Source organism: Panicum hallii, chromosome 8 (assembly GCF_002211085.1).
Source record: "Panicum hallii strain FIL2 chromosome 8, PHallii_v3.1, whole genome shotgun sequence".
NCBI lineage: Eukaryota > Viridiplantae > Streptophyta > Magnoliopsida > Poales > Poaceae > Panicum > Panicum hallii.
Genome location: NC_038049.1, coordinates 32338113 through 32410201, shown reverse-complemented (window position 1 = coordinate 32410201; position 72089 = coordinate 32338113).

Sequence of the window (72089 nt, the reverse complement as noted above, 5' to 3'; positions counted from 1 at the left end):
ACCGTTTGAAGTACGTTGGAGCCCTTGAGAGAGGATTTGTGTACTTGAGCCGGTGTAATTCAGGTTGGTTCTGCCACATAAATCCCCTCCTAGAATCATAGGATCTTTAATCTTGGCACAAATATGATATAGTTCTATAATAAACTGCTCCTTTTTGTCGTCATGAGCAGGCACATACATGACCAAAGACAGATTTTTCCTGAGTTTTTGGACTGGTTTTTATGAGCATATGGGCATCTGCCCTTAACCGTCCGATTAAACGTCAATGATGGGGATTCAACTTGAGAGCTAACACCATTAGGTCAACTGCTGCCCCAATATCAGCTTGGGCCCACGTCCGTCAGCATTCAATCATTCACCTCTCTCCTTCTTCTCTCTCCCTCACGAGCACCCCATCTGCATCTCGCAACCTCTCTCGTTCTTCGTCCCTGAAAAAATTAGCACTGGCATAAAGTTATGATTTATTTTCCAAACTAAGTGCTAGAAATTAATTTGGATCCAAGCCTCTGTGTGTAAAGAAACTAACTGATAGGCTAACGGCGTTGAATGGGACACCTACCCATATGCGCACAAGGTATTTTCCGATGAGTTTTTTTATCAAAAGCATAAGCAGTAATGGAGAAGAGCTTTCCTTGTTTTTATCATCCACTAAATTATTATTATCTTTTTTCCCCAACAGATTAGATCTGGCTTTCTCCAGATCTTTCAAAACATCAAAGGTTTCTAGGTGACTATTATATACCTCCACACCCATCAGATGTGGTCTGATCATTAATTCATTATTGCTTAAAAGAGCAAAAGAATTTTTAGAACTGATGTTGTTACCTTCCAAGTTTTTGTCCATGGTGAGTGCTTCAGCTTTTTCTGCTGCTTTGACATGAGTCAGACCCTGTTGCTTCAACTTTTCACTCTGTCTTTGTTGACCCTTCCCAGTTTTTCCCACAGGTATCTCAGTTTGAACAAACTTCCCTCTCCCATCTTCTTTTTCATCCACTGATTCAGTGGTCTTACTATAAACTTGTATGGAGTATATACAGACAAATGGGATTACTATCTATTTCCATTTTTTGAGCACTAAAGCCTTGCTAACTATCGGTTTATACAGTTTGTCTTGAGAAGAGACACACAAGGACTTGAGAACTTCATCATGCTGCTCGGTCTTCTGATTGGTGAAATATACGGTTGGAGCATGTTTGGTTGCTAGCAGCGCGCCATAGTTGTAGTATGAACCAAGCAAACACATGCCTAAGAAATTGTGGTGCGTGTAACTTTGGCGTGGCAAGTTGTGATCCCGAACCAAACTAGTTATAAACCAAACAAGTCAATGAAAGCAAGTACGAGCAACAAGAGTGACCCTGAAGATAGAATGTATTCTTGGCCGTGCGTGGAATAGGCATGTATTGGAATTATGCCAAGCAGACATACTTCTAACCTCTTTTTTTTAACCAAAACACGTTTACGAGCGACTGAGCGAGTTCACAAAGGTGCAATGTTTCATGGTTTTGTAGCCACATGGCCATCACGAATCACAATTGAAGTTTTAATATGTCTACTTGTAATAGCTTTAAAAATTTTCATCATGTTTATTTTGTACATATCTTGTTGGCTTTATCAGATGTCTTTTTTTTCCATCTGTTTCCTTTCATCTTGCATTTGATTGTCTGTCAAAAAATGTTTGTAAGGTTATATAGCACATGGTATGATTTCAGTGTCCGTAAGGTTATATAATCGCGCAATGTTGTACTTTCAGGAAAACAATGAACGTATTTTATTTCATTTTGTTGACTCAACCTTACAGATAACCTTCTTAACTTGCTTGGTTTCGTCCCGTACCTAGCTCGATCTTTGCGTTTGTGTTGAGAAATCTTGATTGCATTGTCCATCATCTGCTATATGCATGGCTGTGACAGAGCCAGTTTGTTCACACCTGAGGCAGCTAGTGAACTCAGCATGTAACTATGTAAGCAACGCCTGTTTTTGATTGTGAGCTCCTAAGAGTAGAACAAGTTATATGTTCATGAAGGACTACAAATTCTCGAAGGAGCACCATGCAAAGATGGCAGCTAGCTTCGTGGTTAATTAGGATCTCAAACTATGGAACCAAGTATCAAAGTCCATGAAAATGTTTGAGGTAATATACCTAACGTTAAACAGTCATCAAGAGCTGCATAAACATTAGTTTCTCATTTTCAACGTCATTTTGTTTTTCAGACTTGAACTTGGCATCTATGCAAATACATCTCCCCATCACTAATCCCACGTCACTATTTTACGTGGCGCGTGTGTAGATTAGAGCATGCCATCAGCACCTTAAAATCTATCTGACTCAAATTAAAAGAGGGGAAGTGAGAAGTGCAGATCGTACATAACCTACTTCTAAATTACACGAAGGCTCTAATTGAGGGTGAATGCCTCGCTGTCTAACCAATAGAGAAACACATACCGGTTGATCCGGCTAATCAGAATGGGGACTTCCCTATTCACTCAAGATCCCTCGTAGATCGACTTCTTTGCGTAGTCCCGACTTTCACTCCTGCTCCCTCCTTAGAAGATTTTTTAGATCAAAGACTGTTTTTGGCGTCTGATTCTATCCAAAGGAATCTCTGCAAACATACCATATCATGTAGCACTGGCCTGATCTTCCGATAGGTATGGTAAATTCGATTGGTGGAGTCACGACGTTGGCGATCCGGGCTTCCAATCAGTCACAATTCGAATCCCTGCAACCGTTACACTACTGCTCCGTTGGTTATCAACCAAGCACAACTTGATTGACCTCCCCAAGAAGGCTAATCCTGCAAGCGAATCGAAGAACACAAGCAAGAAAGTATAAGCACGCAATCTGAAATTGCGGATGTGTATGAAGCAAAGATAAGTATGGGGTTCAAGCTCTGATCACAAAAGGACTAATCGCCACATTGGTGAAGAACAAGAATAGACCCTGATTCACTCAAAAGGACTCGACGTTGCAGTTACAATAAAGATGTTTGTTTCTTAATGGAAAACTAGAACTAAATAAAATCCAAGCTGTGGCAGAACCAACCTGAATTATACCGGCTCAAGTACGCGAGTCCACTCCCAAGGGCTCCAACGTGCTTCAAACGGTATAATCCCTTGGCCTATCGGGTAACGTCCCGATAAACCACCAATACACAGGATCAAATAAGGTTACCTCACACGAAGGTGAGTCCAGAGGTACAGTCACCATCATATTTTACATCACAGGGAATTACATTACAAGAGTTTCCAACAATAATACGAAGTTTCAAATTTAGAGAAAACATTACAAACTATTTAAGTTATGGTTTTTGGCAACGGAAAACATAAGTGATGATTTACAACACGTTGTCAAGACGGATGTCATGCTAAGCCCAGGCACGACATCACTCGGTATCATATGTGTTGGCCGGGGACGGATCTCATTCCACGGACCATCCATCTGGAAGAGCACAGGGCCAAGACAGGGGAAGAGTAGGGTCTTCAAAGACTTTACCTAAAAAACATATAACTAGCAAGGCTGAGTATACTAATACTCAGCAAGGCTTATCCGGGTTTGGGTATACTTTAGCCCGCAACTAGACTCATGAAGCCATTGTAAAGGCTCTGGGTTTATTTTCAGCTGAAAAGCAACAAAGAGTATAATCTACTTTCAAGTTTTAGCTTTCAGATTCTAGCTGGATTAGCCATTCTAGGTAAGCACCTATACTAAACAAGCAAGATAGAGATTATCATCCATCAAGATTATTCCACCAACAATTACACTTTTTACTCAATGTGGTAAAAGGGATAAGCAGTCTCAATCCTCGTGAGAGGCAGACGATTCTGAATCGAATTCAACCTTGCAAGGTAAACCACACACGCTTGGAACATCCAAAGATTGTTCCTAAGCAACCGTTTCCCTCATATTCCGGGTTATGGATCAGGGCCACCACAAGCGACTGCAGGACCGTACGCACACCAATTGTGCAGGACATACGTCTGTAGCGTGACTACAAAACCCGTATTCCTGTCTGCCATGCAGAACGTACTCTCACACGTCGGTGCGTGTAAACATAAAATAAAAGTCGAGTGGTGGAGACAAGTCCATTTGCCGGGCCAATCGGGTACTAGGCTTACCGCTTACCATATTTCGCGGCATGTGGCTAGTACTTTCAAACGCTTAGCCACCACTACCACACATTTCGACCTTAACCACTTTTAACAAAACAGACAGGGTAAATCTCCAGGTCATGATACAGTACATGACCCTGTCCATTATCCTTATAGTGGTTGCAGAATTGTAAACAAGCAACTCCTATATCGCACGAGTGACAGGAAATCACCCGACTTTTACCGGTCCTATTTAGCAGAGCATCTAAGCGATGAGGACTCGGGTTCAATACATTGGTTCCTAAGATTCATGCATCTAGGGTTTCATTAGAACTCCTAGACTTAATGCAAGATATAATATAAATAGACATATATTGCAGTGTAAATAAAGTAGTGGGATATGTCCGGGGCTTGCCTTTACTGGTGGGACTGAAGTCAGGGATGTTAGTATTGTTATCTTCCGAACTTTGGTTCGGGGCTTGCGATATCCCTTGGTGACGTTCACTTGGTCTTCAGAAACATCCTCTGTAGACTTCTGGGAGATCTCGTAAGTACCATTTGCAGAAGTAGTCGTATCTACATGCAATGCAACATTTCATTCAAAGTGTGCACATAAGCTATTTTACCTTACGATAAAGTTGCAATTCAACATTCATTTAACATACTACTCACATAACAATCAGAAAGATCTGAACTAGACTTAGATAGAGCTTTAGGAGGACAACTAATTAGGATCGGCTACTTGTTGAAGATCACAACAGAGTCTATTGGAAACAACAGGGTTCAGCCGATTGAATCGGCAAAGGAGGGAGTTGTCTACTTTGCCTTAGGAAATTGGCTGATTTCCGTTTGAAAGAGAAATTGGCAGGAGTAATCTTAGTATATGAGTAGAAAGGATTAGCCGATTTGGTTCACCTGAGGTTAAATCGGCTGATATAGAGAGGAACATTGAAAGTATAGTACTTCAAGTATAGAAAAAGGAAGGATCTTGCCGATTGGATTATCAGCATGTCTTTGGTCTGTCTAATTGGTTGGTGTATGAGTCGTGGCCTTTGGTGTATGAGTCGTGGCCTTAACCAATGAGGATGTATCAGGTTTAGCCGATTGATGTGCTTAGGTCGTGCCTAACAGAGGCGTGTTTACTGTGCTATCTTACTGATCTAGGGTTGTGTACTTTGGCTTTTGTAGCCGATTGATAGGTACATCGGTTTCCTAATTGATCGATGAAAGCATTGATTACTTTAGCAGAGGGATGATTCCTAAAGTAGTTGTGTCTTAACTGAGATGTGCTTAAGTGTTATCCTAGGTAACTAGATGTGGTTGTATCGACTTGATTACATCAGCACAACAATTGAGTGACGTACAGCCGATTGGAGTGTGGTTGAGGGTATGTGATCGATAGATATATAGCCAATTTCCTAGTTGATAAATTGGCTGATAGAAGTGTGTGGATAAGGATGGGAAAACTAAGGATTGATCGGCCATATTTGACCGATATGGAAAACAACTAGAATCGGCTTGGATCGGCCGATAGCAAGAACCCTAAGATCGTGTGTGCATCTCCGATACATCGACTATGTGCAGCCGATGTAGGACAGAACAAAAGAATTGTATCGGCAGTAGCTGACATTAGAAAGATAACAACCGTATCAGCTAACCAGCCGATGGTAGAAGCATATCAAAAGAAATGCATCGGCCAACAGCTGTTACACAGAAACACCATAGACTCAAAGGAAACGGATGCTTAGCGGCTGAGCTGATAGCCGACGCTGAAGCATAGCTGCAGAGATGTATCAGCTAAGCAGCAGATACACATGAACTAACAAGGATCCTTATACGAAAAGGACCTTAAGGAAACGGTAATCAAGACAAGGACAATGTCTTGATGGCAGGGATATGAGCACCCGTGTGAAAAGATTAACTAAATATCACACATCTCTATTTAAGACATATATCCTATGACTTACTTTTCAGCTATAACACAAGCATACAATATAAGGTACAATAAAGCATTCATTCCCTAATAGTTAACCTAGACCACAAATCAATAACTTTCAACTCAAGATCAAAACATAAAACTTGTAGATTTTGACCTAAGAATTCAAACAAAACTGATTTTGTATTTTTATGAACTTCTTATGAAATTCCATGAAAAGTAGAAGTTCACTGATTTGAAAAAAAGAAGGTTCTGGGAATTTTACAGAGAACACTCTAGAACTTTCTAAATCGAAGAAATTAAGTCCCTGGTCGGGAAAAACAAAGAACAGGAAGATAACGACGATATTCCGGCAAAGGGGTCGCCGACACTAGGAAGATTCAGTGGATCAGGGCAAACCTTGGAGTAGCCTTGATTGTGGAGGAGAACGGGTGGAAAGTGAATTTCCCGTGGTGAACAGGATCAGCGATGAGAAGAGCTCGATGGTGACGAGGTTCTGTGGGTGACGAAGAAGCTTGTCAGAGGATTGCAGTGGGCGGAAGGTGGCCGGAGGGATATTCCTCACGGTAACCTGTGGTGACGGTGATCGGTTGAGCGATCAACGAGGGGTAAGAACTTTTGGATGTCGTGGACCCTTGGGACGAGACGATAGAGCCAGATTGGTTCGCTATGCCAACTCCTCCGCGAACCTCAGGGTCTACCCGCTCATGGTTTAAGCCTCCTCTGCTGAAGCGTCCCCCCATCAGGGAAGACTTAAAAGCGTTAATTTATCAGTCCCAGGAGGCTGATAACACTTTTATTACAACAGGTGGTACATCACCGTACAACTCTTCGCGGTAATGGGCAGTGAAGCGCCACTATCGCGAGGATTACAACTAAAACCCACACCACTACACTAGTTACGAAAAGAGAATCATCAGAGTCTTGCGCCATGCGGAATCCAACGGTGGCCTCAACCACAGGCAAGACTGGGTGCAGGACGAAACCCTACTCGTTGTCTTCGGGGACGTAGTCTGGGTCTTCCACTGTAAAAGTAAGAAGGGGTGAGTACAAACGTACTCAGCAAGTCCAATCACACCCACGGAGGGGGTATAACAGAATTTAATGCACAGGATAATCCAAGGATAAGGTTATAGTTCATTTACGGAAAACTCAGTTATGTGCAAGGTTTGTTCAAAAACAACTTTCAAAACGAGTTTTCTAATACCAAAGAGCATACGGTGTCGATCCACACAGGATCCAAGTTTTAAACTGCTACCGGACTCCCCGTCCGCCGTAGCACACGGCACAACTGCCGGACACTTTCCAAACAACTCACACCAGCCCATCCATTCCCAGAGATAAACACTAGTTATGTGACCACACCATAACTTGCCCAATACCGTGGGCACGGCTATTCGAATAGATTTTCAACTCTGCAGAGGTGTGCAACTTTACCCACAGGTGGGGTACCACAGCACGAACACCTTAGTGCCGGTGCAGATCCCATCGAAGCCCTTACCCACCTTAGCTAGACCTGACTAGCCACCACGGGATTTATCAAGGGGTCATTCGACCTACCACCGAGGTTTAACCAGGGCATAAGTCACACAGAGCTTATCCCGTCTCCTTGATCACCCGTTGCTCCCAGCTCTCCTGATGGCTATCAGACTAACTAGTGGGGTTAGGCCAAGCCGTTGCCCATACAACGGTCAAGTGGTTTGCATGACAGGAAGCTAGGTGAGACGACACATCAACTCGGTCCTTAGGGGTGACAAGATGGATATCTCCCCTCCACGCTCAACCACACAGGTACGAGCACACCAACGGCAATTCACACAGAAATGCCATCCATCCCGTCCGACTCGTTTCTCAAATCCACATTTTACCCTTTCACACACACGCATTTTCTTTATAAAATCAGGTGGTCAAGGTATGGTTGTCACAACAAGGGTGAGTATCCTACCATGGTTACGACACGCAAAACCATGCAATTTTATAAAACAGGCCATCGGGTTGTGTTTATAAAAACTAGGACAAAAACATGCATCAAAGGGCGGGATTGAACTTGCCATCGTCAAACCCTTGCGGGAGGTCCTGATCGAAGCACTGTCCTTCGGGTTCGGGGTCGTAGAACTGGTCCTCGGTTGCTTGGTCGCAGTCGGGAACTTCTTCGTTCACTCCGTGTCCTACGACGCAACCAAACAGACATACAATCAAGCGAAAGGACTAAAAGCTTTTATCGTTGGGCTAGAATCGGAAATAATTTAGTTACGGAGTTAGGGGTGATATCTCCAGGTGGTTTCTTAATGGCATGGCTAAAACTATACTAGGAAGGGCGTGGCAAAGTTTCGGGTCGATCGGAGGTCATTTCGCACATAAAATGACGAGGTAAAGAGGGTTCGGGTGGTTAAACAGGGTTCTAGGGGTCTATTCGTAAGTATCTGGAAAGAGTAAGGGCCTATTTGTAAATCCTAGAAATACCCCGAGCATGCTAAAAGGTGTCAAGTGCACCTAGGTTTATGCATCGAGGGGTTTGGTTTGAAATAACGGGGAGAGCAGGGCTTTGTTTGCAAAAAGGGAGTGGATGGGGGTTCCTTTGGGAAAATAGAAGAAAAGGGGGGGTTTTGGGCAAATGGCCCTTTCTTCTTCCTCCTGCCGCAGGAAACAGGGGAGGGGGGGAAGGGGGCTCGGCGCCGGCCCAATCCCGGCGGCCGAGGCCCGGGGCGGCTCGAGCGCGTGGGGGAGAAGGGAGAGGGGGGCGCGGGGAACCAGTTCCCGGCCTCACCTCGGGCCGAGGCAGCGCGTAGGAGCGGGGCGACGGGGGCCGGCGGTGGTGGCCGCGGGAGCTTGGCGGGTGTAACACCCTAAGGTAATTTCCTCAAATTTTAATTAATTTATTCGGGCTTAAATAAATTTCTCAGGCTTTTCTTTAATTTTTGTCGCATTTAAAGTAATTTTATAATGCAAGTAATTAAAATTTACTATAAGTCAACTTGCTTGTGCATTCATGCCGGTGCATGGTTTTATTGGTGTGGCTTTGAATTCAAAGATTATTTGAATTCAAATGAGTTTGTTGGAATGTTTGAGTATAGGAAAGGAAAAAGGAAAAGAAGTAAAAGCTCTTGGGCCGGCTCCTCTCTCACGGCCCATCTCTTTTCCCCTTCCCTTCTCTCTCTCCTTTCCATCCCGGGCCTTCCCTTCCTTCCCGCATGGGCCAAGCCCGAGCTCTCTCCTCTTTTCCCTCCTTCCTTCTCTTTCCCCGCGTGGGCCAAGCAGGCCCATCTCCTTTCTCCCGGCCCGAGCCGCGCGCTGGCTCCCCCTCCCACCTCCTCTCTCTCTCACTGACCGCTGGTCCCGGCCTGTCAGGCGCTTCTTCTTCCCCCTCGCGGCCTCCCCTGTTTCTCCCCGCCGACTCTGCCGCCGTCTCTGGGCGTGGCCCCGCTCCGCTCCCTTCCCCTCTGGGCCCACTCCCCCGCTCCACCCCCCTGCCTAGAACTCTCTGGAAGTCACCCGAGCTCGGGTGAGGCCCGAGTGGCAACCACCCGCGGAATCCGCGGCACCCGTTGGATCGGGGTACGCACGCCGAGGTTGCCGGCCCTCTCCCTCTTATCTCTAGCTGCGCTCTCGGGTCGCCCTAGGCCGTAGCAACCTTCCCCAGCGCAACCGAGCTCCGGCGCCGCTCGTAGCCGCTCGGATTTGGACCGCCGCCGTCGTAGCCGCTCTGCGCCGCCGCCGCAATTCGCCTTCGCCGCCACCTCCTCGGGTCTGTTAGCCCCGGCACCACCTTCCCCGTCTGCGTGCGCCGCTGGTCGAGCAGCCGGGAGCCCCGCAGCGCAGCCGAGGCTCACCCTCCACGAGCGCCGGCTTCCTCCCCCGCCAGTCTCCGTCGAAGCCTCCGCGCCGTCGCATTCCAGCCCGATTTGAGCTCTCGGTGAGCACTACGGCACCTCCCCCTTCTCTTGCGCTGATTTTGGTAGATCGTAGACCGTTCTCAAGCTCGGAACGCGCATCGCCGGTTGCCTCTGCCGCACCGACCCGCCGCCGCCACCGCTCCAGCCGTCCAGAGAGCCGCCAAGCCCAGCCGATGCCCCATGAGGGTTACGCGTGTCGTGTAGTCCATCCTAGACCCGAGCCTGAGTCGATTCGACCCCCGGACGACCGGATTTGACCAAGTCCGACGAGCCCCCGTCACGGGAACGCAACGCCGGCGAGCAATCGCCGCCACCGGCCCTGATCCCATCCCCTTTCCTCTCCAGCCGTCCGATCCAAAGTGGGCAGTCGGGATTAGATCGGGCTGGGCACGAGTCAGGACCACCGGATCTGGATCCAACGGATAGAATCCACGCGTACCCCTTCGCTTAGTGGAGCTAATCTCACCCGCACGATCAAGATCCGAGGGCCCAGAACAGGAGATACCGGTCAGCGGTGGTCTTTTTGCTAAAGAGTCCTTGCCCTTCTTGGAAATCAACCCGCGGTCCATCTTAAGTCAAAAGTAATTGCAGTTCAGCCCTGATTTTACTCGTTTAAGCCCCTGCCTTTCTCGGAAATTGAACCCGCCGTCCAAGCCATGCCTTTTCACGTGCTAGCCCCTAGATCTAGACTTTAATTACGTTTTAGTCCCCGAGTTTTGCCCAGAAGCCCCTGGTTTCTCTGTTTTTCTTACAAATAGGTCCCTGGATCCCGTTTTAAGCGCAGTTTTCGCGTTTTAGCTCCGTTTTAGGTGTTCTTTATATGCACGCGATCGTTGTAACGCGTAGAATAGCTTTAGACTAGTTTTGTGTGCTGTTTCTATGTAATGTTGTACTGTTTTCTTATAGTTTGTTCTTGTTATGCATGTGTGTATGTGTGGGCTATGTTTGATGATCGTGAGTAGACGCGGAGCCTTTGGACCAGTACCAGGAGCAGCCGTCTTCCGAGCACTTCGAGCAGCAGCCGGGAGAGTACGAGGAAGGCAAGTATAACATGAACCTCCTATCACTTTTAAATACTATTTCATACTGCATTTTAATTCTGTATGCCTATAAGGACTTTTCTAGCCACCTTTATATCCTATATATATATCCCTTGGGTTGCATTCTTGGTTAGTTGTGCTAGGTTGCTGCGCTATAACAAATCTGGGTCCTTTTAATTAATTTGATTAATGGTCTTATGCAACTTAATTCTGGAGCCAACCCTCTGTGCTGTGTGCTTGAGTGGTTTGTGCGTCCTTAAAAGATGTTTTTGTTAGAAACATGGTTTAGGGGGCCAGCACGGTGCTTAGTGCTTGGTTGGCCACTCTCCATAAGGACCGGTTCATAGAGCGACAACCTGGGACAACCGCGCAACCACAAGGCTGGTATGGGACGGTCTTGACTTACTAATTAGGTCATTTTGGTTCGGGAGTAACTTACCTGCGTGGGCAAGAGGGGTGGTAAGCTTCAATGGTCCCTGCTCCTCCGGCTTGGTCTGTGCTGTGTGTCTTGTACCCCCGGAGGTGGGCCCCATCGTCGCTGATCCAGAATCCTTAGCGGTTACACCTTACCAACGTGATCCTTTGTAACGGTCTCGTAGTGGGCTTGCTAGCCATCTCACCTAAGGAAGTGTGATGAACCACTAGCGTAGCTCACGACTTGTGGGTAAAGTTGTGCAACCTCTCGAGAGTGTAAAACTGATATATCAGCTGTGCTCACAGTCATGAGCGGCCCAGATCCTCCGTCTGATTAGTGGGGTTATCAACCTTTGACGAGGGCGATTCCCCGGGTGGTTTGGGTTTGGATGGTTCTCAGTAGTTCTTAATTAATATTGACTAATTTATTATGCAATTGGGTTTATGGTAATTCATCCACTTGTAGTAATTAGCTTTAATAAAATTTGCCAAGATTAAAAGCTAATGCAGTTGAGTCAGCTAACCTTAGAGCCTCATGCTCGTGTTATACTTGTTGAGTACGAGTTTGTACTCACACTTGCCTCTCTACTCTTCTGTTCTATTTTGGATATCTTCGACTGCTGCTCAGTGCCCGGCAACGTGGAGGACTACGTCAGCGGCTTCGACGACTTCTAGGCGTTTGTCTCCCAGTCGACGTCCCTGTGGCGCCCAGCTCTTCATGTATCTCTTTTACGCTTCCGCAACTCTTGAACCGATTCTTGATTCGGTTGTAATAAAAATAATTCATATTATTGATTCATTTACGTTTTATATTAATGTTATTCGTGACATGTGTTGTGATATCTTGATAATCTGTTGTATATATGCGTGACTTGATCCTGGCGCATATATGATTGCTCGATTTATGTTCTTATAAATCGGGTGTGACAGATTGGTATCAGAGCCGTGTCGACTGTAGGACGAAGCCTAGGTAGAATTGGTCGAGTTTAGGACTTCTGTTCTCCTGCTTGCCTCCGCAAATCTTCAGCCATCATTTTCTACTTCTATTCCTTGAGTCTTAAGCCCTAGATTTGCTATCTCCCCCGTCTTTTCTGAGGGTAGCTTGAGTTTTCCGTAGGCGTTGGCCTGAGTCGCCTAATCTTATAAGTTATAAGTTTAGGCTGTCCCGATGAAAATACGCTAGAACGAGTGTGCTAGTCGAGTAGTGTGGAAAACTCGACTAAGTTGTGAATATTGAATGTTTGTTATTGTGCAAATGTCTGATTTGGATTTTTGGTTGATTGCATAGGCTAGTAGTTAAACTTGTTCATGCAAATCGACCTAACCCCACTTGAACTAAATAATAAAAAAAAATTGAGTTAGAACGTTGGGGGGGTAAAACCTATATTCCTTTCTTTCTGTCATATCCTTCCGAAGTTTCATTTCCGCAGCTGCACAATATCTCATTCTCATGAATTTCGTTTGTTGCAATCAGATGGTAAACACCAGGCGCACCGGTTCCGGTTCTGACCAGCAGGAGCAGAACAACCAGAGTACTGGTCATCCGCTCCCGATGCCTCCACCACTGACCCCGGAGCAGTTCTTCCAGCTCCAGATGCAGATGATGGCGACCCTGAACAACACCGTTCAGGCTCTGCAGCAGATCCATGCTCAGCCACCGCCTCCTCCGCCGCCTCAGCCCCGCGACAGGCGTGCGGATTTCCTGAGAGGTCACCCGCCGACCTTCTCTCACGCCACGGACCCACTCCAGGCGGACGACTGGCTTCGCTCGGTGGAGCGCCAGTTGGTTGTTGCACAGTGCGACGACCGGGAGCGAGTCCTTTACGCCGCAGGGCAGCTGCGAGGCTCCGCTCTTGACTGGTGGGAGTCCTACCCAGCTTGAGATCGTGAGGCTCTCACGTGGGACCAGTTCCGTGAGCGTTTCAGGAACCATCACATTCCTGAGGGCATCATGAAGATGAAGCAGAAGGAGTTCCGTGCCCTCAAGCAGGTAAAATTTAACGGAAATTCCTTACCAAATTCTTTTGAGCTTGATCTGTCCTTGATTTCTTTCGTAAAATCTGACCAATTGAGCGATTTCCATCCTTGTCATCCGTGTTTGTTATTTCAGGGATCTATGATGGTGACGGAGTATCGTGACCGTTTCCTTCAGCTTGCCCGCTACGCCCCTGCTGACGTCGCTCGTGATAGCGACAAGCAGGAGTACTTCAAGGAGGGACTGGATGATCACATCCAGTATGCGCTGCTGAACCACCGCTTCGACAACTTCAACCAGCTGGTTGATGCGGCCCTCAACACCGAGCGCAAGCGCCGGGAGATTGAGGATAAGAAGAGGAAGATGGCTCCATCCTCTTCGGGCAGCAACACCCGTCCCCGCTACCAGTACCCTCCGCAGCAGCAGCAGCAGAGGCCGCCCCAGCAGTACCAGCAGCGGCAGCAGTTTCCGCCTCGCCCTCAGCAGCAGCAGCAGGCGGGACAGGGTCAGAGGCTTCCAGCGCCTCCGGCTCCACCAGCTCAGAGGCAGGGAGCGCCCACTCCTCCTCCTGGGCAGCAGGCCCCGGCACTTCCTCGAGTGTGCTTCCACTGCGGCGAGCCAGGGCACTACGCCAACGTCTGCCCTCGGAAGGCGCAGGCAGGGCAGCAGGGGCGTGCAGCACCGCCCAAGGCCCCAGCTCAGGGCAGGGTGAACCACGTGACGGCCGAGTCAGCAGCCGAGGCTCCCAACGTGGTTATTGGTACGTTCATGGTTAATGCCCATCCTGCTACAGTGCTTTTTGATACTGGTGCTACACATTCTTTCATCACCCAGTCTTTTGTTGAGCATCATGGTATTCCTACTAGCACATTAAAGAGGTGCATGATAGTGTCTTCACCGGGAGGGCAGTTGAGGTCTCATGTCTTCTGCCCCAGAGTCAGTGTGGCCATAAGGGGGGTAGATTTCAGTGCAAATCTGATGGTGCTAGACACCAAGGGTATTGATGTGATCCTCGGGATGGAGACTCTTGCTAAGTGGGGAGTCCGGATAGATTGTGCTCAGAGGACAGTTCTTCTGTCAGCACCGGATGGTCAGGAGGTCACTGTTGGTGCCACAGAGCCTTCTGGATTTCTTCATCAGATGGAGGCTAGACCCACGGATGGTATTCGCGTGGTGTCCGAATTCCCGGATGTCTTTCCGGATGATTTGCCAGGTATGCCGCCTGATCGCGACATTGAGTTTTCTATTGATCTCTTGCCTGGCACAGCTCCTATTGCTAAGAGGCCCTATCGTATGGCTCCTGTCGAGCATGAGGAGGTTAAGAAGACTGTCGACGAGTTGCTAGCTAAGGGTTATATCCGTCGCAGTTTCTCTCCTTGGGCTTTTCCTGTACTGCTTGTAGAGAAGAAGGATGGTGCGAAGAGGATGTGTGTCGATTATCGGGATCTGAATGCAGTCACTATCAAGAACAAGCATCCATTACCCCGTATTGAGGATCTTTTCGATCAGCTTCAGGGTGCTTGTGTATTCTCGAAGATCGATCTTCGTTCGGGTTATCATCAGCTGAAGATTCGTCCTGAGGATATTCAGAAGACGGCATTCACCTGCAAGTATGGGTTATACGAGTATACGGTCATGTCCTTTGGCCTGACTAATGCTCCGGCTTTCTTCATGCATCTGATGAACAAGGTTTTCATGGATTATCTGGACACCTTTGTGGTGATATTCATTGATGATATCCTGATATATTCCAAGTCGGAAGCGGAGCATGAGAAGCATCTGAGGCTTGTGTTGCAGAGGCTCAGAGAGCACAAGCTGTATGCCAAGCTCAGTAAGTGCGAGTTCTGGATTGACGAGGTTCCATTCCTCGGTCATGTTATCTCCAAGGGAGGTATTGCTGTGGACCCCGGAAAGGTGAAGGATGTGCTTGACTGGGTTGTACCGCAGACGGTGAAGGAAGTCCGCTCTTTTCTGGGCTTAGCAGGTTATTATCGGAGGTTCATTGAGAATTTCTCCAAAATTGCGAAGCCTTTGACTTCCTTGCTGGAGAAGGATGTGGGTTTTTCTTGGACTGATGAGCGTCAGAGTGCCTTCGAGGAGCTGAAGAAGAAGTTGACTACGGCGCCAGTCCTTACTCTGCCAGATCAGAGCAAGAGGTTCACAGTGTATTGTGATGCTTCGAGGGATGGTCTTGGTTGTGTTCTGATGCAGGAAGGCAGAGTTATAGCTTATGCTTCGCGGCAGTTACGCCGGCACGAGCTGAATTATCCCACTCATGATCTGGAGTTAGCCGCAGTTGTGCATTCTCTGAAGATATGGAGGCATTACTTGTTTGGGCAGAGGTGTGATATTTACACCGATCACAAGAGCCTCAAGTATATTTTTACTCAGAGTGAGCTGAATATGCGGCAGAGAAGATGGCTAGAGTTGGTCAAGGATTATGACCTGGAGATTCACTATCATCCGGGCAAGGCTAATGTTGTAGCAGATGCTTTGAGCAGGAAGAGCTATGTTAACATGGCCCTGGCTTTTCAGATGCCTCAGGAGTTATGCGAGGAGTTTGAGCAGTTGAGTCTGGGTTTCTTGCATCATACCTCGGGCACATCGTTCGAGGCGGAGCCCACTCTAGAGGCTGAGATCAGGCAGCATCAGAAGGAAGATCAGAAGTTGCAGGAGATTCGTGAGTTGCTCAAGATTGGCAAAGCCCCTCATTTCAGAGAGGATGATCAGGGTACCTTGTGGTACAAGGGTCGTATATGTGTGCCGGATGTGGCAGATCTCAGGAAGCTGATTCTGAGTGAGGCTCATGATACAGCGTATTCTATCCATCCAGGCAGCACGAAGATGTATTACGACCTGAAGGAACGATTCTGGTGGTCTGGAATGAAGCGTTCCGTTGCGGAGTACGTGGCTATCTGCGACACTTGTCAGCGTGTCAAGGCAGAGCATCAGAGGCCAGCAGGGTTATTGCAGCCGTTGAAGATTCCAGAGTGGAAATGGGAGGAAATCACTATGGATTTTATTGTTGGCTTGCCTCGTACTCAGAAAGGGTACAACTCCATATGGGTAGTAGTGGACCGGTTGACGAAGGTGGCTCATTTTATTCCGGTGAACACTACTTACTCCGGTGCTAGACTCGCAGAGTTGTACATCTCCAGGATTGTCTGTCTGCATGGTGTTCCTAAGAAGATTATATCTGATCGAGGATCTCAGTTTACTTCACGGTTCTGGGAGCAGTTGCACGATTCGTTGGATACGAAGCTGCGCTTCAGTACTGCTTATCATCCTCAGACAGATGGACAGACAGAGAGAACCAACCAAGTGTTGGAGGATATGCTTCGAGCCTGCGCTATTCAGTATGGTACCAGCTGGGATAAATGCCTGCCGTATGCAGAGTTTTCTTATAACAACAGTTATCAGGCCAGTCTGAAGAAGTCCCCGTTTGAGGCCCTGTATGGTCGGAAATGCAGGACTCCGTTGTATTGGGATCAGATTGGTGAGAAGCAGGTATTTGGCCCAGATATTGTTGAAGAGGCAGAACAGTTGGTACAGCAGGTGCGAGAGAATCTGAGGGTCGCTCAGACTCGTCAGAAGAGTTATGCGGATGTTCGTCGTCGAGATTTGACCTTCGCAGTGGGGGATCATGTGTATCTGAAGGTCTCACCGATGAGAGGAATCCGCAGGTTTAATGTACGAGGGAAGCTAGCTCCTCGGTACATTGGTCCGTTCAAGGTGCTGGAACGGAAAGGTGAGGTGGCATATCGTCTGGAGTTGCCACTCAATCTCTCAGGAGTGCACGATGTGTTCCACGTGTCTCAGCTGAAGAAGTGCTTGAGAGTGCCGGAAGAGCAAGCACCGATAGAAGGGCTGGATGTGCAGGAGGATCTGACCTATGTCGAGCATCCGGTGAAGATTTTGGAGATATCTGAGAGAGTCACTCGAAACAAGAAGATCAAGATGTGCCGTGTTCAGTGGAGTCATCATACGGAGGATGAGGCTACTTGGGAGCGAGAAGATGAGCTGAGGAAGACATATCCCGATCTCTTTGCTAGCTAGCCTATCCGAATCTCGGGACGAGATTCCTGTAAGGGGGGTAGGTTTGTAACACCCTAAGATAATTTCCTCAAATTTTAATTAATTTATTCGGGCTTAAATAAATTTCTCAGGCTTTTCTTTAATTTTTGTCGCATTTAAAGTAATTTTATAATGCAAGTAATTAAAATTTACTATAAGTCAACTTGCTTGTGCATTCATGCCGGTGCATGGTTTTATTGGTGTGGCTTTGAATTCAAAGATTATTTGAATTCAAATGAGTTTGTTGGAATGTTTGAGTATAGGAAAGGAAAAAGGAAAAGAAGTAAAAGCTCTTGGGCCGGCTCCTCTCTCACGGCCCATCTCTTTTCCCCTTCCCTTCTCTCTCTCCTTTCCATCCCGGGCCTTCCCTTCCTTCCCGCATGGGCCAAGCCCGAGCTCTCTCCTCTTTTCCCTCCTTCCTTCTCTTTCCCCGCGTGGGCCAAGCAGGCCCATCTCCTTTTCTCCCGGCCCGAGCCGCGCGCTGGCTCCCCCTCCCACCTCCTCTCTCTCTCACTGACCGCTGGTCCCGGCCTGTCAGGCGCTTCTTCTTCCCCCTCGCGGCCTCCCCTGTTTCTCCCCGCCGACTCTGCCGCCGTCTCTGGGCGTGGCCCCGCTCCGCTCCCTTCCCCTCTGGGCCCACTCCCCCGCTCCACCCCCCTGCCTAGAACTCTCTGGAAGTCACCCGAGCTCGGGTGAGGCCCGAGTGGCAACCACCCGCGGAATCCGCGGCACCCGTTGGATCGGGGTACGCACGCCGAGGTTGCCGGCCCTCTCCCTCTTATCTCTAGCTGCGCTCTCGGGTCGCCCTAGGCCGTAGCAACCTTCCCCAGCGCAACCGAGCTCCGGCGCCGCTCGTAGCCGCTCGGATTTGGACCGCCGCCGTCGTAGCCGCTCTGCGCCGCCGCCGCAATTCGCCTTCGCCGCCACCTCTTCGGGTCTGTTAGCCCCGGCACCACCTTCCCCGTCTGCGTGCGCCGCTGGTCGAGCAGCCGGGAGCCCCGCAGCGCAGCCGAGGCTCACCCTCCACGAGCGCCGGCTTCCTCCCCCGCCAGTCTCCGTCGAAGCCTCCGCGCCGTCGCATTCCAGCCCGATTTGAGCTCTCGGTGAGCACTACGGCACCTCCCCCTTCTCTTGCGCTGATTTTGGTAGATCGTAGACCGTTCTCAAGCTCGGAACGCGCATCGCCGGTTGCCTCTGCCGCACCGACCCGCCGCCGCCACCGCTCCAGCCGTCCAGAGAGCCGCCAAGCCCAGCCGATGCCCCATGAGGGTTACGCGTGTCGTGTAGTCCATCCTAGACCCGAGCCTGAGTTGATTCGACCCCCGGACGACCGGATTTGACCAAGTCCGGCGAGCCCCCGTCACGGGAACGCAACGCCGGCGAGCAATCGCCGCCACCGGCCCTGATCCCATCCCCTTTCCTCTCCAGCCGTCCGATCCAAAGTGGGCAGTCGGGATTAGATCGGGCTGGGCACGAGTCAGGACCACCGGATCTGGATCCAACGGATAGAATCCACGCGTACCCCTTCGCTTAGTGGAGCTAATCTCACCCGCACGATCAAGATCCGAGGGCCCAGAACAGGAGATACCGGTCAGCGGTGGTCTTTTTGCTAAAGAGTCCTTGCCCTTCTTGGAAATCAACCCGCGGTCCATCTTAAGTCAAAAGTAATTGCAGTTCAGCCCTGATTTTACTCGTTTAAGCCCCTGCCTTTCTCGGAAATTGAACCCGCCGTCCAAGCCATGCCTTTTCACGTGCTAGCCCCTAGATCTAGACTTTAATTACGTTTTAGTCCCCGAGTTTTGCCCAGAAGCCCCTGGTTTCTCTGTTTTTCTTACAAATAGGTCCCTGGATCCCGTTTTAAGCGCAGTTTTCGCGTTTTAGCTCCGTTTTAGGTGTTCTTTATATGCACGCGATCGTTGTAACGCGTAGAATAGCTTTAGACTAGTTTTGTGTGCTGTTTCTATGTAATGTTGTACTGTTTTCTTATAGTTTGTTCTTGTTATGCATGTGTGTATGTGTGGGCTATGTTTGATGATCGTGAGTAGACGCGGAGCCTTTGGACCAGTACCAGGAGCAGCCGTCTTCCGAGCACTTCGAGCAGCAGCCGGGAGAGTACGAGGAAGGCAAGTATAACATGAACCTCCTATCACTTTTAAATACTATTTCATACTGCATTTTAATTCTGTATGCCTATAAGGACTTTTCTAGCCACCTTTATATCCTATATATATATCCCTTGGGTTGCATTCTTGGTTAGTTGTGCTAGGTTGCTGCGCTATAACAAATCTGGGTCCTTTTAATTAATTTGATTAATGGTCTTATGCAACTTAATTCTGGAGCCAACCCTCTGTGCTGTGTGCTTGAGTGGTTTGTGCGTCCTTAAAAGATGTTTTTGTTAGAAACATGGTTTAGGGGGCCAGCACGGTGCTTAGTGCTTGGTTGGCCACTCTCCATAAGGACCGGTTCATAGAGCGACAACCTGGGACAACCGCGCAACCACAAGGCTGGTATGGGACGGTCTTGACTTACTAATTAGGTCATTTTGGTTCGGGAGTAACTTACCTGCGTGGGCAAGAGGGGTGGTAAGCTTCAATGGTCCCTGCTCCTCCGGCTTGGTCTGTGCTGTGTGTCTTGTACCCCCGGAGGTGGGCCCCATCGTCGCTGATCCAGAATCCTTAGCGGTTACACCTTACCAACGTGATCCTTTGTAACGGTCTCGTAGTGGGCTTGCTAGCCATCTCACCTAAGGAAGTGTGATGAACCACTAGCGTAGCTCACGACTTGTGGGTAAAGTTGTGCAACCTCTCGAGAGTGTAAAACTGATATATCAGCTGTGCTCACAGTCATGAGCGGCCCAGATCCTCCGTCTGATTAGTGGGGTTATCAACCTTTGACGAGGGCGATTCCCCGGGTGGTTTGGGTTTGGATGGTTCTCAGTAGTTCTTAATTAATATTGACTAATTTATTATGCAATTGGGTTTATGGTAATTCATCCACTTGTAGTAATTAGCTTTAATAAAATTTGCCAAGATTAAAAGCTAATGCAGTTGAGTCAGCTAACCTTAGAGCCTCATGCTCGTGTTATACTTGTTGAGTACGAGTTTGTACTCACACTTGCCTCTCTACTCTTCTGTTCTATTTTGGATATCTTCGACTGCTGCTCAGTGCCCGGCAACGTGGAGGACTACGTCAGCGGCTTCGACGACTTCTAGGCGTTTGTCTCCCAGTCGACGTCCCTGTGGCGCCCAGCTCTTCATGTATCTCTTTTACGCTTCCGCAACTCTTGAACCGATTCTTGATTCGGTTGTAATAAAAATAATTCATATTATTGATTCATTTACGTTTTATATTAATGTTATTCGTGACATGTGTTGTGATATCTTGATAATCTGTTGTATATATGCGTGACTTGATCCTGGCGCATATATGATTGCTCGATTTATGTTCTTATAAATCGGGTGTGACAGCGGCGCTGGGCGTGGGGGGGGGGGAAGGGCTAGGCGGCGCGGCGGGTTGTGGGGGTGCCGGAGGTGCCCCTCGGCCCTTCTTATAGGCGGCCGAGGTGGGGAAGGCCGGGGCGCGGCAGAGGCCGGGGCGGAGCGCCATTAATGGCGCTTCGGCCCTTCGCGCGTGTCGTGTTGCGGCGTGCGGCTTGGTCGGTGTCAAGCACGTGGAGGAGGAGGGGCCGGGGCTGTGCGCACAGGGGCGGCGCGGGCGGCGAGGTGGGGTGCGGCAGCGGCGGGCGGCACGGCGGGCGGCGCGGCACGCGGTGCACGCGCGTGCGCGCGTGTGGGCGCGGGCAGCCGGCGTGGCGCGGGCCAGGGGGGGCGGCCGGTGCTCAGGAGCTGGGCGGCGCTCGGGAGCAGAGGAAAGAAGGGAGGAAACAGGAAGGAAGGAAGAAGAAGAGGAAAGGGAGGAAAAGAAAAGAAGGAAAAGGGAAAGGGGAGGAAAAAAGGAAAAAAAAGGAAAAGGAAGAGAAATAGGGAGAAGAGAGAGAAAAGAAAAAAGAGGGAGGGAGAAGTGCCGGCGCCGGTCGCGGCGGTGACCGCGGCCGGTCGGCCACGCGCGGGGAAGCGCGCAGCGCGAGGGGGTTGCGTCGGCGTTGATCGCGGAAAGCGGTCGCGCGCGGTTGTCGTGACGCGGTGGCGAGAGTCGAGGTGGTGCGCGTGGGGAAAGCCGGGCGCTGTGCGGCACAGGGCGGGAAATGTGACGGCGTGCGTGTGGCGGTGAAACGGAGGGAGTCAGGGTTTTACGACGGGTAAATTTTTCGGTCAGGGCACCTTAACGCGTTATTTAAATTCGAAATTTTCGGGACGTCACAAACCTACCCCACTTAAATGAATCTCGTCCTCGAGATTCGGCTGATTCTTGAATAGATGGGGAAACTCCTTCTTTAGCGCTTCCTCGCGTTCCCAGGTTGCTTGTTCTATTCCGTGTCTGCTCCATTGAACCCTGCATATCCGTACTTCGGAGTTTCTTGTCTTCCTAGTGACAGCGTCCAGAATTTTGACCGGTATTTCCTGGTATCGCAGATCCGGCTGTAGATCGATTGTTTCCACAGGCACATGCTCTCCCTCGGGTACTCTTAGACACCTCCTTAATTGCGAGACATGAAATACTGGGTGTATATCTGACATTTCTTCCGGTAACTCCAGTCGGTATGCCACTGCTCCGACCCTCTTCAGAACTCGGTACGGTCCAATGTATCGAGGGGCCAATTTTCCTTGCACTTGAAACCTTCGCGTTCCTCGAATGGGTGAGACCTTGAGATAAGCAAAATCTCCCGGATTGAAACTTATTTCCTGCCTCTTCTTGTCTGCGTAGCTCTTTTGTCGGGACTGAGCCGCTTTCAATTTCTCGCGGATTTCTGCTACTTTTTCCTCTGCTTCTTTTATAAGTGCGGGTCCTACTAGGGCACGTTCCCCAACTTCCGACCACATCAATGGAGTTTTGCACTTTCTTCCATAGAGGGCTTCGAATGGCGACATGCCCAAGCTGGCTTGGTAACTATTGTTGTACGAGAATTCCGCATAGGGCAGACTCTGCTCCCAGTCCTTTCCGTAAGTCAGGACACATGCTCTCAGCATATCTTCCATAATTTGATTCACCCTCTCGGTCTGACCGTCCGTCTGTGGATGATATGCAGAACTGAAATCTAACTTGGTGCCCATGGCTTGATGCAGGCTTTTCCAGAACCTCGAGGTAAATTGGGTTCCTCTATCTGAGACAATTCTGCTAGGTACTCCGTGTAGCTTCACTATGTTTTCCACATAGAGTTTTGCCAGCTTCTCTCCACCGTAGTTAGTTCGTACGGGGATGAAATGTGCCGATTTAGTGAGTCGATCCACTATTACCCATATCGAATCGTGTCCCTTCTGCGTTTTAGGTAGACCCACTACAAAGTCCATTCCTATCTCATCCCATTTCCACACCGGAATGGGCAAGGGTTGTAATAATCCTGCCGGCTTTTGGTGTTCAGCCTTGATCCTTTGGCAAGTATCACAATGAGCCACGAATCTTGCGATATCCGCCTTCATTCCATTCCACCAATATTTTTGCCTTATGTCCAAATACATTTTGGTGGATCCAGGGTGGATGGAGTAGGCCGAGTTATGGGCTTCGTCCATGATCAATTGCCGGAAACCTCCATTCTGGGGTACACAAATCCTATTCTCGTACCATAATGTTCCCTTATCGTCCACTCTGAAACTCGGTGCTTTGTTTACTCCAGTTTGTTTGCAAATCTTTGCTAGCTCTTGATCCGAGCTTTGGGCCTCTCTAATTCTATCCTCTAGCGTCGATTGGACGTTTAGCACTTGGCTGGAACCTCGAGGAATCATGTGCACATTTAATCGTGCCATTTCCTCGCGCAGATGGTCGTCCTTGGGCCCATAGGATTTTCGACTTAAGGCATCGGCTACCACGTTGGCTTTCCCGGGGTGATACTGAATTTCCAAGTCGTAATCCTTGACCAACTCCAACCATCTCCTTTGCCTTAGGTTTAAATCCGGTTGGGTGAATATATACTTCAGACTCTTGTGGTCGGTGTAAACTTCACACTTATTTCCAATCAGGTAGTGCCTCCAAATCTTAAGGGCATGCACAACGGCTGCTAATTCCAAATCATGGGTCGGATAATTCTGCTCATGAGTCCTGAGTTGGCGGGAAGCATATGCGACGACTTTCCCGTCTTGCATCAGTACACACCCTAATCCTTGTCGGGATGCGTCACAATAAATGACAAAGTCCCGATGAATGTCTGGTAGGGTCAGCACTGGGGCGGTTGTCAGTCTTTGCTTCAATTCTTGAAAACTTCTCTCATAGGATTCTGTCCAAGCGAACTTTTTCTCCTTCTTAAGAAGTTCCGTCATGGGTCGGGCTATCTTAGAGAATCCCTCAATAAATCTCCGATAGTATCCTACTAGTCCAGGAAAACTTCTGATCTCACTAACGTTAGTCGGTTGCCGCCAATTGGATACGGCTTCAACCTTCTCTGGGTCCACTGCTACTCCTTCCGCGGTCAGAATGTGACCAAGGAAGGCTACTCTCTCCAGCCAGAATTCACACTTGCTAAATTTTGCATATAGTTTGTGCATCCTTAATTTTTCCAACACTACCCGCAGATGTTGTTCATGTTCCTGAACACTCTTGGAGTAAATAAGTATGTCATCGATAAAGACTACGACAAACTTATCCAGCTCGTCCATAAACACTTTATTCATGAGGTTCATAAAGTAAGCAGGGGCATTGATTAGTCCGAAGGACATTACGGTGAACTCAAACTGCCCGTAGCGTGTGACAAAAGCTGTTTTAGGGATGTCACTTTCTCTAATCTTGAGCTGGAAGTATCCTGACCTTAGATCGATCTTGGAAAAGTACTTGGCTCCTTTTAGCTGATCGAAAAGGTCATCAATCCTGGGGAGGGGGTACTTATTCTTAATGGTAACTTCATTCAGTGCCCGGTAATCTACGCACAACCTCATACTCCCATCCTTCTTTTTGACAAACAGAACTGGGGCTCCCCACGGCGACGAGCTTGGTCTAATGAAGCCAATTCGTTGCAGTTCTTCTAGTTGCTTCTTTAACTCTGTCAACTCAGAGGCCGCCATCCTATAGGGTCTCTTGGCTATAGGGGATGTTCCGGGGATAAGGTCTATGACGAACTCTATATCCCTATCTGGCGGCATACCGGGAAGCTCTTCGGGGAACACGTCTGGGTATTCGTTTACTACCGGGACTCCTTCTAAGGGCTTGGCTTCCATGCTAAACATCATTGGGTCAAACTTACTATCCCGGGTATGGCAGATCACTTGTATTCCTTCGGGGTTTGTTAGGTGTACCACTTTGTCAGTGCAGCCTATGAGACCATTGTGTCGGCTTAACCAGTCCATCCCAAGGATCACATCTATTTCTCTAGGCTTAAGTACTACCAAATCTGCTAGAAAGTCTACCCCACTTAAATTGATCCTTACTCGTGGACAACCTAAATGACAATTGATGTCGCCTCCAGGCGTCCGGGTTAAAAGGGGTGTTTTTAGTAGTACTGTAGGTATTTTGTGTTTCTCCACATAGCTCGAGGATATAAACGAGTGTGATGCTCCAGAATCAAATAATACTGTCGCCAGAGCTGAGTTGACCAGGTACTCACCGAGCACTACGCCCTGAGCTTCTTGAGCCTCCTGCGCGTCGATGTGGTTGACGCGGGCTCGTCCAAATGACTGCTGCTTCACCTGCTGGCTGCCGTCGTTGTTGCGGACAGGCACTCGGTTGGCACCGGTCAGGGCTGGTCTGGGCCCATTCACTGTGTTGGAGAAGGCTAACGTTGCCGGCTTATTCTTGGCGTAGGGGCAATTGGCGATGAAGTGCCCTGTCTCCCGGCAGTTGAAACAGGCCCTAACATTGTTGTTGTCAGAGGCGGCCGGGCTTGTGTTGCTCTGCGGGGCCCTCATGGTATTCTGACTCTTAGGCTGTGCTTCAGGGGCTCGTGATCCTGTCACTTGGGACTGAGTCCTATACTGCATTGGGGCCTGGGATCTTGGTACGGTATAGTTGGAGTTCCTCGGCTTTTGGAAGCGGTCCTGTTGGCGGGCCTTACTTTCCAGGAATTTGCGTTTATTATCCTTTCTCTCTTCAGCTTTGGCCCTTTCTGTGAGGATAGCCTTGTTCATCAGGGTGTTGAAGTCCGGATAAATCTAGGGAGTAAGCAAGGTCCGGAGTTCTGGGCTTAACCCCTTCTTGAACATGTCTTGCTTCTTATCGTCGTCGTTTACTTCTTCCGGCGCGTACCGGGCCAATTCTATGAACCGGTGGGTGTATTCTTCCACCGTCATGCTTCCCTGTTGTAGTGCGCGGAATTCATCCGCCTTGCGCTTCATAGTGGCTGAAGGGATGTGGTAGCGGCGGAACTCCCTTACGAATTCTCCCCAGGTGATGGTAGAGGCATCTTCGGCTGCGGCACAATAGTTTTCCCACCAGGATAATGCTGTTCCGGTGAGCTAGTGGGCTGCCAGAAGGACTTTATCCCGGTCCTGGCATTCGAATGGTTCAAGCTTCCTCTGAATTACTCGCAACCAGTCGTCAGCATCCAACGGGTTGCAGGATCCGGCGAAGGTAGGTGGCTTGGTCCTTAGAAAGGCCGGCAGCTTGTCGTTCATGTTCTGCCCTCGTGGCTGCCGGTTAATGAGGGCATTCGCCAGAGTCTCCAGTATGAGGGTCTGGTTATGGATGATCTGCGCCAGGTCTCCGAGGGGTGGGGGTGGTGGTAGTTGTTCCCCTTCTTGACTTCCCCCTCGGTTCTGGCTTACTTCTTGTTCTCCTTGGGGAAGATCTTGTTCAACGGGATGTGCTCCGACACTAGCGGCTACGGGGTTCCGGCCACGGGAGGCCCTCGCGACGTTCCGGGGGGTTACCTGTTGATCGGGTAGATTGGGGTTACGTTTATGTGATGTTTAAGTTGTTTAATTCGTATATATATATGGCAGAATCTACCTCCTGCCGGTACTCATATAAATAATCAGCACACAACAAACCAGCACACAACATCAAGCACAAACAACTTTATTACTGCAAGGGGGGTACAGCTTGGGGTGAGGCTAGGTCTCGTACTACTCGTCCGGGATCAGGTACAACTTAAACAAAAGCGGCTGGGGACACATCACTAGGGTGGCGTCGGTCATTTTACTCGCGGGGCAGGCCTTCTTCTGGGGCGGGAAGCGTGAGTGATCCCTGCTCGCCGTCCTCTGGGTTCCTATCCGTCAAGGGTCGCGCTGCAGCATCCGCTTCGATAGCGGCAGCGGAACTTTCAGGGTTCTCGGGTGGGGCTTGTGTGTTCCCAAAAAGGGGTCCCCATCCTATGATGGGCGTCCCGAGTAAAACATGGTCCTCCCCAATTGCCGGGACTGGGGTCCCACTTCGGGTCCAATCTTGCATGCGCCGGTCTCGGGCTTGCCTGAGGCTTTCTTGGGCGACTGCTTCGCTACTGACCGCGGCTGCGGCTCTCGCCTCGGCATGGGCGGCTCGGATCTGCTGTATCCTCACCGCGAGCTCTGCTTGCTCAGCTCGATGGGTCTGCTCCCTTAGAAGGTTGGCTTGCTCATCAAAGAGTTGGTCCAGGGCGGCTAGGTAGGTAGCTACTTGGTACAGGGGGCCTTCTTCGTGGTGACGTCGTTCCAGGTTTCTCATGCGTGCTTCCCAGACTGGGGTTCTGATGGCCGGCGGGAAGAACTTCGCTGGTGTGGGGGCGAGGTGTTCTTCAAAAATCCGGCACAAATAACGGAGTGCTTTTCTGATGGCCAAGGGGTAGGTGTCCGGGTGTCTAAACCCCGTGGCGGTCGCTCGCCAAGGTTGAATGTCGGGGTAGCGGTTGCTCCTGGCGATGACCAGGATCACCCTGCAGCGGAGGGTACCATGGTGCTCGTACTCTCGGCTGTAGTACCTTGGGCGTTCTGCAACGCCAAGGTCCTCCAGGGTGTTGATTAAGAGGCCGGGAAGACCAGGTGCAGCTTGGCAATCGCCCTGGGTCCATCCTTCCTCAGCCATCTGAAACAGAAACAGGGTAAACAAATTTTGTACAGGTACAACGAGGGAGTAGATAACATTTATTATTGCCACATGGGGGTACAGTTTCCAGGGGCACGGGGTTATTAGGGTCGGGTTCTAGCTTGGAGTGCTAATCCTATTACGGGGATTCTTCCTCGGTTCTGATAGAGCGCTTCTTTATTGGAAGGAACCGATCCATCTCATTTTCGGTCTGGGTACCCTTATCCCAATGGGTTTCCATGGGTTCTTCTTCTTCTTCTTCCTCTATCCATCCACCTATTCCGTTGCGGTTCTCGTATTCCTGCATCTGGGCTTGGAGGGTGGCTAAGGAATACTCGGCGCTTGCGGCCCTTGTTCGTTGTTCCTCCAGCTCCTGGGTTATCTTTTCAATCCCATGGATTAGCTGCTTCAGTTGCGTCGCCTGCTCGTGGTAGAGTGCATCCAAGCCAGTGAGGTAGATGGACAGGTGGGAGACCGTATCTTCTAGGTCTTCTTCTTCTCGTCCAAGTCCTCTCATCCGGGCAATCCAAGTGCGTCCTCCTCCCTCAGCGGGTGGGAAAAATCCCATAGGGGTCCGCTGAAGGTGGTGCCTGTAGAGCACACGCAGCCGTCGCAGGGCTTTACGGGCGGTCTTTCGATAAGTGTCGGGGAAACGGAAGCCAGCGGTGGAGATGAACCAAGGGTCCACATCAGGGTAGCGGGTGCTTCTCTCCACAAAAACCATCATGTCGCACCGAAGGGTGCCTCCGGCGACGTACTCACGGTAGGCATACTCCGGTGGTTCCATAACCCCGACGCGTTCCAGGCTGAGCAATAGTAACTTGGGGAGGCCGGGCTCTGCTTGGCAGATTCCGCTAACCCATCCACTGCCAGCCATCTGGAACAAGGCAAAGACCAGGGGTGAGTGTTTGCAGAAAATTTCTAAAACGGGACAAATTCTAGGACCTGAAAGGGGTTTCGCTCCTAGGGTCGCGTCCTACGGCCAGTCTACGGCTCTGATACCACCTGAAGCGTCCCCCCATCAGGGAAGACTTAAAAGCGTTAATTTATCAGTCCCAGGAGGCTGATAACACTTTTATTACAACAGGTGGTACATCACCGTACAACTCTTCGCGGTAATGGGCAGTGAAGCGCCACTATCGCGAGGATTACAACTAAAACCCACACCACTACACTAGTTACGAAAAGAGAATCATCAGAGTCTTGCGCCATGCGGAATCCAACGGTGGCCTCAACCACAGGCAAGACTGGGTGCAGGACGAAACCCTACTCGTTGTCTTCGGGGACGTAGTCTGGGTCTTCCACTGTAAAAGTAAGAAGGGGTGAGTACAAACGTACTCAGCAAGTCCAATCACACCCACGGAGGGGGTATAACAGAATTTAATGCACAGGATAATCCAAGGATAAGGTTATAGTTCATTTACGGAAAACTCAGTTATGTGCAAGGTTTGTTCAAAAACAACTTTCAAAACGAGTTTTCTAATACCAAAGAGCATACGGTGTCGATCCACACAGGATCCAAGTTTTAAACTGCTACCGGACTCCCCGTCCGCCGTAGCACACGGCACAACTGCCGGACACTTTCCAAACAACTCACACCAGCCCATCCATTCCCAGAGATAAACACTAGTTATGTGACCACACCATAACTTGCCCAATACCGTGGGCACGGCTATTCGAATAGATTTTCAACTCTGCAGAGGTGTGCAACTTTACCCACAGGTGGGGTACCACAGCACGAACACCTTAGTGCCGGTGCAGATCCCATCGAAGCCCTTACCCACCTTAGCTAGACCTGACTAGCCACCACGGGATTTATCAAGGGGTCATTAGACCTACCACCGAGGTTTAACCAGGGCATAAGTCACACAGAGCTTATCCCGTCTCCTTGATCACCCGTTGCTCCCAGCTCTCCTGATGGCTATCAGACTTACTAGTGGGGTTAGGCCAAGCCGTTGCCCATACAACGGTCAAGTGGTTTGCACGACAGGAAGCTAGGTGAGACGACACATCAACTCGGTCCTTAGGGGTGACAAGATGGATATCTCCCCTCCACGCTCAACCACACAGGTACGAGCACACCAACGGCAATTCACACAGAAATGCCATCCATCCCGTCCGACTCGTTTCTCAAATCCACATTTTACCTTTTCACACACACGCATTTTCTTTATAAAATCAGGTGGTCAAGGTATGGTTGTCACAACAAGGGTGGCTATCCTACCATGGTTACGACATGCAAAACCATGCAATTTTATAAAACAGGCCATCGGGTTGTGTTTATAAAAACTAGGACAAAAACATGCATCAAATAACGGGGAGAGCAGGGCTTTGTTTGCAAAAAGGGAGTGGATGGGGGTTCCTTTGGGAAAATAGAAGAAAAGGGGGGGTTTTGGGCAAATGGCCCTTTCTTCTTCCTCCTGCCGCAGGAAACAGGGGAGGGGGGGAAGGGGGCTCGGCGCCGGCCCAATCCCGGCGGCCGAGGCCCGGGGCGGCTCGAGCGCGTGGGGGAGAAGGGAGAGGGGGGCGCGGGGAACCAGTTCCCGGCCTCACCTCGGGCCGAGGCAGCGCGTAGGAGCGGGGCAACGGGGGCCGGCGGTGGTGGCCGCGGGAGTTTGGCGGGGCGGCGCTGGGCGTGGGGGGGGGGGAAGGGCTAGGCGGCGCGGCGGGTTGTGGGGGTGCCGGAGGTGCCCCTCGGCCCTTCTTATAGGCGGCCGAGGTGGGGAAGGCCGGGGCGCGGCAGAGGCCGGGGCGGAGCGCCATTAATGGCGCTTCGGCCCTTCGCGCGTGTCGTGTTGCGGCGTGCGGCGAGGCCGGTGTCAAGCACGTGGAGGAGGAGGGGCCGGGGCTGTGCGCACAGGGGCGGCGCGGGCGGCGAGGTGGGGTACGACAGCGGCGGGCGGCGCGTCGCCATGGCTTGGCCGTGCGCGCGGAGCGACGGGCGGCACGGCGGGCGGCGCGGCACGCGGTGCACGCGCGTGCGCGCGTGTGGGCGCGGGCAGCCGGCGTGGCGCGGGCCAGGGGGGGCGGCCGGTGCTCAGGAGCTGGGCGGCGCTCGGGAGCAGAGGAAAGAAGGGAGGAAACAGGAAGGAAGGAAGAAGAAGAGGAAAGGGACGAAAAGAAAAGAAGGAAAAGGGAAAGGGGAGGAAAAAAGGAAAAAAAAGGAAAAGGAAGAGAAATAGGGAGAAGAGAGAGAAAAGAAAAGGAGGGAGGGAGAAGTGCCGGCGCCGGTCGCGGCAGTGACCGCGGCCGGTCGGCCACGCGCGGGGAAGCGCGCAGCGCGAGGGGGTTGCGTCGGCGTTGATCGCGGAAAGCGGTCGCGCGCGGTTGTCGTGACGCGGTGGCGAGAGTCGAGGTGGTGCGCGTGGGGAAAGCCGGGCGCTGTGCGGCACAGGGCGGGAAATGTGACGGCGTGCGTGTGGCGGTGAAACGGAGGGAGTCAGGGTTTTACGACGGGTAAATTTTTCGGTCAGGGCACCTTAACGCGTTATTTAAATTCGAAATTTTCGGGACGTCACATCTGCTCACGCGCGTGTGCCGCTGAATCACGGTCGGCACACCCGCGTAGCCTCCTGCAGGATTGCCGCACCTGGTCACATCTCTTGCGCACTGTTCCTGTACTGCTCTAACACCATTGGCTCTCAACCTGTTCGTGCGTGGCCTGTTGCCTTGCATGCGCACTCGCCTACGGAATCGAGCCGAGCCGGTCACTGGCAAACACTTCCGCTCATACTCGCGAACGCGCCGGTTCAATTCCGCTCGGACCTCCGGGTCCTGTAACTCCGCCGCCCTCTCCATCTGCTGTGACGCCATCAGGACCGGTCTACCACCACCGCCGGTCATGTGCTGCGCATCGAGTCCGCGCCGTGTTGCTTCTGCTCTGACTGCCTTGTTGCTGCGCAGCTGCTCCTTCCGAGTTCGCCGCGCTATAACCGCAGCCTTCGCTTTGCCGCTTCTCCTTCCGGCTCGCCTCGCCATAAGCGTAGCCGCATCACTATCCGTGGCCTCAGCCGCCCCATGATGAGCACTCGACGTGGTCGAACCCTGGAAGGAAGCACTGGACGCCATGCTGTTTGCAGACTAGCTGCTGCCGAGCCCGCCTCTACTGCTCCTCTGCTCCCTTGCGCATGCTTCTACCGTACGCACATCCGCTCCTCGCTGCTCCTCCTCCTTGCCGCGCCTCAGCGCCATCTGTGCACGCCCGTGCCGCGTGCGTCCTAGGCCCGTGTCGCGTGTGTGCCGTAGTTGCTCGTCTCCACAGGAGGTCGCGGGGGAGTAGACCCAGGACGCCGCCGCCGTTTGACCCCGAGTGCCCGCACCGACCCGCGCAGAAGCCCTTCACTGTCACGTCCTGCGCCGTCCGCGTCTACGCCGCCCGCGCCGGCTCATGCCGGCGCTCTGCTCCTACGATGCCTGCTGCCTGCGCTGCTCGCTCCCGCGCATGCCGTCGTGTGCTGCTCTAGCGCCGCCCGTCACTCGGGCTGCCCGCTCGCGCCTGCCGCGCGTCTGCACCGCCTGCGCACGCGCCTCGCACACCTGCTGCCGCTCGCCTGCGCATTCCGCTCGCTGCTCGCTCATGCGCGCCGCGCCCGGGCCGAGCCGCCCCCGTGCCCGGCGCCCGCACCCCGCGCGCGCCTGCGCTGCGTCGCGCCGCCGGCTCCGCACCTGCGCACCCGCGCGTGACAGTGCCGTGCGCCAGAGCACCGCCACCAGCCGCTAGCCCAGCGCCTGCTGCGGCCGCTCGAGCCGCGCGCGCTCGCGCGCTGTGCTGCACTGGCCGAGCCGCCCGCTCGCCTGGAGCCGCAGCTACGCGCCGCCATCGCCCGGGGCTGGAGCGCCCCTGGGCGTCGCCCTGCGCTGCCTGGATCCACCCGGGCGCCTGTGCTGTCGCCTAGTGGAGAAGAGGAAGGGAGACAGGGGAGAAAGTCCCAGGAAGAGGCGCCGGATAAGGATAGAGGAAGAACAGATAGAGAGGAAAAACAGAGGAGAAAGAGAAAAGAGATTTCCCAAGGACTTATGCGCGAATTCAGAAAATTGCAAGGGCCTTTGTGTAAAGCATAATTTCTCATTAATCTAAAACTCTAATGAAGAAATGCCCAAAATGGAAGTTGGAGAGTTTTTCAAACTCTACAACATTGCTTTAGGGCTCAAGTTCAAAAACTCAAAACTTATATCTTTACAATTTAAATTTTGAACAAAAGTTGGATTTGAATTACTTTTGTCCTAAAGAGCATAACTTTATAACATTTAGGACCTAAATGCAAGATTTATGACACGTCATGATGACGGGATAGACACGTCATGATGATTGGATAGACACGTCATGATGAAAATTACTTTTGTAAATCAACTACTTGCACAAAAGGACTTATACTTTTATAAAATTACATAAATACCCTTATTTTCACAACTTTACCCAAAAGTTTTACACACTTCAACACATACATTTCAAATGAAACTTTTGGATAAATATATATATTTTTCTTACAGGGGATAAAGTAGGAAAAACTTGTTTACAAAACCACACTTCACTTATTTTGAAGTTACCTCCTATCCAAATACATTTTGCAAAAACAACCCTAGGTTTTTCTATAATTATAAAATACCCTTTTTTTACTTGCACTTTAAATTTTCAAAAGCTTCACATAAACATATACAAGCTTTTCACTAACAAGCACATACTTCACACTAACAAATATTGCGCCTAGTTTACAAGTACATAAACTGTCACACAAACCCTAATATAGTGGCTGCTATTGAGTTTATACTGAAGGAGGGATGTCCTAGGGTTGAGGGCGACTAGGTGAGGGCGTCCTCAACATAAGATTAAGACCCGACATGATACAAAGCCGACTTAGCCCAAAATAGGTGATGCAGCACCTTGTCATGGTCACACAGAATGATCCATGAATCTTCTGGATCTCGAACCAGAACAAAAGAAAGCTTTTATTATCTTCTTTCCAACGCATCAAAGAACGCCTCGATTCGACGTTGTATGAAGGAGATATCAGCGTTTCTGTTCAGGGTGGTCGGCTGAGTCCGGACCGGACGTGAAGACCAAGTTGCTGACGACTTGTAACTCGTAGAAGATCAAATCTCAGGTGTATCCAGCATGGTGATGTACTCATCACCATAGAATTGTGTCATCAAGCATCTAAAAATTATATGTGGTTTCCACCATTCCACAAAGCTTGCAACCTATCTCCCCAGCCAATTTCTCTCACTGAACTGCTCTGCAGATTGAATTTTGTCGTTGTAAACTTGCCACAAGAAGATTCTGATTTTCAGGGGAAGTTTAGCAGCCCAAATCTCAGCTATCCATTTATTTGTATATCCAGGGAAGGTTAATTCTCTGTATAATGATGTTGTGGAGAACTCTCCAGTCACTACAGAAAAACAGCAAACTTCCGACGGCTAAAATAAACTTTCGACGGCCCCGTCGGAAGAAAATACACTTCCAACGGCCGAGGAGACGGCCGTCGGAAGTTACTTAACTTCCGACAGCCGCAGGCCTAGTCGTCGGAAGTTCCGACGGCCAAAGACGTAGCCGTCGGAAGTTAAGCGAGCCGTCGTTACTCCTCGCGTTTTCTTCTTTTCCCCGTCTCACGGCCGGCTTTCACTTCCGTTTCTTTTTCCCCGGGCCATCGATCTCCCGCTCTGCGCCGCCCAGCTCGCCCCGCCCGCCGCGCCGCCGCCCCCCGGCCACGCTGCCATCTCCGCCCCGCCGCCCGTCCCCGCCGCCGCCCCCCGGCCGCCCGCCGCGCCGCCGCCCGGCCTCCCGCTGCGCCGCCGCCGCCTAGCCACCCACCGCGCCGCCCCCCGGCCTCCTGCTGCGCCGCGCCGCCGCCCCCGGCCGCCTGCCGTGCCGCCGCCACCCCGGCCCCCCGCTGCGCCGCCCCGGCCTCCCGCTACGCCGCGCCGGCCCCCCGCTGCGCCGCCGCTGTCCGACCCCCCGCCGCCCAGGTTAGTGCAGCACCGTCGGATGTTAAATGAAATATTGTATTTGGTATTATATTTATAGTGATTAAACACTAATCGCTTAAGTTTAGTAACTAAAGCTTTATAATTATGATATATCTAATTTACAAGTAATTATTTTAAAAATGATATGTCTAATTAAGCCACCGGGTCATACTTAAATTTATCAGATTAAATAGTTAATCAAGATAACTGTATTCTAACTTTGCAATTGTTTAACTTAAAGTATGGGTGAGGATCGACGATGGATGGACGAAGGTTGGCCTAATTTGTCAGATCCTCGTGAACGGATACACATGGCTGACGATCACGTGTATTATCAAAGAAATTTACAAGAAGGGTTTGAAGAAATTTATCAAGAAGATGAACTTTCGAGCTCTTTCAACATAGATACAGAGTTGTTGTCAGATGCATTAGTGGGAGATCAAAATGATGTAGTAGTTCCTCAAAAAAGAAAACGAGTGCCAAGGAAGAAAAAGTTACTTGGCGTCCTTCGAAGCGTACAAAACAACTTGATCCTAATTTTGAATATGATTGATAAGTAAATACCTTATGTTTCTTTTATATTATATGTACTCATCCTTTATACTTGTATTGATGTACTAACTTCTTTTTTTAACAGGATGTCAAAAAGGCTAAAAAACCTAGCAAAGAGTTTCGTGAAAAGCACTAAGCTATCAAATAGACAAGATGACGATTTGTTTGCGGGCACTTCTGTGAGAGCTTCAAGGATGGACGATGTGTTAGCCTGATGATTTATTTTAGATATTACTTGCTCCGTGTCATCAGAAAGTTTTTCCCCGTAATGATGCAGTGAGCATAATGTAGGATTTGTAGCTGCAGTTGGTATGAATTCTTTGCATCATGATGAGGCAAAAGTATTATCAGAATCTCCACATTGTACTTATGGAATTGAACCTGTATGATCTGAATGTAACTATTATACAAGTGTGCTTGAGAAATATTTTCTTGCAAGCTGATAGCACTATCTCTGCCTTTTCAATGAAGCAGAAAAGTTAGTGTCAAAGCCATTGTTTCTTCAAGTCTTATTGTATTGCAGAATCTGTGTTGATTGGTGGTGTTAGGGCAGCCGCAATGTGCATGACAAGAAGTAGACCGTAAGCAATAAATACAGCATCATAATGTGTGTCTCAAAAAAAAATACAGCTTTGTTACTGTGCCATCTCGTGCAAATGCATACAGCCTAGCACAATTAGTTTTCCCTGAATCGACCGATCTCGTCAACAAGTTTGTTTAAATCTGTATTATCTATCCATGTCAGTTGTCAGGTTTCACTAACAACAATTAGTACTTATAAAGCTCAACTCTAATGCTTCCACGTCACTCATATTATCTACCATCCTGTCTTAATTTCTAACACTGGACCAGTCCACTCATCCCCTAAGCAAAAACTTAATAATATAAGTGAACTCGAAGGATAGCCCACGCAAATAGAGCATGTAGCTGTTACAAAATAGATGACAAAGAACAACGAAGAAGAACCGATCAACCCAGAGGACAAGTGGAAAACCCTTCCAAGGTAGAAGAGAAAAAACTACGGGTGCCAGCCGGCAGAACTTCACTATATCGAGTGCGGTTACAAACGCCAGGGATTTACAATAATACTTCGCTCCGGCCCAAGCCTCCGGCGACGGGCCTCCGCTTCGCTACGTCCGAAGCTGTGGCAGAACCAACCTGAATTATACTGGCTCAAGTACGCGAGTCCACACCAGAGGGCTCCAACGTGCTTCAAACGGTATAATCCCATGGCCTGTCGGGTAACGTCCCGATAAACCACCGATACACAGGATCAAATAAGGTTACCTCACACGAAGGTGAGTCCAGAGATACATTTACCATCACATTTTCCATTACAGAGAATTACATTACAAGGATTTCTAAAAGAGGTATGAAGTTTCAAATTCAGAGAAAAGATTACAAACTGTTAAAACTATGGTTTTTAGCAGCGGAAAACATATGCGATGATTACAACACGTCGTTAAGACGGATGTCATGCTAAGCCCGGGCACGACATCACTCGATATCACCAGTGCTGGCCGGGGACGGATCCCATTCCAGGGACCAACCTTCTGAAAGAGCACAGGGCCAGGGCAAGGGAAGAGTAGGGTCTTCAAGACATTACGTGCAAAACATATAACTAGCAAGGCTGAGTATACTAATACTCAGCAAGGCTTACCCGGGATTGGGTATATTTAGCCCATAACTAGACTTATGAAAGCTTATAATGGTTCTGGGTTTAGTTTCAGCTGAAAAGCAACAAAGAATAAATCCTTAATTTCAACTTTTACCTTTCAGGTTCTAGTTGATTATCCATTCTATGTGAGCACCTATAACTACTCAAGCATGGTAAGATCTTTATCTCAACCATCAGTATTACTCATCATATAGTTGCTCTTGTTACTCTGTGTGATAAAGGGATTAAGCAGTCTCATTCTTCGTGAGAGGCGGACGATTCTGAATTGAATTTAACCTTGCAAGGTAAACCTAACTCACACGCTTGGAACATCCAACGATAGTTCCGAAGCAACCGTTTACCTTTCATTCCGACTCGTGGATCAGATCCACCACAAGCGACTGCAGGAACATACGCACATCACTCGTGCAAGACATACGTCTGTAGCGCGACTACAAAACCCGTATTCCTGGTTGCCCTTGCAACACGTATTTCCTCAGTCGAACATGAGTAACTAGAAGAAGCAAGACGAGTGGTGGGAGGTATGTCCACTCCTCGGGCCGATTGGCTACTAGGCTTACCGCTTACCATATTTCGCGGCATGTGGTTAGTACTTTCAAATGCTTAACCACCGCTAACACACCCTGCGGCCTTATCCAATTCAACATCATAGACGGGGTATCACCTCAACCATGATACCTCACAAAACTCCCGTCCGGCATCCTTATAGTGATAGCAGGAATGTAATCATTACAACTCCTATATCGCGCGAGTGACAGGAAATCACCCGACTTCTACCGGCCCTATTAGCATAGCAGCTAGTCGGACTCAAGTACTAGTATCCATCACATTGGTTTCTAGGAGAATGCAACTAGGGTTTCAAGCAATTCCTAAGAACTTAATGCATAGAATACGTAATAGATATAGATTGCAATGTAATAAAAATAGCAGGTTATGTCCGAGGCTTGCCTTTACTGGTGAGGCTGGGGTTAGTCAAGTTAATAACGTCCGAACTTTGGTTCGGGCCTTCCGAGAATTCCCTGACGAAGTCCTTAGGGTCTTCAGAACAACCTCCTTCTTGTTCCGGGATTAGCTGGTAATTTCCGTCGGCGGGAGAGATCGAGTCTACATGATATGCAAGATGGAGTTCAATGGATGCACACGCTTTCATTTCAATTCACGGTAAAGTTGCAATCCAAAAGCTAACACTCAAGAACTCATGGTATAAAAAGGAACCTAAGCTTTGAATCATAAGTATTAACTCATGACTAAAGCATTAATTTAATTGAAAACAGAAATTAAGTATTCAAGTTTAAATTAAATTCAAAATTGAATTGAACCCTAAATAATTAGAGTTATAAAGTTTTGAAAACTTAAGCACAGCTTATTGCATACTTAAAAGATTTTTACTAAAAGATCTAATTAGATAGGTTTTACTAATAAATAGACTTAGCTAATTTTAATTTTTTTTATATAAAACGAATTGAATTGATCAATTTATATGAATTAAATTATAAATCAAGATTAAGTTTGAAATTTCCACATCACTTCATATTTAATCAATGGAGGTTGCATAACAAAAATCATGATCACATAGTTAACCTATAGGATTAAAATTGGAATTACGGATAGGATATTACATTCCCATGTCTTAGATTCAACATTGATTCAAAACTATTTGGTTTCAAATCAAACTCACTTAATAGAAGTTATAGAGTTCAAAACCTAGTTTCAAACAAAACTGGTTTTGCAATTTTTGGAATTTCCTACAATTTTCTATTGAATTTACAAATCAGAAATACCACTCACATGAAATAACAAGCACTCACTTACTTCTATTTTAAATACAGCACAAACCATCTATTTTCATCACATGGTCATAAAACAAAAGTGATAGAATTTGAAATGAAGATTCAAGTACAACTGGTTTTACATTTTTTTGAATTTTCTACGATTTCCTAGGAATTTTCAAAGTTCAGCACATTGGAAAGGAAGGAAGGGTTGAAAACTTTCATTTGGACCCTTGGAAAGATTTGGGACTTTACAATTGGGTCCTTCTGCCATGGATGGCCGGAGGAGCTCGGGTTCATCTCCGATTCCGGCGATGGAGTGGTTAATTAGCAAGGGGAATAGGGTGGGGAGAAAGAGGGCATCCGGGCGCACCGATTGGCGTACTTGGGAGGAGGAGGGACGGCCGGAGTTAGTCCGCCGGCATGAGGCAGGAGCGGCGGCGGCACGGTGGCGGCGGGAGCTGGGCTGCAGCGTGGGAGAGGCGCAAAGAAGTGGGGGAACAGCTCCCAGAGGTCCCGGGGGTGCTATTTATAGGGAGAAGAGAGCACGGGAAGGGCGCTAGGCCAGGCGCCACGGCGGCGGCTCAGGTGAGCGGCACCGGCAGCTCGGGCAGGCGGCGGTAGGCGCGTGGCGGCACAGGAATGGGCGGGGGAAATAAGGGATAAGGTCGGGGAAGAGATAAGGCGGCGCCTGGGGGTGGAGAGGGGCAGGGGAGTCGCACTAACGGCCGGAATTAAGAAGAAATGGCGGCGGCGGCAGTGAAACAGAAGAACAGGGGAGGCGGCCAGAGGAAGAAGACAGGTTGGGGACGACTGGACCCAAATGTGATTTTCCAAAATTCCAGGGACCTGTCTGTAAACTAGCGATAACTTTTAAGTTAGGGCTCAAAAGGAAAAGTGTTCAAAATGAAAGTTGTAAAACTTTTCAAGCTCTACAACTTTGTTTTAGGGTTTGAGTTCAAAAACTAAAAGTATGCAACTTTATTTTGAAATTTTGGACTAACTTTAAGTTTTCTAAAGATTTGTCCTTGTTACAAATTTTACACACAACTTGGGCCTAAATGCAAGTTTTCAAAGCTGTCATGATTACTTGCATTCTTATAATTTGGCCCCTAGTAACTTTTGAAAATTACTTTTGTAACTCATGCATTTTGCAAAAAAGGACTCATATTTTTATAAAATTACACATAGGGTCTTACTTCTACAAATACATCCAATCTTATACAAATCAACACATGCATTATATTTCATACCTAATGTGACACAAATTGACACCTAGGGTGTCACAGCCCTCCCCCCTAAAAAGAATCTCGTCCCGAGATTCGAAGGCAGAAAGAATCAGACGATTAAGTTTGGGAATTGGCTTTGAAGGAAGTTTGGGAAATTTTGTTGGAGATAAGATTCTGTTTCCCAAGTTGCTTCTTCTTCGGTGTGGTGATCCCATAAAATCTTGTACATCCTAACAGTCTTTCTTCTGGTAACTCTTTCCTTGGTGTCCAAGATTTGAATAGGTTGCTCAGCGTAAGATAGATCGGGTTCAATCTCAATGGCGGTGGTTTCAATGATCTCCGTAGGTACTTTAATACATTTCTTGAGTTGAGAGATATGGAAGACATCTGTGGCAGAACCAACCTGAATTATACCGGATCAAGTACGTGAGTCCACCCCGAGGGCTCCAACGTGCTTTAAACGGTATAATCCCTTGGCCTGTCGGGTAATGTCCCGATAAACCACCGATACACAGGATCAAATAAGGTTACCTCACACGAAGGTGAGTCCAGAGATACAATCACCATCATATTTTACATCACAGAGGATTACATGACAAGAGTTTCCAAAAGAAGTATGAAGTTTCAAATCTAGAGAGAACATTACAAACTTTTAAAGTTAAGGTTCTTAGCAGCGGAAAACATACGCGACGATTCCTAACACGTCGTCCAGACGGATGCCATGCTAAGCCCGGGCACGACATCACTCGATATCACCAGTGCTGGCCGGGGACGAATCCCATTCCACGGACCAATCATCTGGAAGAGCACAGGGCCATGACAGGGAAAGAGTAGGGTCTTCAAAGGCTTTACCTGAAAAACATAAAACTAGCAAGGCTGAGTATACTAATACTCAGCAAGGCTTACCCGGGATTGGGTATACTTTAGCCCATAACTAGACTTATGAAAGCTTGTAATGGTTCTGGGTTTGGTTTTAGCTGAAAAGCAACTAAGAATATAACCTATTTTCAAGTTTTAGCTTTCAGATTCTAGTTTGATTAGCCATTCTAGGTAAGCACCTATACTAAACAAGCAATGTAGATATTATCATCCATCAAGATTATTTCTTCAACAATTACACTTTTTACTCGATGTGGTAAAAGGGATAAGCAGTCTCAAACTTCGTGAGAGGCGGACGATTCGAATCGAATTTAACCTTGCAAGGTAAACCTAACACACACGCTTGGAATACCAACAGGGCATTCCGAAGCAACCGTTTGCCTCTCATTCCGGGTCGTGGATCAGGTCCACCACAAGCGACTGTAGGGCCGTACGCACACCCAATGTGTGCAGGACATACGTCTGTAGCGCGACTACAAAACCCGTATTCCTGTCTGCCTTGCAGAACGTACTCCCACACGTCGGTGCGTGTGAACATAACATAAAATCGAGTGGTGGGAGGTATGTCCACTTGCCGGGCCGATTGGTTACTAGGCTTACCGCTTACCATATTCCGCGGCATGTGGCTAGTACTTTCAAAAGCTTAGCCACCACTACCACACATTTCGGCCTTAAAACTTTTATCAAAACAGACAGGGTAATCCTCAGGTCATGTTACAGCACATGACCCTGTCCGTCATCCTTATAGTGGTTGCAGAATTGTAAACAAGCAACTCCTATATCGCGCGAGTGACAGGAAATCACTCGACTTCTACCGGTCCTATTAGCGGAGCAACTATTCGATAAGGACTCGGGAGCATTACATTGGATTCCTAGGATTCATGCATCTAGGGTTTCACTTCAATTCCTAGACTTAATGCAAGATATAATATAGATAGACATAGATTGCAGTGTAAATAAAGTAGTGGGATATGTCCGGGGCTTGCCTTTACTGGTGGGTCTGAAGTCAGTAAGTCAACATCTTCCGAACTTTGGTTCGGGGCTTCAGTTAATCCCTTGGTGACGTTCACTTGATCTTCAGGAACATCCTTCGTAGACTCCGGGGAAATCTCGTAGGTACCGTTGCCGAAGTAGTCGTATCTACATGTAATGCAACATTACATTCAAGCGTGCACACAAAACTATTTTATTTCACAACAAAGTTACAATCCAGCACTTATCTAACACACTATTCACGTAACAACCAAAAAGATCTGAACTAAACCTAGACAGAGCTTTAGGGGGCAACTAACTAGAATCGGCTACTCGTTGAAGATTACAACAGAGCCGATTGGAAACAACGAGGGTTTAGCTGATTGATGAGTGCGTCGGTTTCCTAGGTGATCGATGAAATCATCGATTACCTTGGCAGAAGGATGATTCCTAAAGTAGTTGTCTTAACTGAGATGTGCTTAGGTGTTATCTAGGTAACTAAGTGTGGTTGTGTCGACTCGATTACATCAGCACAACTATTGAGTGACGTACAGCCGATGGGGTATGGTTAAGGGTATAGAACCGATAGATATGTAGCCGATTTCTCAGTTGATAAATCGACTGATAGAAGTGTATAGATAAGGGTGGGAAAACTAAGGATCGATCGGCCGTGTTTGACCGATACGGAAAACGACTAGAATCGGCTTGGATCGGCCGATAGCAAGAACCCTAAGATTGTGGGTGTCTTTTCGATACATCGTCTCTGTGCAGTCGATGTAGGACAGAACAAAAGAATTGTATCGGCAATAGCCGATACTAGAAAGATAACAATCGTATCAGTTAACCAGCCGATGGTAGAAGCATACCAAAAGAAATGCATCGGCTGATAACTGTTACACAGAAGTATTCTAAACTCAAAGGAAACGGATGTTTAGCGGTTGGGTTGATAACCTGACACTGAAGCATAGCTGTCGAGACGTATTAGCTAAGCAGCAGATACACATGGACTAACAGGAATCCTTATACGAAAAAGGGTCTTAAGAAGGTTGCAATCAAGACGAGAACAATGTCTTGATGGCAGGCATATGAGCGTTTGTGTGATGTATTAACTAATTACCACACTTTTCCACTTGAAACATACATCCTATGATTTATCTTTCAGCTAAAACACATGCATACAATATATGGTACAAACAAAGCATTCATTCCCTAACATTTAACCTAGACCACAGATCAAGATTTTCAATTCAAGAGCATAACACAAACTTGTAAATGTTCCCTGATTTGAAATAAATAAAGTTTTGAAAATTTTACAAAGGACACCCTAGAACTTTCTAAAACATAGCAATCAAGTCCCTGGTCCGGGAAAACAGTTAATAGGAAGTTAACGACAATATTCCAGCAAAGGAATCGCCGGCATTAGAAAATTCAGTGGATTAGGGCAAACCTTGATTATGGAGGAGAACACGCGGAAAGTGAACTCCCGCGGTAAATAGGAGTGGCGACGAGAAGTGCTCGACGATGACGAGATTCCGTGGTCGACGAAGAAGTTTGCTGGGAAGGGTGGCCATGGGTGGAAGATGGCCGAAGGGATAATCCCCACGGTGATTTGTGGTCTTGCTCGGCGATCGACGAGGAATAGGAGTTGCTGGACGTCGTGGACTTATGGGATGAGACGATGGAGCCGAATGGGTTCGCTATACTGACTTCTCCGCGAACCCTAGGGTTTTCCTGCTCACGAGTTGAACTTCTTCTGCCTACGCACATGCGATGCAAAGCATGGCCGACCAAACACCTCTGCTCGCACAAGAAAAACCCCTCCTTGACCTGACTGCACCGCATCTCCTCCGAGCTCGTCACGCCCGATCACTGTCTTCACTTCGCGGCTTCTCTTTCGGATTCGCCACGCCATACTCTTACTTCTATCTTCGCGAGGACCGTGGTCTACTTGCATTAGGGCCGTGTCTCCCGTTGCCCTTTCCTTGACGGCCTCCGATCAATGCATTGCACATCACCGCAGTTGGCATCACTTCTCCTGCGGCCAACATTTCGTCGAACACCTTAACTGTATCTTCGATACGGCCACTCCGGCACCACCAAAGATCACTGTGGCGTAGTTAGGATCGACGCCACTGTGTTCCCGCTTCTCGCGCAGAAGCCCCGCTACGTACCGCCGGTCCTTGCGCAGGGGCTCGACGTCGCTTGCTTCGGCCTTGCCGTATTGCCCCCTCGCACGCTCGAACCGCGCGCGCCCTTGGCCCGCATGGCGCTGCCGCTTACGCGTCTGAATCCGTTCTGCGCGCCACTGTTTGCTCCGGGCCGTTCGCCTCCGTTCGGTCCTGCTCTTGCGCTCGCATGCCTACGCCGCCTGCATCTGTGCCGTGCTTGCACCGGCCGCCCAACACCTGCACACACCGCCAACTTCCGCGCGTCACTGCGCGCACGCTCGTGCCACTCGCTCGGCACCGCCCACGTTCCTGCTGCTCCAGCGCCTACACTGGCTCTCCAGCACGCGAGCTCCAGCACCGCCTAAGCCATGCCACTCCAACTCCCATGCTCCTGCGCTACCGCCTGAATCCGCCTCTGGGCTCGCTTGTTCGCGCTAGGGCCTGCTTGCTGCTGCCCGCGCGCGCCACCGCCGACCTGTCGCCCAGCTTCTGCTCTTGTGCGCTGCGCGCTTGCTCGGCGCCCGCCATCATCCGTGCTCCAGCCCCCGCTCATGCGCCCGAGCCGTGCTCCGCTCGCCGCCAGCTCGTTCGGGCTCGCCTGGGCCTCACCCGGGCCTTGCCCCGCACTGGTTCGCTCCTGGAGTCACCCGCCGCTCGGGCTGGCCACCACCCTGCGCACTCCGCTCGCCTCCTGAATCCGCTCCAGCTCCTGTGCCGCCAGCTCATGCACGCCGCCAAGCCCAGCTCCTGTGCCCGCCGTGCACCGGCCTCCAGCGCCGCCCGTAGAGCCGCTCACTCCCACGTGCCTCTACTCCGCCAGCCGCGTGCTTCCAATCCGCTAGCCGCGCGTCTCCGGCCTGCCTCCTCTCGGCTCGTGCCTAGGCCTGCTCGCCCGTGCGCCCGAAGCCACTCCCTGCGCCTGCCGCGGCCCGCACTTCCTCCTCCCGCACTCTACTCCGCCAGCCGCACCGCACGCTCGGCCGCCTGGGCCGCTGCCGCTAGCCGCGCTGAGCCGCGGCCGCACCTGCCGCTCGCCTCCTGGGCCGCACGCTGCGCCGCCGAGCAGCGCCCGCGCGCTCCGCGCGCGCCTGGAGCCGCGCTGCGCACCCAAGCCGCCGCCTGCCTGTGCCGCTCAGGGCTGCTGCTGCCTATACCGCGTGGAGGGGAGAAAGGGAGGGAGAGAGAGGGGGGGGTGGATAAGGTTGGAAACCAGAAGCATGTGCCGCCGGTGAAGATAAGGAAACAGAAGAGAAATGTCAGGATAAGGAAGAGAAGAGAAGAAGAACAGATGGATTTTCCCAAGGGCCTAACTGCAATTTCAGAAAACTGCAGGGACCTATTTGTAAAACAAAATTTCCCGTTGATTTAAAACTCGGATGAAGAAATTCCCACAACGAAAGTTGGAGAGTTTTTCAAACTCTACAACATTGCTTAAGGGCTCAAGTTCAAAAACTCAAAACTTGTATGTTTACACATGAAATTTGGAACAAAAGTTGGATTTGAATTACTTTTATCCTAAAGAGCGTAATTTTATAAAATTCAGGACCTAAATGCAAGCATTTATGACATGTCATGATGACGTGATAGAATCGTCATTATGAGTGGATAAACATATCATGATGACTTGCACTTTTACACTTTAGTTCTGAGTAATTTTGAAAGTTACTTTTGTAAATCAGAAACTTGCATAAAAGGACTTGTACTTTATAAAATTACGTAAACACCCTTAATTTTTACCATTTTACCCAAAATTTTTACACAATTCAACACTTGCATTGCTAATGCAACTTTTGGATAAATATATATATATATATATATTTTTACAAGGGATAAATAAGAAAAGCATATTTACAAAACCATCCTCTACTCATTTTGAATATACCTTTATCTAGGTACATTTTGCAAAAACAACCCTAAGTTTTTCTGTAATTACAAAAATACCCTGTTATTTGCACTTTAAATTTTCAAAAACTTCACATAAACACACATAAACTTTATACAAACAAACACATATTTCACTCTAACAAAATATATATCTAGTTTACAAACACATGAACTGTCACAGCCTTCCCCCCTAAAAAGAATCTCGTCCCGAGATTCGGACGAAAGACTTTTAAGGGAAGAGAAGCAAATCACACATCAAAAGTGGCAAGAAACAATCACACCAGAGAAGATTGAGGTTGATGACGAGAGCATGACGAGATGAGCATAATGAGATCATGAAGAGATTGTACACAGATAAATTTGACAAGAAAAGAGAGAAAAAGGTGATCAAGTTTTCCCAGAGCTAAGATCACTAAATGACGATGATAAATGTCAGTGACATTCATCACAAAGCTTATGGATAGCAAGTGAGGATAGAACAAAAGATTGATAAATGATGTTCGAAACATTCCTGCTCAGAGTTCATTATCTGAATAATTTTAATAATGTTGATTGCAAAACATGCCTATTATATTGATGCAATCAAGGAATAACAACAAAATGCCCCAACTATAAACGCGATGCACTATTGAGATGTATGATTACTATGATGGTGCAACACGAGAATGGAGGATTCCATGCACGACTGAAATGGTGCATATGACACAATGCAATTATCATGATGCTGACCAAATGATGCATACACTATGATGCAAGGATGATGACATTTGCAATGTATGCACGTATGAAATGCATGAAGTATGATGCATACCCTCATGAGTTGATGATGCACGTGACTCGCACCCTACAACCGTTCTCTCGTAACTAACACCTGGGTAGTTCTATATCCTTAAGCGAGGATCAAAAGTTAGGACACTAGTAAGGTTGCATAAGAAGAGATTGCAGTGGGGTTACGTCACATAGACCTAGTCACCAGTGCGCTCCTAATGGCTCAATCATGTGACTGCAGTGCACATGAGGCCTTAGGTTCCGACACGGCATCATGGTCATGTGATTAAACACCACCACAAAAGAGGAATAGCAACCCTGTAGTGCCAACAGCAACAAGATAGACTTAGGAAGCCGAAGACAACCTAAAGTTATACTAGAGGCACACCCGTTAGTCAGTCTACGGATTGTCGATGACGATGCAACACCATGCACTGACCAAAAATGATATGTGTTATGATGCATAACTTTTGCCATCAATCTTTTTATTTTACTCAAAATCATCTGAGCAAAAATTGAAGGTACAGCTCTCAGATGTTGTAACCAGATTAGTCAACGATATACGGTACAACACCAAGAGAGGATAGATAGATCACTAGATGATGGATTGAAGAGTTTGATGATAATCATCAAGGTTTAACCATCTAAGGAGAAGTTCAATGATTTTGCCGAAACAGATTTAAAGCAAAATCAAGGATTTAATTTGGCTGTCCAGCCAAGATTGGTGATAGGGTTCAAAGATAACCCAATCCACTTGATTCCTAAAAGACTTTCTTAACTCTAAGATAGCCTAGCAGATTACATTAACTCCTACAACACAAAGTCAAAACAGGCATTCAAATACAAGCAACATATTTCAGTACATCAACGTATCAAACAAAGCAATCAGGTCAATCCAAGATATCATGATGTATGCACGTTCTACACGTCCTCACAAACAAAAATAACTGCCAAGTAATCTTGGTCTTACGTGGTTAGTTACGGTGGCATCATATAAATACGTCTCTCCCTATATATATACTAGTCGTTCTTACGTTCAAGCTTACGTAACGAGGTTAGCATACCTGCAGAAAATCACAATATGTATATACTGAACCTTTCATGCCAGCATGTCATGAAAGCGTTCCCAAACATTACTGTTCACTATAGAAACAGCATCTGTACAATTACCGCCGTACAGACAACGTTAACATACGTTATCGAGATAACGTATTCACGGGGGTACCGCAAAATGCGGGGGTATGATCTGCGATCGCCATACCCTGCGCCGAACCATATACTCCCAATGTAGTCAACCGAAGTTGGTACATTGGTAGCATCTCAAGTAGGCCACTGCTTGAGAAACAGCGTTCGGTTCGCATCACCGACGGGAAGGCCAAGCTCCCTCAGTTGGCTGAGGATCCTTACCTTCTTACCTCACCGTCGAAGATGTCGTTACAGAAAGTAAAGTTGGGTTGTGCATGAATTTAAGTTTTGATAGAAAAGTAATGCTGGTAGTTAGGATTATACATATATATAGCCACCTCTATTTCCCTCATAATCCAACGTAGTTTTGCCAAATACTTTGTTGGTCAAATTTTTATACTGAAATCATTTTTAAGGTAAAATGTATCTCCAGGGTAACCTTATAGCTCTGATACCAGCTGTGGCAGAACCAACCTGAATTATACCGGATCAAGTACGTGAGTCCACCCCGAGGGCTCCAACGTGCTTTAAACGGTATAATCCCTTGGCCTGTCGGGTAACGTCCCAATAAACCACCGATACACAGGATCAAATAAGGTTACCTCACACGAAGGTGAGTCCAGAGATACAATCACCATCATATTTTACATCACAGAGGATTACATGACAAGAGTTTCCAAAAGAAGTACGAAGTTTCAAATCTAGAGAGAACATTACAAACTTTTAAAGTTAAGGTTCTTAGCAGCGGAAAACATACGCGACGATTCCTAACACGTCGTCCAGACGGATGCCATGCTAAGCCCGGGCACGACATCACTCGATATCACCAGTGCTGGCCGGGGACGAATCCCATTCCACGGACCAATCATCTGGAAGAGCACAGGGCCATGACAGGGAAAGAGTAGGGTCTTCAAAGGCTTTACCTGAAAAACATAAAACTAGCAAGGCTGAGTATACTAATACTCAGCAAGGCTTACCCGGGATTGGGTATACTTTAGCCCATAACTAGACTTATGAAAGCTTGTAATGGTTCCGGGTTTGGTTTTAGCTGAAAAGCAACTAAGAATATAACCTATTTTCAAGTTTTAGCTTTCAGATTCTAGTTTGATTAGCCATTCTAGGTAAGCACCTATACTAAACAAGCAATGTAGATATTATCATCCATCAAGATTATTTCTTCAACAATTACACTTTTTAGTCGATGTGGTAAAAGGGATAAGCAGTCTCAAACTTCGTGAGAGGCGGACGATTCGAATCGAATTTAACCTTGCAAGGTAAACCTAACACACACGCTTGGAATACCAACAGGGCATTCCGAAGCAACCGTTTGCCTCTCATTCCGGGTCGTGGATCAGGTCCACCACAAGCGACTGTAGGACCGTACGCACACCCAATGTGTGCAGGACATACGTCTGTAGCGCGACTACAAAACCCGTATTCCTGTCTGCCTTGCAGAACGTACTCCCACACGTCGGTGCGTGTGAACATAACATAAAATCGAGTGGTGGGAGGTATGTCCACTTGCCGGGCCGATTGGTTACTCGGCTTACCGCTTACCATATTCCGCGGCATGTGGCTAGTACTTTCAAAAGCTTAGCCACCACTACCACACATTTCGGCCTTAAAACTTTTATCAAAACAGACAGGGTAATCCTCAGGTCATGTTACAGCACATGACCCTGTCCGTCATCCTTATAGTGGTTGCAGAATTGTAAACAAGCAACTCCTATATCGCGCGAGTGACAGGAAATCACTCGACTTCTACCGGTCCTATTAGCGGAGCAACTATTCGATAAGGACTCGGGAGCATTACATTGGATTCCTAGGATTCATGCATCTAGGGTTTCACTTCAATTCCTAGACTTAATGCAAGATATAATATAGATAGACATAGATTGCAGTGTAAATAAAGTAGTGGGATATGTCCGGGGCTTGCCTTTACGGGTGGGTCTGAAGTCAGTAAGTCAACATCTTCCGAACTTTGGTTCGGGGCTTCAGTTAATCCCTTGGTGACGTTCACTTGATCTTCAGGAACATCCTTCGTAGACTCCGGGGAAATCTCGTAGGTACCGTTGCCGAAGTAGTCGTATCTACATGTAATGCAACATTACATTCAAGCGTGCACACAAAACTATTTTATTTCACAACAAAGTTACAATCCAGCACTTATCTAACACACTATTCACATAACAACCAAAAAGATCTGAACTAAACCTAGACAGAGCTTTAGGGGGCAACTAACTAGAATCGGCTACTTGTTGAAGATTACAACAGAGCCGATTGGAAACAACAAGGGTTTAGCTGATTGATGAGTGCGTCGGTTTCCTAGGTGATCGATGAAATCATCGATTACCTTGGCAGAAGGATGATTCCTAAAGTAGTTGTCTTAACTGAGATGTGCTTAGGTGTTATCTAGGTAACTAAGTGTGGTTGTATCGACTCGATTACGTCAGCACAACTATTGAGTGACGTACAGCCGATGGGGTATGGTTAAGGGTATAGAACCGATAGATATGTAGCCGATTTCTCAGTTGATAAATCGACTGATAGAAGTGTATAGATAAGGGTGGGAAAACTAAGGATCGATCGGCCGTGTTTGACCGATACGGAAAACGACTAGAATCGGCTTGGATCGGCCGATAGCAAGAACCCTAAGATTGTGGGTGTCTTTTCGATACATCATCTCTGTGCAGTCGATGTAGGACAGAACAAAAGAATTGTATCGGCAATAGCCGATACTAGAAAGATAACAATCGTATCAGTTAACCAGCCGATGGTAGAAGCATACCAAAAGAAATGCATCGGCTGATAACTGTTACACAGAAGTATTCTAAACTCAAAGGAAACGGATGTTTAGCGGTTGGGTTGATAACCTGACACTGAAGCATAGCTGTCGAGACGTATTAGCTAAGCAGCAGATACACATGGACTAACAGGAATCCTTATACAAAAAAGGGTCTTAAGAAGGTTGCAATCAAGACGAGAACAATGTCTTGATGGCAGGCATATGAGCGTTTGTGTGATGTATTAACTAATTACCACACTTCTCCACTTGAAACATACATCCTATGATTTATCTTTCAGCTAAAACACATGCATACAATATATGGTACAAACAAAGCATTCATTCCCTAACATTTAACCTAGACCACAGATCAAGATTTTCAATTCAAGAGCATAACACAAACTTGTAAATGTTCCCTGATTTGAAATAAATAAAGTTTTGAAAATTTTACAAAGGACACCCTAGAACTTTCTAAAACATAGCAATCAAGTCCCTGGTCCGGGAAAACAGTTAATAGGAAGTTAACGACAATATTCCGGCAAAGGAATCGCCGGCATTAGAAAATTCAGTGGATTAGGGCAAACCTTGATTATGGAGGAGAACACGCGGAAAGTGAACTTCCGCGGTAAATAGGAGTGGCGACGAGAAGTGCTCGACGATGACGAGATTCCGTGGTCGACGAAGAAGTTTGCTGGGAAGGGTGGCCATGGGTGGAAGATGGCCGAAGGGATAATCCCCACGGTGATTTGTGGTCTTGCTCGGCGATCGACGAGGAATAGGAGTTGCTGGACGTCGTGGACTTATGGGATGAGACGATGGAGCCGAATGGGTTCGCTATACTGACTTCTCCGCAAACCCTAGGGTTTTCCTGCTCACGAGTTGAACTTCTTCTGCCTACGCACATGCGATGCCAAAGCATGGCCGACCAAACACCTCTGCTCGCACAAGAAAAACCCCTCCTTGACCTGACTGCACCGCATCTCCTCCAAGCTCGTCACGCCCGATCACTGTCTTCACTTCGCGGCTTCTCTTTCGGATTCGCCACGCCATACTCTTACTTCTATCTTCGCGAGGACCGTGGTCTACTTGCATTAGGGCCGTGTCTCCCGTTGCCCTTTCCTTGACGGCCTCCGATCAATGCATTGCACATCACCGCAGTTGGCATCACTTCTCCTGCGGCCAACATTTCGTCGAACACCTTAACTGTATCTTCGATACGGCCACTCCGGCACCACCAAAGATCACTGTGGCGTAGTCAGGATCGACGCCACTGTGTTCCCGCTTCTCGCGCAGAAGCCCCGCTACGTACCGCCGGTCCTTGCGTAGGGGCTCGACGTCGCTTGCTTCGGCCTTGCCGTATTGCCCCCTCGCACGCTCGAACCGCGCGCGCCCTTGGCCCGCATGGCGCTGCCGCTTACGCGTCTGAATCCGTTCTGCGCGCCACTGTTTGCTCCGGGCCGTTCGCCTCCGTTCGGTCCTGCTCTTGCGCTCGCATGCCTACGCCGCCTGCATCTGTGCCGTGCTTGCTCCGGCCGCCCAACACCTGCACACACCGCCAACTTCCGCGCGTCACTGCGCGCACGCTCGTGCCACTCGCTCGGCACCGCCCACGTTCCTGCCGCTCCAGCGCCTACACTGGCTCTCCAGCACGCGAGCTCCAGCACCGCCTAAGCCATGCCACTCCAACTCCCGTGCTCCTGCGCTACCGCCTGAATCCGCCTCTGGGCTCGCATGTTCGCGCTAGGGCCTGCTCGCTGCTGCCCGCGCGCGCCACCGCCGACCTGTCGCCCAGCTTCTGCTCTTGTGCGCTGCGCACTTGCTCGGCGCCCGCCATCATCCGTGCTCCAGCCCCCGCTCACGCGCCCGAGCCGTGCTCCGCTCGCCGCCAGCTCGTTCGGGCTCGCCTGCGCCTCACCCGGGCCTTGCCCCGCACTGGTTCGCTCCTGGAGTCACCCGCCGCTCGGGCTGGCCACCACCCTGCGCACTCCGCTCGCCTCCTGAATCCGCTCCAGCTCCTGTGCCGCCAGCTCATGCACGCCGCCAAGCCCAGCTCCTGTGCCCGCCGTGCACCGGCCTCCAGCGCCGCCCGTAGAGCCGCTCACTCCCACGTGCCTCTACTCCGCCAGCCGCGCGCTTCCAATCCGCTAGCCGCGCGTCTCCGGCCTGCCTCCTCTCGGCTCGTGCCTAGGCCTGCTCGCCCGTGCGCCCGAAGCCACTCCCTGCGCCTGCCGCGGCCCGCACTTCCTCCTCCCGCACTCTACTCCGCCAGCCGCGCCGCACGCTCGGCCGCCTGGGCCGCTGCCGCTAGCCGCGCTGAGCCGCGGCCGCACCTGCCGCTCGCCTCCTGGGCCGCACGCTGCGCCGCCGAGCAGCGCCCGCGCGCTCCGCGCGCGCCTGGAGCCGCGCTGCGCACCCAAGCCGCCGCCTGCCTGTGCCGCTCAGGGCTGATGCTGCCTATACCGCGTGGAGGGGAGAAAGGGAGGGAGAGAGAGAGGGGGGGTGGATAAGGTTGGAAACCAGAAGCATGTGCCGCCGGTGAAGATAAGGAAACAGAAGAGAAATGTCAGGATAAGGAAGAGAAGAGAAGAAGAACAGATGGATTTTCCCAAGGGCCTAACTGCAATTTCAGAAAACTGCAGGGACCTATTTGTAAAACAAAATTTCCCGTTGATTTAAAACTCGGATGAAGAAATTCCCAAAACGAAAGTTGGAGAGTTTTTCAAACTCTACAACATTGCTTAAGGGCTCAAGTTCAAAAACTCAAAACTTGTATGTTTACACATGAAATTTGGAACAAAAGTTGGATTTGAATTACTTTTATCCTAAAGAGCGTAATTTTATAAAATTCAGGACCTAAATGCAAGCATTTATGACATGTCATGATGACGTGATAGAATCGTCATTTTGAGTGGATAAACATATCATGATGACTTGCACTTTTACACTTTAGTCCTGAGTAATTTTGAAAGTTACTTTTGTAAATAAGAAACTTGCATAAAAGGACTTGTACTTTATAAAATTACGTAAACACCCTTAATTTTTACCATTTTACCCAAAATTTTTACACAATTCAACACTTGCATTGCTAATGCAACTTTTGGATAAATATATATATATATATTTTTACAAGGGATAAATAAGAAAAGCATATTTACAAAACCATCCTCTACTCATTTTGAATATACCTTTATCTAGGTACATTTTGCAAAAACAACCCTAAGTTTTTCTGTAATTACAAAAATACCCTGTTATTTGCACTTTAAATTTTCAAAAACTTCACATAAACACACATAAACTTTATACAAACAAACACATATTTCACTCTAACAAAATATATATCTAGTTTACAAACACATGAACTGTCACAACATCGTGAATGGCAGCCAATTGAGATGGAAGGCGGATTTTGTAAGCTACTGGGCCACAGACTTTAAGGATCTCAAAGGGTCCAACATACCGGGGTGCTAACTTTCCTTTTATGCCGAAATGCTGGACACCTTTGGTAGGAGATACTCGGAGATAGACAAAACTCCTACTTGAAACTGCAAAGGTTTCCTTCTTTTATCTGCATAGCTTTTCTGTCTAGACTGAGCTGTTTTGAGATTGGCTTGAATAACCTTGACCTTATCTTCGGCTTCTACAACCAGATCGGGTCCGAAGATTTTGCGTTCACCGGTCTGAGACCAATTCAAAGGAGTTCGACATCTGCGACCGTATAACGCTTCAAAAGGAGCCATCTGAAGACTAGATTGATAGCTGTTGTTGTAAGAGAATTCAGCCAAAGCAAGACATTTGTCCCAGCTTGTACCATAGTGGATAACACAAGCTCGGAGCATATCTTCAAGAATTTTGTTGACTCGCTCAGTCTGTCCATCAGTCTGGGGATGATATGCAGAGCTTCGAATTAGTTTAGTTCCAAGAGCTGACTGCAACTGTTCCCAGAAGCGTGCAATGAATTGGGGCCCTCGATCATAAATAATGGTCTTAGGGATGCCATGCAACCGGACAATTTGATCTAGATAGACTTCGGCATACTTCTTAGTGGTGTAGATAGTACGCACGGGAAGAAAATGAGCAGTTTTAGTAAGTCTATCAATAATTACCCATATGGAGTCATGCTTTTGAGATGTATTGGGAAGACCAACAATGAAATCCTTACTAATGTCTTCCCATTTCCATGACGGAATGGGTAGTGGCTGAAGTGTACCAGATGCTTTAAGATGAATGGCTTTGACTCTCTGGCACGTATCACACTCAGATACATACTTGGCAATTTCTCTTTTCATTCTGGTCCACCAAAAATTTTGTCGAAGATCTTGATACATTTTGGTACTACCAGGATGAATAGAGAACTTGGATAGATGTGCCTCATCAAGGATTTGCTTGCGAAGCTGATGATCTTTAGGTACAATAATTCGATTGTTGAACCATAAAGTTCCTTGATGATCAGTGTGAAGACACTTATATTTAACTTCTCCCTGAGATAAGTTTGATTTGATAATTTTGATACCCTCATTATGTAGTTGAGACTTGATAATTTTATCTCGAAGGGTATTCTCGATGGATAAATGATTCAGACTATCTTGAGGAATAATTTCTAAGTTGAGTTTCCTCATCTGATTGCAAAGAGTGTCACTGATGGTTGTTTTGGACAAACAATGACCACGTGCCTTGCGGCTAAGGGCATCCGCAACCACATTGGCTTTGCCAGGATGATAATGTACCTCAAGATCGTAGTCTTTAATCAGTTCTAACCAACGCCTTTGCCTCATATTTAAGTCAGCTTGGGTGAAGATATACTTGAGGCTCTTATGGTCAGTGTAGATGTTACACTTAGCACCCATAAGATGATGTCTCCAGATCTTGAGAGCATGAATAACCGCTGCCAATTCAAGATCATGAGTTGGATAATTTTGCTCGTGATTTCGAAGTGCTCTGGATGCGTAAGCGATGGCTCGGTTGTTTTGCATAAGAACACAACCAAGGCCAGTTCCAGAGGCATCACAATAGACATCAAAAGGCTGAGTATTATCTGGCTGAGCTAGTACTGGGGCAGTTGTCAGAAGTCTTCTTAAAGTGTGGAATGCTTCATCACACTTAGCATCCCAGCAGAACTTAACTTCCTTCTTTAGTAGCTCAGTCATAGGTTTGGCTATCTTGGAGAAGTCTAGAATGAATCGGCGATAATATCCTGCCAAGCCAAGGAAACTTCGAATTTGATGGACTGAAGTTGGAGGCTTCCAATCCATAACTTCCTGGACTTTAGTTGGATCAACCAATATGCCTTCACTAGAGATAGTGTGTCCCAAAAATTTCACACTATCTAGCCAGAATTCACATTTCAAGAATTTGGCATAAAGGCGATGATCTCGTAGTCGTTGAAGCACGACACGTAGATGATTAGCATGGTCTTCTTTAGTCTTGGAATATATCAGAATATCGTCAATGAAGACCACGACGAATTTGTCAAGTTCCGGCATAAAGACTGAATTCATAAGATACATGAAATATGCCGGTGCATTGGTAAGCCCAAATGACATAACCAGATATTCATAAAGTCCATATCTGGTAGAGAAGGCCGTTTTTGGAATGTCGCAGGCCTAATCTTGATCTGATGATAGCCAGAGCGTAAGTCAATTTTTGAGAAGACCTTAGCTCCAGCTAACTGATCAAATAATATGTCAATGCGGGGAAGAGGGTACTTATTTTTGATGGTGACCGCATTGAGTGGACGATAATCGACACATAGCCTTAGGCTATTGTCTTTCTTTTTTACGAAGAGAGCAGGACAACCCCAAGGTGACGCACTGGGGCGTATGAACCTTTATCAAGGAGATCTTGGAGTTGGATTTTCAACTCAGCCAATTCATTTGGAGGCATGCGATACGGCCTCTTCGAAATAGGAGCTGTGCCTGGTTGGAGTTCAATAATGAACTCAATATCTCTGTCAGGTGGCATTCCAGGCAAGTCGTCTGGAAAGACATCGGGATATTCACAGACTACTGGGATATCTTTTACTTTGACGTCTGTGATAGCATAAGTGCAAGAGTGCAAATACTCTTGCTGAGGCAGATAGAGGATAATAGCTTCTTGATGTGGTGAGTTAATCTCAATAACTCGGGATGAGATGTCTAACAGCACTCCATGTTCTGTCATCCAATTTGTCGCGAGTATAATATCAATACCCTCTAGATCTAGCAGTACTAAATCAGTCTTGATTAGTTTACTGCTGAACTGAATTGGCACACTTTTAACCATTTGGTTAGAAGTAATCTTTCCTCCAGGGGTAGAAATCATATATGCCCCTTTAGTAGGGCAAAGATCAAGTCCTATTCGGGTACTGCAGTTGTTACTAATAAAACTATGGGTTGCTCCTGAATCGAATAATGTAACAACTGGTTTGTGGTGTACCGAAAATGTACCCGACATGATAGGAGCTCCATCCGGAAGTTCTGCAAGGGTAGTGAAATTGATTTGTCCTTGCCGGACTTGCATCATCGGCCTCTTACCCTTGTTCTGATCATTCTGACTGGAACTCTGCCCTTGATTAGGTCTCTTGAGTTGCGGACAATTTCTAAGGAGATGATTTGCACTTCCGCACTTTAAATAGCAATGAGTGTTGCTTTTCTGTCGAGCTTGTTGAACATTCGGCCGTGGGCCAAATTGTTGTGGTTGTTGTAGAAATATAGGAGGTTGATACTCTTCTTGCTGTTGAGGCGGCCTAAGAACCAGTCTACCGATCGGAGCATTTTGTGGTGGTGCTTCAGGCAATACGTTCTGATCAAACTGATACCACGAGGGTTGAACGCTCGTGGATCCAGTAGAGACTTTACGCTTCTTTTCGGCACGGTGTGCCGTAATGCAATCTTCCTGAGTTAGTGCCATGTTGACTAACTCACTGAAAGTATTCGCCTTGACAAGATTCAGATGTTCCTTGAGCTTAGTATTCAAACCTCGACGGAAACGATCTTGCTTCTTGGCATCACTATCAACATGATAGCCCGCATATTGACACAGGTGATTAAAAGCCTGTGCATACTGCAGTACGGTGCGGGTGCCTTGAGTAAGTGCCAAGAACTCATTCAGTTTCCGCTCCATTAATCCCTCAGGTATATGATGTGCTCTGAAGGCCTTACGGAATTCCTCCCAGGAGATAACATGGCCATCAGTTTGCATAGCACAATAACTATCCCACCAGATACGGGCAGCTCCGTGCAATTGTTGGGCAGCAAAATGAGCCCTGTTGGAGTCCGCACATGGAATCGTAAGAAGAGCAAACTTAGATTCAATGGTGCGGAGCCAAGCATCGGCATCCAAGGGCTCCTCCGCTTTGCTGAACAGCGGGGCTGAGTACTGAGGAAATCCTGATAGGTTGCGACCAGAGGTTCATCACGACCTTGTGACTGCTGGGGTTGTTGATTCTGCTGTGCTTGTACCAATAGATTGAGAAGTTCAGTTTGCCGAGCCATAACCTCGGCTAGATGTGAAAGTGATAGGGGTGGTGGTTGAGAATTGCTGGATTGATCTGCCCGGAAACCTTCCGGGGTTCCACGTGTGGCTCCAACCATCTGAAACAAAAATTCAGATGATAGAATTTATTTACCCTGCTGAAGACTTACAAGGTAAATAGGATGAGACAACTGATTTTGATATAGCAAGGATTGGAAAGCAGAAAGATATTTAGGATACCGAACCAACACTACCACAAGAGTCCCGCTAACCCCATCAAAGATCAACATTCTATCACACATCCTTAGAAGAATCAAAACACACATTGTATGATGATGAGTTATGCATGCACGCTCTACTCGTCCTCACAATCCAAAAACAACTGCCGAATATCTTCGGACTTACGTGGTTAGTTTCGGTGGCATAATACATACGTCTCTCACTATTAACTAGTCGATAAACCCTATCCGTCCTAGTTTCGTATTCGTGGTTAGTGTACCTGCAGAAAACCACAATATATATAACCAATGAACCTTTCATGCCAGCATGTCATAAAAGCGTTCCCATTCATTACTGTTCACTATAGAAATATCATCTGTACAATTACCGCCGTACAGACAACGTTAGCATACGTTATCGAAACAACGTATTCACGGGGGTACCGCAAAATGCGGGGATGTTGCTGTTCATACCCCCTTACCTAACTATATACTCCCAATGTAGTCAACCGAAGTTGGTACATTGGCAGCATCTCAAGTAGGCCACTGCTTGAGAAACAGCGTTCGGTTCGCATCACCGACAGGAAGGCCAAGCTCCCTCAGTTGGCTGAGGATCCTTACCTTCTTACCTCACGATCGAAGGTGTCGTTACAGAAAGTAACGTTGGGTTGTGCATGAATTTAAGTTTTGACAGGAAAGTAATGCTGGTAGTTAGGGTTATATATATAATATAGCCACCTCTATTTTCCCTTAAACATTACCCTAGGGCTTTACGTACTAAGCACAAACCTTAACGAATCCAACGTGACCTTTTCAAACATTTTGTTGGTCAAATTTTATACTGAAAGCATTTTTAAGGTAAAATGTAGCTCCAGGGTAACCTTATAGCTCTGATACCAGCTGTGGCAGAACCAACCTAAATTATACCGGCTCAAGTACGCGAGTCCACACCAGAGGGCTCCAACGTGCTTCAAACGGTATAATCCCTTGGCCTGTCGGGTAACGTCCCGATAAACCACCGATACACAGGATCAAATAAGGTTACCTCACACGAAGGTGAGTCCAGAGATACATTTACCATCACATTTTACATTACAGAGAATTACACTACAAGGATTTCTAAAAGAGGTACGAAGTTTTCAAATTCAGAGAAAAGATTACAAACTGTTAAAACTATGGTTTTTAGCAGCGGGAAAACATATGCAATGATTACAACACGTCGTTAAGACGGATGTCATGCTAAGCCCGGGCACGACATCACTCGGTATCACCAGTGCTGGCCGGGGACGGATCCCATTCCACGGACCAACCTTCTGAAAGAGCACAGGGCCAAGGCAAGGGAAGAGTAGGGTCTTCAAGACATTACCTGCAAAACATATAACTAGCAAGGCTGAGTATACTAATACTCAGCAAGGCTTACCCGGGATTGGGTATACTTAGCCCATAACTAGACTTATGAAAGCTTATAATGGTTCTGGGTTTAGTTTCAGCTGAAAAGCAACAAAGAGTAGATCCTTAATTTCAACTTTTACCTTTCAGGTTCTAGTTGATTATCCATTCTATGTGAGCACCTATAACTACTCAAGCATGGTAAGATCTTTATCTCAACCATCAGTATTACTCATCATATAGTTGCTCTTGTTACTCTGTGTGATAAAGGGATTAAGCAGTCTCATTCTTCGTGAGAGGTGGACGATTCTGAATCGAATTTAACCTTGCAAGGTAAACCTAACTCACACGCTTGGAACATCCAACGATAGTTCCGAAGCAACCGTTTATCTTTCATTCCGACTCGTGGATCAGATCCACCACAAGCGACTGCAGGAACATACGCACATCACTCGTGCAGGACATACGTCTGTAGCGCGACTACAAAACCCGTATTCCTGGTTGCCCTTGCAACACGTATTTCCTCAGTCGAACATGAGTAACCAGAAGAAGCAAGACGAGTGGTGGGAGGTATGTCCACTCCTCGGGCCGATTGGCTACTAGGCTTACCGCTTACCATATTTCGCGGCATGTGGTTAGTACTTTCAAATGCTTAACCACCGCTAACACACCCTGCGGCCTTATCCAATTCAACAACATAGACGGGGTATCACCTCAACCATGATACCTCACAAAACTCCCGTCCGGCATCCTTATAGTGATAGCAGGAATGTAATCATTACAACTCCTATATCGCGTGAGTGACAGGAAATCACCCGACTTCTACCGGCCCTATTAGCATAGCAGCTAGTCGGACTCAAGTACTAGTATCCATCACATTGGTTTCTAGGAGAATGCAACTAGGGTTTCAAGCAATTCCTAAGAACTTAATGCATAGAATACGTAATAGATATAGATTGCAGTGTAATAAAAATAGCAGGTTATGTCCGGGGCTTGCCTTTACTGGTGAGGCTGGGGTTAGTCAAGTTAATAACGTCCGAACTTTGGTTCGGGCCTTCCGAGAATTCCCTGACGAAGTCCTTACGGTCTTCAGAACAACCTCCTTCTTGTTCCGGGATTAGCTGGTAATTTCCGTCGGCGGGAGAGATCGAGTCTACATGATATGCAAGATGGAGTTCAATGGATGCACACGCTTTCATTTCAATTCACGGTAAAGTTGCAATCCAAAAGCTAACACTCAAGAACTCATGGTATAAAAAGGAACCTAAGCTTTGAATCATAAGTATTAACTCATGACTAAAGCATTAATTTAATTAAAAACAGAAATTAAGTATTCAAGTTTAAATTAAATTCAAAATTGAATTGAACCCTAAATAATTAGAGTTATAAAGTTTTGAAAACTTAAGCACAGCTTATTGCATACTTAAAAGATTTTTACTAAAAGATCTAATTAGATAGGTTTTACTAAATAGACTTAGCTAATTTTAATTTTTTTTATATAAAACGAATTGAATTGATCAATTTATATGAATTAAATTATAAATCAAGATTAAGTTTGAAATTTCCACATCACTTCATATTTAATCAATGGAGGTTGCATAACAAAAATCATGATCACATAGTTAACCTATAGGATTAAAATTGGAATTACGGATAGGATATTACATTCCCATGTCTTAGATTCAACATTGATTCAAAACTATTTGGTTTCAAATCAAACTCACTTAATAGAAGTTATAGAGTTCAAAACCTAGTTTCAAACAAAACTGGTTTTGCAATTTTTGGAATTTCCTACAATTTTCTATTGAATTTACAAATCAGAAATACCACTCACATGAAATAACAAGCACTCACTTACTTCTATTTTAAATACAGCACAAACCATCTATTTTCATCACATGGTCATAAAACAAAAGTGATAGAATTTGAAATGAAGATTCAAGTACAACTGGTTTTACATTTTTTTGAATTTTCTACGATTTCCTAGGAATTTTCAAAGTTCAGCACATTGGAAAGGAAGGAAGGGTTGAAAACTTTCATTTGGACCCTTGGAAAGATTTGGGACTTTACAATTGGGTCCTTCTGCCATGGATGGCCGGAGGAGCTCGGGTTCATCTCCGATTCCGGCGATGGAGTGGTTAATTAGCAAGGGGAATAGGGTGGGGAGAAAGAGGGCATCCGGGCGCACCGATTGGCGTACTTGGGAGGAGGAGGGACGGCCGGAGGAAGTCCGCCGGCGTGAGGCAGGAGCGGCGGCGGCACGGTGGCGGCGGGAGCTGGGCTGCAGCGTGGGAGAGGCGCAAAGAAGTGGGGGAACAGCTCCCAGAGGTCCTGGGGGTGCTATTTATAGGGAGAAGAGAGCATGGGAAGGGCGCTAGGCCAGGCGCCACGGCGGCGGCTCAGGTGAGCGGCACCGGCAGCTCGGGCAGACGGCGGTAGGCGCGTGGCGGCACAGGAATGGGCGGGGGAAATAAGGGATAAGGTCGGGGAAGAGATAAGGCGGCGCCTGGGGGTGGAGAGGGGCAGGGGAGTCGCACTGACGGCCGGAATTAAGAAGAAATGGCGGCGGCGGCAGTGAAACAGAAGAACAGGGGAGGCGGCCAGAGGAAGAAGACAGGTTGGGGACGACTGGACCCAAATGTGATTTTCCAAAATTCCAGGGACCTATCTGTAAACCAGCGATAACTTTTAAGTTAGGGCTCAAAAGGAAAAGTGTTCAAAATGAAAGTTGTAAAAATTTTCAAGCTCTACAACTTTGTTTTAGGGTTTGAGTTCAAAAACTAAAAGTATGCAACTTTATTTTGAAATTTTGGACTAACTTTAAGTTTTCTAAAGATTTGTCCTTGTTACATATTTTACACACAACTTGGGCCTAAATGCAAGTTTTCAAAGCTGTCATGATTACTTGCATTCTTATAATTTGGCCCCTAGTAACTTTTGAAAATTACTTTTGTAACTCATGCATTTTGCACAAAAGGACTCATGTTTTTATAAAATTACACATAGGGTCTTACTTCTACAAATACATCCAATCTTATACAAATCAACACATGCATTATATTTCATACCTAATGTGACACAAATTGACACCTAGGGTGTCACAGAAGTCGACCTTTATACGTGTATAGATGAATTTGGATCACAACTTAACAAACTCCACCTTGAGACAAATTCTTTCTTGTAGCATAAATCAGACTTTCACCCAAAACACAACAAAGAAAATACCTTCGGCGCCAAATAACCTCTTGGGCTAAACAATTATACCAACTAAGCTTGAGCAGAGCTCAAACTTAGCAACAGGAACTGGCTTTGTCATCATATCAGCAGGATTATCATGAGTGCTTATCTTGCATACCTTTAGCTTACCAATCACATCACGAACATAATGGTACTTGATGTCAATGTGCTTTGTTCTCTCATGAAACATCTGATCTTTGGTGAGATATATAGCACTTTGACTGTCAAAGAACAGGTTAATGCAAGAATCATCTCCACAAAACTCAGCACACAATCCTTTCAGCCAAACTGACTCCTTACATGCTTCAGCAATAGCCATGTATTCCGCTTCAGTAGTAGACAAGGCAACAACAGGCTGCAATGTTGCCTTCCAACTCACGGCACAATTACAAACCGTAAACACATAACCCGTGAGTGACCTTCGCTTATCCAAATCAGCAGCATAATCAGAATCCACATAACCAATAAGCCCTTACCAGTCCTGCCAAATTTCAAACAAGCATCTGCTGTGCATCGGAGGTACCTGAAAATCCATTGAACAGCCTTCTAGTGTTCTTTACCAAAATTAGCCATGTATCTACTAACCAAGCTCATAGCATAAGATAAATCAGGATGTGAGCAAACCATGGCGTACATCAAAGAACCAACAGCACTAGAATATGGAACTGTTAACATGTATTCAACATCCTCATCAGTACTAGCACACGTGCAGCTACCAATTTAAAATGAGGTGCAATAGGAGTACTAACAGGCTTCGCATCATGCATGTTGAAACACTGAAGAACCTTCTTAATGTAACTTTGCTGACTAAGAAATAATAAACCAGAATTTTGGTCTCTAGTTATCTCCATACCTAGAATTTTCTTAGCAGCACCAAGATCCTTCATGTCAAACTCACTACTCAAAAATTTCTTCATAGTAGTGGTGTCGGTGTTTTACCGCCTGCCCACCGAGGGGTATACCCGAGGTGGTAAGTTTTAGGTAGAGTGACGCCGAGATCAGGAACTCGAAGGTGCAAGCAACACAAGGTTTAGATAGGTTCGGTCCGTGATGTGCGTAATACCCTACGTCCTGTTTGGTGGTTTGTATTGCCTTTGGTGTTGATTGATGATTTGAGGGGGTCCCTGCCCGCCCTTATATATTCGAGAGGATAGGGTTACATGAATCCTAGTCCGACACTAGCTTAGGAACCGTATTCGAGTACAACTCGAGTAGTTTCCTTCTGTATCGGCTAGTCCTACTTCGCATGCGAGTAGAGTACAACATAGATAAGGTATAGGACATGTCCTATCCCCTAATACTGTATGAACTACGTTATGTACGCAGTCCCGTAGTCTCGGGTCTGACAAGCCCCGAGCTCTTCGTAGCTGAGTACTGCAGGCTCCTCGAGTACTTCCGAAGTAGTCTTCAGCTTCTTATAAAGCTCTGTCTTGAAGTTCTTCTTTGAGTACTTCCTTGGCTGCATCGAAGCTATGAGGTGCTCATGCCCCGAATTACTTCTTTGGTATGGTGTGCGATGAAAAATCGCACTCCATATGGAGTAGCCCTCGAGCCTTAGGTTGAATCAAAGAATCAGGCTGAGGGTCATATTAGTATTGAATCTTCCTTACTTACCTTTTAAATATATTCAAAAAATATGTAGTCAATGCCATGTATCCAGCAGCCCCCGAGCCTTGAATCCAAATAAAAAAGGATCCAATGGCCATGGCATGCAGTGAAAAAATGTTCCCTTGAGAAATAATTGGTGTGATGGTACAGATGATGGAAGTTAGATTTGGAATTCGAAAAACCCCTTTTTTTGGGACAATTAACCCTGAAAAAATGGTTAATCGAATAATTTATCTAAAAAATCCACCAAATGATCCCTCGGCTTCCGAATATTCCCTATGACGACTCTTCAGCTTCAACCGCTGGTTATTTAACCCCGCGGTAACCGGAAGTAAAAACCCGTGCTTTCAATCTTCAATCCGCCAAGAGATTTCTGAATCCCCAATCAGATCTGTGCTCCGCCTTCACCCCCTTTGTCAAGCCCCCAACTAGCCAAATCCCTCTGCCCCTTCTCTGCAGCCCCCGAGCAACTCGTGGTAAGCAGATCTAGAAATGGCGCCCAAGAGATCCAACGAGAAGGATGGGAAGGGGAAAGAGTCACAGCTGCCATCTGGGGAGTGGACTTACAGTAAGTGCTCCAACAACGAACTTATGAATCTTGTTTCCGAGGGTTTGCTTCAGGAGAAAAGTCTTGTCAACTAGCGCCCCTCTTTTTGCGAACTTCTTCCCATGGAAAATGTGGACGAAATCATCTCATTTTACCATTTTTCTGAATGGGGTTTGGCTCTCCCCTCTTGCTCTTTCTTCCGGGGCCTTCTTTATTTCTATGGGCTTGAGCTCCATCACCTCAACCTAAATTCAATCTGTCACATTGCTATCTTCATCCATTTTTGCGAAGCTTTTCTTGGAATTGAACCCCATTGGGATCTTTTCCGCTATCTCTTCCGGCTAAAGCTGCAACCCACCTCAAAAAATCCATCCGTTGGAGGGGGCACCGGCATCCAGCTTAGACAACAAGCCGGCGACAGATACCTTGCCTACAAATTCCCCTCCAACATTCCTGGATGGAAGAGCCATTGGTTCTACATCGGAAACCATGTCCCCCAACTTCCAGAAAGATCTGGGAAACCCCCTTTCGTGAGGCCGGAGTGGAACACTGAACTCTCCAGAGGGGACATGGATCAAGTCATCGAGTTGCTAGCCATCATAGCAGCCCATAAAGAAATAGGAGTGACTGGCGCGTCCGTAATGTTTTCCTTCTTCAAACGCCAGATCCAGCCAATCCAACAGCGCCATACGCTAGGCTTCGAGTACATAGGTGCTGAAGACCCATCTTGGATGTGCGCAGAAGAGCTGACTGACGATGCTGCGCTCATCCGGGTCAAGCGAGTGCTGCTGGACGTGAACGCAGTTCCCTACGTCCCGGAGTTGTTTTCTGCACAAAATCCTCCAAAGCCGGTAAGTGTTCGACTTCTTTGGAGTATGTTCTATTTTTCTGTAACCGTTGACTGAAAAATCCTCTGCAGGGACACACAGAGTTGTACCGGAGTTATCCACCACAACCCGACATCACCCGACCGGACCACCTTCTCCCAGCGCCGCGGCTGAAGCGAAAAAAGCTCAAGCATCTAATGCTCTGCTCGACGGCGAGACGACCGAAGGCGGGAGCCCCCTGGCGGAAAGGGTAACCGAAGGGAAGGCGAAGAAGAACAACTCCCCCAGATCATCCGCGGAGTTGGCCGAAGCCTTGCCATTGGTCCCTCGGGGTCATCAGGTAGTGTGCAGACGTAAAGCGCACGTAGTTGAACCCCCCAGGTGCGAAGCGGCTATTCTGTAGAGTTGTCAAATATTGGAGTTGTTGAATGCTTACATTGTCTATTTTGCAGTCCTTCTGCTTCTCATCCCGATCCCAAGCGCCAAAAGGTGATCGGGGCCGAATTCACTGGGGATGATGTTCCAGCAGGTGGTGCCGCAGAAACTGCTGGGACGGACCCATCGACTACTTCAGTAGGGATTGTAACCATTGTCGTGGCAAGTACCTCGCCATCGGCCGGTGTGACCCCGCCACTGGCAACGAGTACCGTGGTTATAAAACCACGGGCCCTAAGACTAAAGAAATCCGCCATGAAGAAATCTTCGCTGTAAGTGCAGATCCTTTTTCATAATGCATATTCTGTTCTTTTCGACTTGTTTAATGATATAACTGATTCTACTTCACTAGGACTATGTCTGCCTTGGGGTTTGAGCCAGAGCCAGTCTCGGCTACTCCAGCCCCCGAGCCGCAGCCCCCGAGGAGGACACGACGCTGCCCGACCCACCACCTCCCGAGCCCCAGCAACCCGAAGCCAGCGCCGGTGGTGATGAACAAGTCGAGGCCACTAATGCCACTCCTGCAGATGGCACAAGTAAGCGTTTAACCTCCCATGGCTAACTGCTTAGACCGCAGACTTCATGTACTGAATGCGTTTTGACTTGCAGGTGCACCACAACCATCAACTGAAGAAGCTGCGTGTGGCAGAACCGCTCGGATTATTCCGGCTCAAGTGCGCTATTGACTGCCGTACAACTGAATCAGCTTAACGCTCTTCAAACGGAACAATCCTTTGGTCTGTCAGGTCTCCGCCCGATGCAACCACGGTTCCGTAGGATCGAAGCAGGTTTACCTCGCACAAAGGCGAGTTTCCATCACAGAATAACTCATCAACTTTTTAATTTACAGCCATACATACATTATTACAAACCGGGTTCAAGATAAGTAAAATTATACAACTCATGTTCAAACTGACAAGCATTACAGCTTGTCCAACTCACAGCGGAAGAAAAAGTTTTTTTTTCACGACTACATTCGTCGCGAAGACGAACACCAAGCTTAGCCCAGGGCTTGGTGTTACTGCGGAGGGTCAGTGCCGGCCGGGGACGGGTCCCACTCCACGGACCAGCCAAACGGAACGGACGTTGGCCACACAAGGTTGTCCGTGGAATTCTCGTAGGTTATACCTGAAACAGACATTGGCAAGGCTGAGTATTCTAATACTCAGCAAGGCTTACCCGGGATGGGGTATACTTAGCCCATAACTAGACTCATGGAGGTATTGTAAGGCTCTGGGTTTATTTTCAGCTGAAAAGCAACAAAGAGTATGAACTACTTTCAAGTTTTAGCTTTCATTTTCTAGTTGAGTCTTTATTCTAGATTAGCACCTACACTAAGCAAGCAAGGTAGTGATTATCATCCATCAAGATTAGCCATTATTAGTTCCACTTCTTACTCAATGTGGTAAAAGGGATAAGCAGTCTCAATCCTCGTGAGAGGCGGACGATCCGAATCGAATTTAACCTTGCAAGGTAAACCTAACACACACGCTTGGAACATCCAATGATCGTTCCGAAGCAACCGTTTACCTTTCATTCCGACTCGTGGACAGGCCACCACAAGCGACTTGCAGGACCGTACGCACACCCTATGTGTGCAGGACATACGTTTGTAGCGCGACTACAAAACCCGTATTCCTGTCTGCCATGCAGAACGTACTCCCGCAGGTCGGTGCGTGTGAACATAACATAGAGATCGAGTGGTGGGAGTATGTCCACTTACCGGGCCGATTGGTTACTAGGCTTACCGCTTACCATATTTCGCGGCATGTGGCTAGTACTTTCAAAAACTTAGCCACCACTACCACACATTTCGACCTTAAAGCTTTTATCAAAACAGACAAGGTAAATTTCCAGGTCATGATACAGCACACGACCCTGTCCGTCATCCTTATAGTGGTTGCAGAAATGTAAACATGCAACTCCTATATCGCGCGAGTGACAGGAAATCACCCGACTTCTACCGGTCCTATTAGCAAAGCATCTAACCGATAAGGACTCGGGAGCATTACATTGGATTCCTAGGATTCATGCATTTAGGGTTTCACTTCAACTTCTAGACTTAATGCAAGATATAATATAAATAAGTATAGATTGCAGTGTAAATAAAATAATAGGATATATCCGGGGCTTGCCTTCTGGAGTGGGGGTGGGGGCAGGAGAATCAGAGATTTCCGAACTCGGGTTCGGAACTTCAGTTAGTCCTTCGACGACTTGTGCTGGATCTTCTGGAAAGTCTTGGTCTTGCCCTAAGACCAGTTCGTAATCCCCGTCGTCGAGTGTCGTTGATTCTATATGAGATGCAATAAATTAAATAAGGTGAAATTTAAATTTAAAAATTCACATTTCAAATATTATAACTCATTCAATTAGCACACAAACATGCATAAAAATAAAGAGGTTTTAAATTTAAAACAGTATTTATAAAGATATGGTAGAGTTTATTGCAATAAGAACTAAAATGTTTAAATTAAATTTGAAATGAACCAAAATTTGAATTAAAAACTTTTAAATAAAAGATTGTAGAAATTTGATTATAAAATATCACATTAGAGACTAACAATAGTGTTAATTTAGAAAAGGTTATATAATAGGTTTATTTAATATTTCAAATTTAAAAGTTCAAATAAAAGAAGTTAAATTTAAATCAAGTTTAAGTTTGCAACTTTACACAAAGTTAACTAGAGTTCATAGAACATTCATACTACACTTTAAGAAAAAACAAAAGAACATGAAATAACAAGGTTGAGTGTATTTTACCCCTTAACTTTAGATTCGAAACACAGGTAGAAATATTTTATTTCAAACTAAACTCTATTAACAAAAGTCATAGAGTTTGAAATCTAGTTTCTAACAAAACTAGTTTTGCTATTTTTGGATTTTTTTGTGAATTGTTACGGATTTTACAAAGCAGCAAACTCACACACATGAAATAATAGACACACTAGGGGGGGGGTTCGAATATTTTGCACTGGGGTCCCTGAAAGATATATCCTTCTTACGAACAGGCCCTTGCCCGGCCTCGACACGGCTGGAGGCTCGGCCTCCGGTGCGTTCCCACCGGCGGCGAGGTCGCCGGCGGTGAGGGGCCGGTCAAGCACGACCACGGGAAAGAGGCAAACACATTGGGCAAGGCGGGGTCCAACAGACAGAGAAGAAATCCGGCCGACGACGAGAAGGGGCGGCGGCCGTGGCGGCGCAACGCCGTTCCCGGTGTACGGCCGGCGAACACGAAGGAATAAAGCACGCACGAGCATCACTGGAGTACGGGGAAACTATTTCCATACGCGGTTCGGTCGGAGAGGCGGCGAGACGAGCTGCCGACGGTAGAGCCGAGCTCGGCGGCGCCAATGGAGGGGCGGCTCGGGGTGGAGCAAATCCGGCGGGAGGAGGGGTCGGGGCTGGTTTGGGTTACGACGTGGAGCAAGGGGAGGAGGTGGGGAGGCTCTGGGCCGGTGGAATCGGGATGGGGCTGTGCGGGTAGTGAGGATTTCCGGTGGCAATAGAGCGGCGGCGCTTCGGTGATGTGGTTCACCGGGAGGAGGAGAGGGAGATTCCACAGAGGGAGGAGCACGGCTGGACCATGAAGGGCACGCACGGCTCCTCTAGGAGAAGGATAAGGGAGAGCGCACGGCTGAGCACAGAATGGGGAGGCGGCGCCGGCGGTTCGGCCAGAGTGGCGCGGTGGCCGTTCAGGACCCCTGCTCGACGTGGAGAAAGGAGGGACGGCCAGCACAAACACCGAAGGCGGTGGAAGGAAGAGGAGCTCAACACTTGGAGCGGGGCGCAGAAGGTGCAGAGCGGCGGCCGGGGAGGGGGAGCTGCACCGGCGAGGATCAGAGGGGGAACAGGAAAACAGAGCAGAGGAGGCAGTGGCGCCAGGAGGAAGAAAGGGGAACGAACTGAACTGGGGACTGATTTGTGAATTCAGAGAAAAGCAGGGACCTTACTGAAAAGAGCTTGCAACTTTTAAACCAATGCTCAAATGAAGATGGTCCAAAAAGCAAAAGTGCATGGTTTTTCAAACTCTACAACTTCTCTTAAAGGTTCATCTGCATTTGAGCAATAGTTTTAGAAATAAAATGGACTTAGTAATAATTTCACTTTTTATGTAAATCCTATGGTTAAAAATACTTTTACATATATACCCAAGGGTAATTTCACATATTTTGCAAAGTTAACCACATTTTCCTCCTTTTGCAAAATAACCCTCTTACTTTTAAACTTTTCCCCTTATGTCCACCCATTTTGCATAAAAGGACCTTTAATTAATATTAATTACATAAACATCACTTCTTCCATAATGTTGCATACATAAAATACACATTTGCCATACTTTAAACATACAAGCATACCAAAACTCTAATGTGTGACCAAGCTAATTACCTGAGTGTCACAGCCTTCCCCCCTAAAAGAATCTCGTCCCGAGATTCCGAAGCAGGTTAGGACAGGAAGATCAAGCTCGAAGATTGGTTTGGAAGAAATCGGGAAAGTTGTGTTGAAGATAAGATTCGGTTTCCCAGGTTGCCTCTTCCTCTGTATGATGGTTCCATTGAATCTTGTACATTTTGGTGGTCTCTCTTCTGGTACTTCTTTCTTTCGTGTCGAGAATTCTGATTGGATGTTCTATATAGGTCAAATCTGGTTCGATTTTGATAGCTTGGGAGTCGATGATTTCGGATGGGGATCTTAACACACTTTCTGAGTTGAGATACATGAAAGATGTTATGGATGGCCACTAATTGAGGTGGAAGTTGGAGACGGTAAGCTACAGGTCCACAGATTTCAAGGATCTCAAAGGGTCCGATGTATCGAGGAGCAAGTTTCCCTTTTACACCGAACCTTTGAACACCTCGGATAGGAGATACTCGAAGATATACGAAGTCTCCGACTTGAAACTGTAATGGTCTTCTTCGTATATCCGCGTAGCTTTTCTGTCGAGATTGGGCGGCCTTTAGATTATTTTGGATAAGCCTGACTTTATCCTCTGCTTCCATAACTAGATCGGGTCCAAAAATTTTACGCTCGCCGGTTTGTGACCAACTTAAAGGAGTTCGACATCGGCGACCGTATAATGCTTCAAAGGGAGCCATCTTAATACTTGCCTGATAGCTATTATTGTAAGAGAATTCCGCTAGTGACAAGTACTTATCCCAATTTTTGTCGAATTGGAGTACACAAGCTCTGAGCATATCTTCTAAAATCTGGTTTATTCGCTCAGTTTGCCCATCCGTCTGAGGATGATAGGTGGAGCTTCGAATTAGTTTAGTCCCAAGAGCATCATGAAGTTGCTCCCAGAACCTAGCAACAAATTGTGTTCCCCGATCAGAAATGATTGTTTTCGATACTCCATGAAGTCGAACAATTTGATCTAAATAGATCTCAGCATACTTCTTGGCAATATACGTAGTATGCACCGGAAGGAAATGTGCAATCTTGGTTAATCGATCAACGATTACCCAAATAGAGTCATGCTTCCGAGATGTGTTGGGCAAGCCAACAATAAAGTCCATGCTGATATCCTCCCACTTCCACGAAGGAATGGATAGAGGTTGGAGGATACCAGCAGTTTTCAGATGACTGGCTTTAACTCTTTGGCAGATATCGCATTCCGACACATATTTGGCAATTTCTCGCCTCATACGAGTCCACCAAAAGTTTTGTTTTAGATCCTGATACATCTTTGTACTACCAGGGTGTATAGAGAATTTGGATAGATGGGCTTCATCCATGATTTGTTTACGGAGTTTATGATCCTTCGGTACAACAATATGCTCGTTGAACCATAATACTCCTTCAGGATCTACTCGGAAGCATTTATACTTTCCTTCTCCTTGTATTAACTTCTGTTTAATGATTCTGACCCCTTTATTACGCTGTTGCGCTAGAACAATGCTATCTCTAAGTGTGGCTTCAACCGAAAGATGGTTTAAGTCACCTTGGGAAACGATCTCTAAATTGAGCTTTCTCATTTCCCAACAGAGAGTCTCGTTGAATGCTTCAATGGATAGGCAGGAACAATGTGCCTTGCGACTGAGGGCATCGGCAACAACATTAGCTTTGCCAGGGTGATAGTGTACTTCTAAAT